Below are 51,556 nucleotides of genomic sequence, written 5' to 3' on the forward strand. Positions count from 1 at the left end.
AAAAGTCAGACGAAAGGTCGTCCGGGGGCCAGAATCAGGGAGGAGGGACGGGATGCTGGGGCTGCCGGATGCTGACAGAAGAGCAGCATTCCGTCGCTTTGGACAGCCGACCCCACAGAGCCCAGGGACCCAAAGCCAGAATGCTCCCCAAAACACCAGGGGTTATGGCCCCAGACCCTCCTCCCTCAGACCCAGGGGTCCAGGTCCCCAGTCCCTCCTCCCTCAGACCCAGGAGTCCAGGCCCCCAGTCCCTCCTCCCTCAGACCCAGGAGTCCAGGCCCAGCCCCTCCTCCCTCAGACCCAGGGGTCCAGGCCCCCAGCCCCTCCTCCCTCAGACCCAGGAGTCCAGGCCCCAGCCCCTCCTCCCTCAGACCCAGGAGTCCAGGCCCCCAGCCCCTCCTCCCTCAGACCCAGGAGTCCAGACGCCCCAGCCCCTCCTCCCTCAGACCAGGAGTCCAGACCCCCAGCCCCTCCTCCCTCAGACCCAGGAGTCCAGAGCCCCAGCCCCTCCTCCCTCAGACTCAGGAGTCCAGACCCCCAGCCCCTTCTCCCTCAGACCCAGGAGTCCAGGCCCCCAGGCCCTCCTCCCTGAGACCCAGGGGTCCAGGCTCCAGACCCTCCTCCCTCAGACCCAGGGGTCCAGGCTCCAGACCCTCCTCCCTCAGACCCAGAGGTCCAGGCTCCAGCCCCTCCTCCCTCAGACCAGGGGTCCAGGCTCCAGCCCCTCCTCCCTCAGACCCAGGGGTCCAGGCCCCAGTCCCTCCTCCCTCACTCCCAGGAACCCCTCATGTCTGCAGGCCCCATGCGCTCCTGGAATCTGCACACCCAGAGCCCCGTCCCTCCAGCTACACTTTACTGTGGAATTTCCTCTTTCCCCGCCTTTCGTCAGGTCTGAGTGGAGAGGAGGGTAGGAGATGAGGAGGAAGTGGGGGTTTCAAGCCTGAGTGCAATCCTTCAGATCCTCCTCACGCCTGACTCTTACTGAGGGAAATCCCTCAGCTTCCACTTCTCCTCACTCCAACTGTGGATTCCCGTCCTCACTTTCCTTCCTGGTCCCCGTCCTCCAGGATTCCCACCTTCCCTTCCCACCTCTGTACTCTCACATCCGAGAGTCCCGAAATGCAGGTCCTGGATGGAGAAGTCGCCTCTCTGCTCTAAGAGTCTCTAAACGTTGACCATGGATGGAGAAGTCGCCTCTCTGCTATAAGAGTCTCTAAATGCTGACCATGGATGGAGAAGTCGCCTCTCTGCTACAAGAGTCTCTAAACGCTGAGCATGGATGGAGAAGTCGCCTTTCTGCTGTAGGAGTCTCTAAATGCTGACCATAGATGGAGAAGTCGCCTCTCTGCTCTAAGAGTCTTTAAATGCTGACCATGGATGGAGAAGTCACCTCTCTGCTGTAAGAGTCTCTAAATGCTAACCATGGATGGAGAAGTCGCCTCTCTGCTATAAGAGTCTCTAAATGCCGACCATGGATGAAGTCACCTCTCTGCTATAAGAGTCTCTAAATGCTGACCATGGATGGAGAAGTCACCTCTCTGCTGTAAGAGTCTCTAAATGCTGACCATGGATGGAGAAGTCGCCTCTCTGCTGTAAGAGTCTCTAAATGCTGACCACGGATGGAGAAGTCGCCTCTCTGCTATAAGAGTCTCTAAATGCTGACCATGGATGGAGAAGTCGCCTCTCTGCTATAAGAGTCTCTAAATGCTGACCATGGATGGAGAAGTCACCTCTCTGCTGTAAGAGTCTCTAAATGCTGACCATGGATGGAGAAGTTGCCTCTCTGCTATGAGTCACTAAAAGCACATCATGGATGCAGAAGTCAAATAGGGTCTTGGAGAGCAGCTTGGACCCTGTCAAGTATTCAGATGCAGAAGCTGAGGACCAGAGAGGGATAGCAGCTTGCCAAGGTCACACAGCCTTGACAAGGAGCACAGCTGGGTTCCTCCTTCCCATTTGATTCCTACCCCCTTGCCACCCTCCCTCCTCATTCTCAAGCCTCCTACCCTTCTCCCGATACTGCATGTGACTGCAGCGGGTTGTGTCCCCTAAAAAGATATGTCCAAGTCCGAACCCCAGGTACCTATGCAGGTGACACTATTTACAAACAGGGTCTTTGCAGACATACTTAAGGATCTTGAGATGGAATCACCCTGGGTTTACGGTGGGCCCTAAATCCAATGACCTGTGTCCCTAGAAGGATGCAGACAGAGGGAGACTGCCAGGTGAAGACAGTCACGTGAAGATGGAGAGACACAGCCACAGGCCGAGGGAAGCCAGGGATTCCTGGGAGCCTCCAGCAGCCAAGAGGGCAAGGATGGATTCTTCCCTAGAGCCTTAAGAGGGAGCATGGGCAGGAAAACACCCTGATTTTGGACTTTGGGTCTCCAGAACTGCAGGAGAGTCCATCTTGTTTCAAAGCATCTGGTTCAGGGTAATTTATGATGGCAGCCCCAGGAAACTAACACAGAGACCAAACAGTTCTCTTGGCTCAGTTCTGCACAATCCTCACTTTATCTCCTCAAATCCACTCCCACCAGAGGGCCAGGGAGGGTCCCACTGGGCACCAGGCCTGGTCCATGGGGAGTCACCTAGAACCGTTCGCTGTCATTAACCGCGATGGTTAATCACAATGATCTTCCCCGAGGCCTCTCCCACGGTAACAGCAACATCTATGGTTCCACACCCACTTTACTAAGATAAGAAAAACGATTCAGAGCAGGAGCTGGGGGCGGGCAGACTGTGGGGCCGACACAGAACATGGAGGCGGGCTGGTGGCTGGGAGGGCCACATGTGGGCCTGGCTGAGGAGCCAGGGATCTGGAGTCAGAACCTGGAGAAGGCAGCTGGAACTCAGCAGTGGACTTGGAATTCCGCAAATGGTCCTCAAATGTCTTCAGCTGGAAGCGGCGGCGGCGCCTGCAGACAGGCGTGAGGAAGCTTCGCTGCTGAGGGTATTTCTCAGGCTGGGCTGGTCTGGGGGGCCCAGGTCTTTGCAAGAGGAGAGGGCCTGAATACTGGCCCTTCAAGCTCTCTAGTCAGTCGGTCTTGGCCATCTGGCTCCTGAGGGCCGAGTGTGATGAGGAGCTGGGCAGCGTAGTAGGTGGTCATGACCACCAGGCGGGCATGGGGCAGGGGCTGGACGAAGGTGTCCCAGGCCAGCACGCCATCAGAGAGTGTGAAGAGCAGCCCGCCCCAGCCAGCACTCCCGCCCCGGGCCAGGCCGCGCCACAGCATGGCCATCAGGATCAGCCCATAGGCTGCCACAGGCAGGCCCATATCCGGCTCAACGTGCTGCAGCACAAGGCTGAGGTAGGGGCCAGAGGTCAGGATGATGAGCAGCAGCAGGCCAGGCTGCAGGAGAGAGAAGCCGAAGGCCCAGACGTAGAGAAGGTGGGTGGTGGCGAAGGCGGCCATGCCTGGTGGGAGAGGGGTGGGGTGCCAGTGAGGAAGGCCCATCCTAGGAATGGCCCCAAGGTCACCCCTCATGGCCTAAAATAAGGGCCGTCCCAAAGCACCAGGCCCCACCCTGGCCAAGCCTCCTTGCAGGCCTCCCCATATGCAGTGTCCATCCTTGCTCTGCTCAGAACCGCCAGGAGGCCCCATCTTCCCTTGGCCTCCAAAGCCCATGCCCTCCGGCTCACCGGCCACTCTGCCCAGTCACCCTGGCCTGCCCGGCCACAAGCACCTGGCACACCCCTGTCCCGGAGCCTTTGCACTTGCCCTTCCCCCACACAGGCACACAGCACCTTCTGCTCTGCCCAAATGTGACTTCCTCAGTGACACCTTCCTCAGCAACCCTGCTTCAAACTGCAGCACCCCCAGCGGGTCCTCACTGCCCTTGCCACCCCCAGCTACTGCCCTAACACCGCCTGCCCCCAGCCCTCGCTGGAGCGTGAGCTACCTTGGTCACGGCTGTGTCCCCCACCATTCCCTTGACCACCGGAGCTCTCACAGGAGCCCTCTGCACCCCAGGCTCCCATCCATAGTGCTGGGGCCTCCCTCACACGGGTATCCGGAAGGCGTCATGGCAGCTTCCGCTCACCAGGGAGGAAGGCTTCAGGCCAGATGAGGCAGGCGTCCCCCACTGCAGAGCACAAGAGGGCTCCCTGGAAGAGCCGGGTGTAGCCCCCGCCTGGGGACACGACCCACAGGAACCCGGCCAGGCAGAGGATGGGCAGGCACTTGACCAGGGCAGCGACCCAGGATGGCTGGTCCTTGGGAATCCAGAGGCAGAAGTACACGCAGCAGGAGAGGATGAAGGGGCTCAGCCACCTGCAGACATCTGGGCGCTTTGGGGAATGGGGAGTTGCTGAGCCGAAAGCCAGCCTAGTCCCCGTTCTTGGGACTGAGATCTTGTGGCTCCTGTCCCACCCCTACCTGGGACCCCAGCTGTACAGGCTGGACCCATTCAGGGACCAGGCTGCCAGAACCCAGCTTCCCAGGGTCCCAACCAACTCAAGGACAGCAGCTCCCAGACCCACCGACTGCTGGGGTTCCAGGGGCCTGTCCCCCAGCCCCAGGCACACCTCGGAAGGCTCTCACCTGGGCTGAGCAGTGGGTCTTCAGGGTCTGCCCCGCTTTGCCAGTGTCCATGCTGGCTTGATACCCCCAGAGTGACCTAATCTGGGAGCGAGTGGCTTCAGGGGGTGAAGGGGACGGCTCATGGTTACACGTTAACCCAAGGAGCGTCCTGTGGACTCTGTGACTGATAACAGGGCCCAGAGAGATGTTGTCCTCACCCTGGGGACGGCCTTGCCTGGCACCCGCTGATAAAGCACTGTTGGCATCAGGGGTCCCTCTGCCCTAGCCTGGTGGGACATGGCTTCCTCCTCCTGTCTGCCTGGGGGGTGAGGCCCACAAATGCCTGTCCCCTTGTCCTGGGCCCAATCAGAAAAGATGGAGTGCAGAATTCCAACGGCCACCCCTTCATGAAAGTGGGGGAGGGGCTGGCTGGCAGGAGCTCCCCAGAGGGATGGGAAGGCGAGTCCGTCCTTCAGCTGCTGCCCTAGCTATCTCCCTCCCTGCTCCATGAAGCCTTTCCTCATTCTGCTCAACCCCACCAAGCCCTCAGGGGCTCCACCACCAACACCGCTTCAATGGGTGACCAGGAGGGACCACCATGAATGCGGGGAATAAGCACCCTCTCCTGTTAGCGGAGTGAGCCCCAGGTGACCTCCAAGCCAACTGCCACCCCAGTGAGGACGTTGTCCTCATGGCCCGGTCCACACGCTCCGGTTTCCCAGCGCCGCTCACCCGTGCCCCTCGCTGCACACCCGGCCTACATTTCCACCTTCCACCTGAAAGACTCAGACCTACTGGGCGCCAGAGCCTGGCCTCAATGCTGGGCTTGGGTACTGGGGATAAGGGTGGGCAGGAGCAGGGATGGGAGCCCGTCGGTGGTTTCCATTGTCTGCCCACAGCCCTGCCCATAGGTGGGGTAGGCCTGGCAGGAGTCCTCACAGCCAGCACCTGGCCCAGCCTGGGGCCTCTGCAGCCACAGGGCTCCCCCCGGCAGGACACAGTGTTGGGACAGACTGGGTCAGAAGCACCCCCAGCCTCTGAGGTGCAGGGATAACACAGGCTCCCCACCCTGCATCCCAGAACGTAAGGTCTGACCAGCAGAATCGTAAACTGTCTTCCTTTATTTATATTTGCAATATGAAATAGAAGCTCGGCACGCACGCACGCACACTCACACCAGCCTGGAGGAGGGAGCTGGGGACAAGGCCACTTGGCAACAGGGCTGGGACCCCAGACCCTCAAGGCCCCTAGGGGTGTTGCCGGGGAGGCCCCTGCTCCCCAAAGCCGGACTGGCCTGGTTGAAAGTGCAGGGTCTGGGCAAAGGCACGGCCCCCACTCGGGATCCTTGGCACCCCTACCTGTGCTGGGCCGTCCCCCATGGTGGACCTGAGCTGAAAGGCCGGGTGTGGGCGTGGCCATCTGCGCTGGAGCATGGGACGGCTGGGCACGTGGGCGGCAACCTTGGGACCCCAACACCAGCCCCCGCTGGGACGGAACGGGGAAGGCTGTGCTTTGGAGCTGCCAGCCCAGCTCGGTGTCCTCACTTTCTCTCGCTCTCCTCCCTCTCTCTATATATAATATATAATATACGTTTCTCTCTCTCTCCATTCTCTCTATTTGACTCTCTTTATCTTTATTCTAGGAGGCAATGCTCCAAAACTTCTCTTCTCAGTGCAAATGGGGGTGGGTTGGGCCTGTCTCCCTGGCACCCGCCTCCTGGGGGTCCAGAGGAGAGAATGTGGGGGGTTCAGGGTGATGAGGGCACTGGGGGCCATCATGGGACCCGCCCTGCCCCCACCCTGGGAGATCCACGGGAGGACGGAAGATTTGGCCGCCGCTGCCGCACCAGGCAGCTATCTGGAAACAGAGGGAGACGTCGTGTGAGGGTCCAGCAGGCCCAGCCCCACCTACCCAGCCCCAGGCTGCAGCCATACTCACTGGGAGCCTGGGGATGCAGGCCCTTCCGGGGCAGAGCCATTGGGTATCGGAGGAGGCGTGAGGGCCTGGGCACTGTCATGGGAGAGAGGGATGTGCAGAGGTCACTTCCTGCCCCACCAGCTCTGCCCCGCCCCGCTGCCCTGGTGCTCACCTCTGGCTTTGGGGAAGCCCCAAGGGCTCTGGGCTCTTCTCCCCATCTGTGGTCTGGGGGCGCTGGTGGGCCCCGGAGGCTGGGACAGAGGTAGCGGGGTCTCTGGTTGCACTGTGGGTGAGGAAGGTACGGCTGTCAGCGTGGCCCCCACTGTCACCTGCTGACACCCTCACACCCCAGACGACTGAAGTCGGCTCACTAGGTGTGTGTCTGCCACCTGCCCCACCAGGAGGGGCCTCCCAAGGACACAGCTGGCTCAGAGTGGAGGGACTGCATGGCCTTGGGCAGGAAGACAAGCAACCCTCTTCCCGCCTCCTGTCCCTGTGGAAGAGGCACTCGAAGCCAGCTGAGACAGCCCCAAGGGGTCTTCTGCATGCTCTCACCCCCACAATCCTTCACACCCTCCAGCGAGCCTTTCCCAACCCTGGGGCTCAAGGGCCCCAAGCATCCCAGGCTACTAAGAGAAGAACCAGCCTACAGAGTGCAGAGGGCCAGGGCACAACATGAGGCTAGGCCTGGGGGTCCTGCAAAGGAGACCTGGAGCAGCTCAGGGACAAGATGAACCCAGAGCCCACCTCACCACAGAGGAGAAAAGACTTCTCCTGATACCAGCCCCTCACCTTAGCAAGCCCGACCTCGCTGCTCACCTGTCCAAGGAGTTGGGGGCAGAACGGATCCCGTGGAAGGTGGCCTGAAGGTCCCCGATGCTAACCAAGGCCTGGCAGGGGGCTGTGGGGGATGAGAGATCTCAGCTGCAGCCTCCCAGCAAGCTCAGAGCTGGCCAGGCTGCTCTCTCTGCCCAGGGCCACAGGTGGGCAGGGCAAAGAGGGGCTCACCTGAGGGCTCTATGACTTTGCTGCCTTCTGTGGCTTCCTGAGGTGCTGAGGGGGGTGTGGGGTCCTGAGACCTGGTAGATGAGAGGCAGCCCACGGGGGCAGCTAGGGTTAGCACTCGAGCCTATGAGAGGACTGGGACCCCATGGCCACCTCCTGGTCTCGGGATACCAGCGCCATCCAGCCTGTCCCATCTGGTTCTCACCTGAGCTGCAGGGCATCACGGGCAGGAGGGCTGGCCAGGTTCTCGGTGGGGAGGTCCTGGGATACACTGAGGGTTCCCTGTAGGGCTGGAGGCCCAGTGTGCAGCTCTTCCTCCCTGGAGACTCGGGGACTGGTCGGGACATCTGTAGGCACTGGGTCAAAGGTGGCTGTCCAGCTGGGGCCTGAGATGGAGTTAGGGGAGCGGCATAGAGGGTGAACTCGGTAGCAGGCAGACAGCCCTGTGTACACCTGACCACACCGCCCATTCATTCACCTGGAGGCTGAGGGCCAGGGCTGGGGTAGGACATGGGGGTGGCCCCTCCACGGGCTGCACAGCCAACGCCCTCCTCGTCTTCCTCCTCCTCCTCGTCCTCCTCTTCTTCATCCTCACTGTCTGTGCTGCCTCCACTCCTGCCCCAGAAACCGCCTCGTCAGCTAGCTGTGTGGGACAGACCAGCCGACACCCATCCCGTTCCCTGCAGCCCAGGGTCAGCCCAAGGAGAGTGGGCTGGGATGACCGGCAGGTCACAGAAGGGTTCAGGGAGTTTGGGGTGTGATGACACCAGGAGAGGCTGGGAGAGGGAGTTCTGAGCCAAAGGTGAGAACACAAGCGGGCAGGGACAGAATGAAGCCGTAAGGAGACCATTCGTCCCCAATCATCCATGCAGGGTAGGCCCTGGGGAAGTGGGCTGAGACTCAGCCATGGCAGCCAGAGCAGACAGACCCACTCGCCAGCTCTCAAGTCACCTCCCAGCTGTCACCTCACACTGCATCACAGTGACAGGCCTTCCCACCAACAGACCCACCCTCTGGACAGAAGACTTCACACTACTCTCTCTCTCCAACTAGAAACTCCAAGAAGGCAGAGATGGCTGACTTTTGCCACTGCTGTATCCTCAGCCCTGAGAAACTACCAGGCACCCATAGCTGCTCCAAAAATACTGGCTGAATGTTGACTAACACACACCTGTGAACATGAAGAAAATCCAAGCAATCTGCAATCTATGTGCTGATCAACCAGGAAAGGGGTAAGCAAAGTCACACTAAAACTAAGCTTTAACAGGGAGAGTACGTTCTGAAAAATGCAGCATTAGGAGATTTTACTATTGTGTGAACATTCTAGAGTGCACTTACACACACCTGGATGGGAGAGCCTACTACACACCTAGGCTCTATGGTATAGCCCTATTGATCCTAGACTACAGACCTGTACAGCATGTTACGGTACTGAATACTATAGGCAATTATAACACAATGGTAACAGTTTGTGTATCTAAACATAGGAAAGATACAGTAAAAATAGAGTATTATAATCTTACAGGACCACTGTCATATAAATGGTCCATTGTTGACCCAAAGATGCAGTATGGGACTATATACTATGTCTAAAATGCTGACTAAATATTTTTGTCTTAACAGAGTAACTGACTACTTTTAACTGGAAAGTGATAGATCTGTATATAGTTAAAAGTAAACTAAAATACTCAATGACCAAGGAGTATAAAGGAAGCTCCTCAACCTAATATAAGGCGTCTATGAAACCCCACAACTAACAGCACACTTACATGGGGAAAGGCTGAAGGCGTCCCCCTAAGATCAGGAACAAAACAAGGATGCCTGTTCTTGCCACTTTTGTTCAACATTGTACTGGAGGCTAGCCAGGGTAACCAGGCAAGAAAAGGAAATTAAAGGCATCCAGATTTGAAAGGAAAGACAATGATCTCTATTTACGTGACATGATTCTGTACATAGAAAATCCTAAGGAATCCACTAAAACTTTAAGAATTCATAAATTAGTTCAGCAAGATTGCAGGATAAAAGATCAACATACAAAAACCTATTGTATTTTCATACACTTGTAACAATCTGAAAACAATTTCAAGAAAATTCCATTTACAATAGTATCAGAAAGAAGAAAACAGGAATAAACTTAAAAGAAATACAAACCTCATACTCTAAAACCTACGAAACACTGTTGAAAGAAATTTTAAGACCTATATAAACAGACACCCATGTTCATGCATTCGAAGAACCCTTTAAGAACTTAGCTGGCTTCTTCTTTGAAATTAATAAGCTGATCCTAAAATTCATATGGAATCTCAAGAAATCCCAAATAGGTCAAAACAATCTTGAAAAAGAAGAACAAGGTTGGTAGACTAAAACCTTCCATTTTCTTTTTTTTGTGAGATGGGAGTTTCATTCTTGTCACCCAGGCTGGAGTGCAATGGTGCATGGTGCAGTCTCAGCTCACTGCAACCTCTGCCTCCCAGGTTCAAGCGATACTCCTGCCTCAGCATCCTGAGTAGCTGGGATTACATACAGGAACCCACCACCACACCTGGCTAATTTTTGTATTTTTAGTAGAGACAGGGTTTTGCCATGTTGGCCAGGCTGGTCTCGAACTCCTGACCTCAGGTGATCCATCTGATTGGCCTACCAGAGTGCTGGGATTACAGGTGCGAGCCACCATGCCCAACAAACCTCCCATTTTCAAAACTTACTATAAAGCAGCAGCAACCAGGGCAGTGTGGTATTGGATAAAGACAGACAGACGGATGGAACAGAGCAGAGAGGGAAGAAATAAACTCTCACACATATGGTCAAATCTTTCTTTTTTACACAGGTGCCAAGATGATTCAGTGGAGAAAGGACAGTGTCTTCAACAACTGGTGCAGGGAAAACTGGTTATCTACATGTAAAGGGATGAGGCTGGACTGAACCCCCACCTCACACCATATACAAAATTTAGCTCAAAATGAATCGAAAACCATAGAAATAATGCTATAAAACTCTTAGAAGAAAACAAAGGGCTAAGTCAAGATGCTGGATTTGGCAACGACACACTTGTGTACCAACAACACGTTCAGGAGTATTCATAGCAGCTGCACTCACAGCAGTGAGCAACAGGAACCTGTCCAAAGGCCTGTCAACTGCAGAACAAGCAATTCAAGCTCATCACGTACAGCACAGCCCCACTACATGACAGCGAGGGGCGCCCAAACACACAATAGGGAAGGAGCTCACAAGTGGAGTGCTGAGCAAAAGAGGTCAGACACAAAAGGAAATGCTGTATGCTGTATCAAGTGAAAACAGAGACAAAACTCATCTACAGGGTTAGAAGCCAGGACAACTTTACCCTCAGGAGGGAGGATACTGGCTAGCAGAGGGGATGTGGGTACTGGGAAGGTCCTGCTCCTGGGTCTGGGCACTGAGGAAGGATGTCCATTGGCCACACACTTAAGATCTGTACAGTCGTCTATACTCACGTTACATGTCAATAAAAAGTGAAAACAGCCTAATTCCCAAATCAAAAGTCATAAGGCAAAAACTCAGTTGCAGATGGTGACTTAGTGTTCACGCTGTCAAATCTACATGGCATGAACCCATTTCATCACAGCAATTCTGGGGCTGGCCATAATAAGAGAAAAAAAAACAATGTAACATTTGCACTACAAACTGATCACAGCCTCACTGGAGAGGGACATCATCAGCTCTCATTTTACTGGAATTAGAGGAAAGAGAAGCTGCCTGGGACCATCTTATCCCCCTTTCTAGGAAAACATGCATGAGAGCTAACAAGAGGAATTGAAGTTAAGGGAGAAAGGAACGAGAGGGGGTGGTGGAGAGAGAGAGACACACACAGACCAAGCCATATCTCAAGGACCTGCCTATTTTTTCAGCCACAGAGAGTATCCCTTTCTTTTTATAACTTAAACTCATTTGAATTAGATTTCTTTTAATTTGTTGATTCTTTTTTTTTTTTTTTTTTTGAGACCAGGTCTTGCTCTGTCACCCAGACTGGAGTGCAGTGGTGCGATCTCAACTCAGTGCAACCTCCACCTCCCAGGCTAAAGCGATCCTTCCACCTCAGCCTCTCAAGTAGCTGGGACTACAGGCGCATGTCACCAATCCAGGTGATTTTTGTATTTTTTTACTGTAGACACAGGGTTTTGCCACGTTGCACAGGCTAGGTCTCAAACTCCTGAGCTCAAGCGATCCATCCACCTTGGCCTCCTCCCAAAGTGCTGGGATTACAAGCTTGAGCCACTGTGCCTGGTTAATTTGTTGATTTCTTAATGCCTCATCTAACCTTTTTTTTTTGAGACAGGTCTGGCTCTGTTGCCCAGACTGGAGTGCAGTGGTATGATCTCGGCTCACTGCAACCTCTGCCTCCCTGGCTCAAGCCATCCTCCCACCTCAACCTCCTGAGTAGCCAGTACTACAGGTGCACACCACCATGCCCATCTAACTTTCATTTTTGTAGAGACAGGATCTCCCTATGTTGCCCAAGGCTGGTCTCAAACTCCTGAGCTCAAGCAATCCATCTGCCCTGGCTTCCCAAAGTGCTGGGATTACAGGCACTCACGGATTACATGAGCCCACCATGCTTGGCCTTGAATTAGATTTACATCACCACAAAAGTGGAAGTGCCCCCAACTAACACACACACCAATGCAGCTTCCTTATTTTTTTCATTCACTTCAGCCTCAGCCCAAATGTGTTGGCAGACCCCTTGGCCCTGCTGTGTGGCGGAAGCTTGGAGAAGGGAAACTGGAGGGGGACTTACCGGACACCAGGGGGCTGGCTCAGACGGGCCCCCCTGGCCAACTGGCTACCCTGCCAGGCGCCATCTTCTCCATCAGACTCCCCTGAGCCCTGGGCCTCTTCCTCGTCCTCCTCTTCCTCATCATCATCAAACTGCTGGATGCGGTCCTTGTAGCATATCTCAAGTAGGTTGGCGTTGGGCTGCAGGGCACAGGGGTAGGAGGATGGGCCACACTGCACACAGTCCCACGCCCCTCCACCTGCCACAACCAGGGGACAGGGCAGTACTCACGTTGTCATCGTCGGCGTTGAGGGAGAAGGTGATGTTGGCTGTCTTGTCAAAAGGTGCACTAGGAGAGAAGGCGAGGCATGGTGAGAGGGTACACCTGGGGGTGGGGGCAGCACAGGACAAGGCCACATTCCTTCCTTCACTCAACGTAGAGCTGACCCTCACTACCTGCAGAGTCAGTATCTGCAAATTCACGCACAACCCAAGCCACTGGTCCTAAGGGGCAATGTATACATGAGTATCAATATCTCACATAGATGATCACTTTAAATCCTTAAAACCACTCATTGAGGTAAACTGTTTCCCTTGGCTCTAGAAGTGAGAAAATGGGGCTCAGAAATGTTAAGTGACTCTCCTCAGGCTTCTCCAAGGACAGGTGCCAGAGAGGGATTCAGACCCATGCCCTTGTCCCCATCCTTGGGGCATCTGTAAGAGGCTAACACTCACACCAGCCAGGCACAAGCAGCGTCTGAGGCTGCAGCCCAGTAAAGCACATCCCCTAACCTCAAGATGTCTACAGTCTGTGGCTGAAATTCTAAGTTACGGGCAAAAGAATCACATCAGAGCTTGAACTGAGCCTGCCAGGACCCCACCTCCCTCAACATGAGGGTCCACATTCTGTCCCATGTGTTAGGGACACTTCAAGGGATCATTTGTCTCAAATTCATGAAAAATTGTGCCACAAAGATCTATGGATAAAGGGCAGTTAATTATTAATAAGGGACACTAAGCATGTGACAGACATCACTCACGCACTTCATTCTCCCAACCACCTTCCAAGGCAAGTGTCCTTAGTACCTCCTAGACACTGAGAAGCAGCAGAGCAGAGATCAGGCTGGGCACACAAGGGATCTAGGGCGGGGCAGCCCATGTCCCCGTGGCACTGGCAGCCTCAGCTGACCTGGCTTCTCCTGCCACAGGAGCTCTGCAGGGCAGCATCTCCAGCCCTGAGGTGATCAAACCAGTCATCCACTTTCCATTCCGGAACTCTTCCTAGGTTTGGTTTTGTTTGCTTAACTTTTTAACCTCTCTGGAATTTTCTTGGTAGAGGAAGTGCTAATAGTTTCATCCCAAAAGGGCAGCTGGTGATACTAATGCCATCTACCAGTCAGTCCCTTCATCCTCATGCCAGGATGGGTTTTTTTTTTTTTTTTTTTAATTAAAAAAGCAGAGATGGTCTCACAACATTGCCCAGGCTGGGCTGAAATTCCTGAACTCAAGCGATCCTCCTGCTTTGGCCTCCCTAAGTGCTGGGATTAAGATGTGAGCCACTGTGCCCAGCCCAGTTTTCACTTGAGCATCTTCTTCAGGGGTCTCGGCACAGGCCACTGACCCACAAAGACCAACGCTCTGCAAATCTCCACGCTGGGCATGGAAGCAGCACACATGGGGGTCTCATGTCTGCACCTGAGAGGACCTCTGTCCAGCTGTGGACTAAGTGAGGCACAGCTGACTACCTCTCATTGTGGTGCCCCTCACAGTGTGCTGTACAGGAACCCCGGGGCAGCCATAGGCAGCCATCCAGCTCCCACACACTAATGGGCTATGTCCTGGGGACTCAGTCTCCCTGGCCGTATATGAGCTCATTGTGGAGAGCGAGATGGAGTCTCGCTCTGTTGCCCAGGCTGAAGTGCAGTGGCGCAATCTCAGCTCACTGCAACCTCCGCTTCCTGGGTTCAAGCGATTGTCCTAACTCAACCTCCCAAGTAGCTGGGACTATAGGGACATGCCACCATGCCTGGCTAATGTTTGTATTTTTTGTAGAGACAGGGTTTCACCATGTTGGCCAGGATGGTCTCGAACTCCTGACCTCAGGTGATCCGCCTGCCTCAGCCTCCCAAAGTACTGGGATTACAGGCATGAGGTACTCTATCCGGTCACTTTTTTCTGATTCTAGAAGCAACACACGCTTGTGGCAAGAAACTCAGAAAAGTTCATAATTACAACACCCAGAGGTGACTGACGTTAAGATGTTGCCCCATGGCCGGGCGCGGTGGCTCAAGCCTGTAATCCCAGCACTTTGGGAGGCCGAGACGGGCGGATCACAAGGTCAGGAGATCGAGACCATCCTGGCTAACCCGGTGAAACCCCGTCTCTACTAAAAAATACAAAAAAACTAGCTGGGCGAGGTGGCGGGCGCCTGTAGTCCCAGCTACTTGGGAGGCTGAGGCAGGAGAATGGCGTGAACCCGGGAGGCGGAGCTTGCAGTGAGCCGAGATCGCGCCACTGCACTCCAGCCTGGGCGACAGAGCGAGACTCTGTCTCAAAAAATAATAATAAAATAAAAAGATGTTGCCCCACAAATCAAAACAAGCAGAATTGGTAATTGGAAAAAAATGTTTGGTCACCCCAAGGCCTGTGGAGGGGAGAACTGGACCCTCGTGTCTGGTGGACTCATGACCCAGAGGGCATTCAAGCAGGCACAGTTTTGCCTCACAGTCCCTGCGCCAGGACCTGCTGGTCCCCACTACCCTGAGCCTCTCCCGCCTGGGACCCCTAAGGCTAGTTCCAGGACGGGGAGGGACCTGCTCTGTGTCCCCAGCACAGAAGATGTTTGTGTCCCACCCTCATGGCCTGTCCCTCGGAGAGAAGAGACTGCAGAGCCGGAACTCATGTAAGAGGAGGCAGACACATGAGGCTGCAGACACGCACACAAGGCCATGGCCAACGTGTGCCCAGAAGCGGCCACAGCTGCAGGCTGAGCCCCGCAGGGCATGCAGGTGGGTGTGGGGGACAGACACAAGTAGGCGCGCCTGCTGCTGCAAAGGCAGGACAGGGCTCTGACCCTGTGCAGGAGACACTCACTTCACACTCTCCTCCTGCTCCCCAAACTCCTCATCATTGAAGCCAAAGTGGTCAATAAAGGCAGAGGTCATGCGCTGCATCTGGAAGTCCATGAAGGCCTGTGGGGGTGCGGAGGTTGGGGCTGGAGGGAGCTGGATGGGGCCCCACTCCAGCACAGCCCCGCACAGCCCCAGGCCCACCTGCTGCAGCACGGCCTCCTCAGGGAAGTTGAACTCCTTGAGCCGGTCGTCCTCATCGTCACTGGAGGAGTGCAGGTGGTGGGTGTTCACCTGGGGAGAGGACGGGGCGTCAGGGCCTGCTGGACCCCCAGACGAGGGTGGGCAGGCAGCTACGAGGACGGGGAGGCTGAGACTGGCCCAAGAGAGAGAAGTGGTAGGAGAATCTGGGCCTCACCAGGTCCACCATGTTCTTCTTGTTGGTCTCCGCCAGGGGCCCCGATACAAAGGCTTCCCACTGCTCCTGCTGCTCACTGGGCAGCTCTGCTTAGGTGAGAGGGGTGAAGACGTGAGGCATCCCCTGGCTTCAAGCCCCCCACGTAACCCTCAGGCTGGCCTGGGGACCCTCACCCTTCAGCAGCTGTCCCAGCTGCTCTGCATTGGGCCCCTTCTCTGTGTTCTGCACCAGGGCGTTGGCCATTCTCGTCAGGTGGCCCATGTAGCCTTTCGAGGGCCTCCCGCAGACCTGGCAAGAGTGAAGCCACGGCTAGAAACCAGGACTGCACCCAGGGGTGCCCAGCCCGACCCAGCCCCCACCCAGGCAGTCCCAGCCCGACCCAGCCCCCCACCCAGGCAGTCCCAGCCCGACCCAGCCTCCTACCCAGGCAGCCCCAGCCCGACCCATCCCCCCACCCAGACAGCCCCAGCCCGACCCATCCCCCCACCCAGACAGTCCCAGCCCGACCCAGCCCCCCACCCAGACAGTCCCAGCCCCGACCAGCCCCCCACCCAGGCAGCCCCAGCCCCTGGAGACACAAAGGGCAGCAGGTGCTCACTGTACACGGTCGTTCTCCTCCCAGGAAGCCAGGATCCGCTCTACCAGGCGGCACTGCTGCAGCAGCTGTGGGAGAGCAGGACAGGATAGCCTGGGGGGGTCTGCACACATACAGGGAGCTCTGCACTGCAGCAGGGGTCCCTTCCTCAGCAGACGCTTCACCAGGCCCCAGCTCATCCACATTGGAGTGGGAAGGAGGGGTGGAAGCTGGGGCTTGGGACCCTGGCATCCAGCCAAGTCTCTCTGGTCTTTCTACGAAGAATATGTGGTGCATGCACACATGCACGCGTGCACACACATGGATACATGCTCACACACTCATGCATGCAGACTCACATGCTCACTCATGCATGCACTGACACACTCATGCTCACACACTCATGCGTGCACATGCGCACATACATGCTCACACACGCATGCACACAGATGCTCACACACATGCATGCACTAACAGACATACATGCTCTCACACACACACTCACGTGTGCACACTCATGCACACACAGCCGCTCGCAGGTCTGCTCCCGCCCACCCCTAGCTCTTTGGCTCAAGTCAGGAGCCCACTGCTCCCTGCACCTGCATGTTTCATCCCCGTTTCTCCCTGGCCATGCCTCCCACATCCCATCCGGGTGCTGGCACCTAACACTACCCAACAAACACTTGTGGGAGGAAGAAGTGAGGGTCGGCCTCTGGAGAGGGCGCGCCCACAGGGGATGGGCCCAGAAGGAGGGGATCGGGGAGTCCCAGCTCACATGTTTCACAACTGGGTTTTGGGCGGGCGTCTCAGGGTTGCTGTCAGGAGGTGGCCCCAAGCTCAGCATGGTGTTCACGCATCCCTCCACTTGGGCATGCAAGAAGTTGTTGAAGACATAGTGGAAGAAGAGGTCCTATGGGAGGACACAGGGTTGGTACCAGAGAGGCCCTGCCCCAGCCCCTAAGCCCCCAGCGCCCGAGCCCCCAGCCCAGTCCGGTCCCCACCCCAGCCCCCGAGCCCCCACCCAGTCCAGTCCCCACCCCAGCCCCTGAACCCCCAGCCCAGTCCAGTCCCACACCAGCATGGTGTTGGGCACGTCCAGTGCCAGGAGCTCCTGCGTCAGGGCTGCATCATTGGCGCTCAGGGCGCTGGCCAGGAGCTTGACCACGTGAAGCCGCGTGTTGCCCAGAGGCGGAGCCAGCATGCCCCACGTCATCTGTAGCGGCTCCAGCTGCAGATACAGGGAGCCCTGGTTCCCAAGGGCTGCGCTTCCTGCTTCCCCCGCCCCCCCGCAGACCACAACCCCCGCCCCTGACCTTGGGAGGCTCCAGCAGGAGCTGGTGGAAGCAGCTGAGCCGCGGGCGCAGGGCGTGCAAGGCGCCCACACTGGACACAGTGCTTTCCAGGGCTCCCTGGGCCAGGAGCTCCAGCTGCCCATCCACACTGCTGAAGAAGTTGTTCACAGTCATGGACTCGGACCTGCAGCAGGGCAGGGTCGAAGGCAGAGTGAGCCTAGACGGCCTGTGTGCCCACACAGAGCAGGTGCAAGGACCGAGTCTGCAGGGTCTGGAGGAAGACCAGGAGCCACACGCCCCAGCGCCGCTCTCTTCTGAGGCCCTTCAGACAATGCCTGGCTGGGGTGGGGTGGGGAGCTCACCAGGTGGCAGCACTGGCAGTCCACTGTGGGGGCACAGGTGAGGGATGAGGGTGGGAAGACACACCCAACAAGCTAGAGGCCTATTTGGTAAGGCAGGGACACAGGGGCCTGAGGTCCCTCCCAACACAAACTGCAGCAGTGGCCTCAGCCTCAGCGCCCTCATTTGTCAAACAAGACAGGAAGATTCCATTCCTCCCTCTGGCCCGTACTGTCCACTGCACAGGGAGCACAAGCGGCCACCAGAGCAAGGCGCCACTTGGAGGCAGTGGTTTCACTTGGTGGACACTGAGACCCACCTCTGAGGGGCCAGAGAGTCCCAGGGGATGGGCAGCATGCATGGTCTGTGGCCCATATCCCTCACCTCGGCCTCCTGGGCTCCAGCAGGGTCAGCAGCACCTGGATCCCACTGACGATGACAGACTGGCTCTGCTCCACCTCGAACATGTTGCTTAAGAGCTGCTCAATCGTCTCCTGCCTATGGGGATGGGGGCGGGGGTCAGGGTGAGGGGCCAGAGGCCCAGGGCATCCCCAAGTCAGCTCCCCCCAGCCTTAGCTTCGCCCGCACACCCACTTCTCCAGGGTGGCCAGCAGCTGGTCGGGCTCTGGGCTGTCCTGGACTTGGATCATCTGCTCCCGGCTCAGGCGGACGATGTCACACAGGGACTGGGACGCGTTGGAATGTTGCTGGGATGGGGAGAGACAGGTGAGGATCCTGGTTGGGCCACCAGGCCCTCTGTAGCCTGGTGCTGGAAGCCCCTCCCCCGAGCTGACCATCCAGGGAAAAACGGTCACCCAGACACAGGGACACATGTTACGAAGGAGGGGCACAGAGGCACCAACTGCTGGAGGGAAGATGGTGGAGAGAACAGGAACTCAGGAAGGTTCCCCAGGACAGAAGGTATCCACAGAAGGCCCGCGAGCTCGCACACAGGGCCGGCAGCACTGCCCGCAATGACCCAGACAGCTTTGACTGATAAGTGGGTATGCCTAACCTGGTCTGTCCCCACAGGGGAGGGCTAATCCGCCAGAAAAAGGAGTGAAACTGATCCACGCAACCACGTGAATGAGCACAAAAACAGCAAAACATCCACGCAACCACGTGAATGAGCCACAAAAACAGCAAAACTGATCCACACAACCACGTGAATGAGCCACAAAAACAGCAAAACTGACCCACGCAACCACGTGAATGAGCCACAGAAACAGCGAAACTGACCCACGCAAGCACGTGAATGAGCCACAAAAACAGTGAAACTGATCCACGCAACCACGTGAATGAAACACAAAAACAGTGAAACTGATCCACGCAACCACGTGAAAGAGCCACAGAACATCATGCTAGAGAAAGAAACCAGACACAGACCACATGGTGTATGATCCCATTTATATGAAATGTCCAAAGACAAATCCAGAGACAGAATAGTCTGGTGGTTGCCAGGGGCTGAGAAGAGAAAGGGAAAAATTGGAAGGGGCTGCTAATGAATACAGGGTACCTTTTTTCTCTTTTTTCTGGAGAAAAGGTCTCGGCTGGGTGTGATGGCACATGTCTATAATCCCAGCACTTTGAAAGGCCAAGATGGGAGCATCATTTGAGCCCAGGAGTTTGAGAGCAGCCTGGGCAACATGGCAAAACTCCATGTCTACAAGTACAAAACAATTAGCCAGGAATGCTGGTACCAGTAGTTCCAGCCACTCATGTGGCAGAGGCAGGAGGATCGCTTGAGCCCAGGGGGTCAAGGCTGCAGTGAGGCAAGACCACACCACTGCACTCCAGCCTGGGACCACACCACTGCACTCCAGCCTGGGATCACACAACTGCACTCCAGCCTGGGCAACGGAGCAAGACTCTGTCTCAAAAAAAAAAAGGTTCGGCCTCTACATCACCCCAGGCTGGAGTGCAGTGTTATCATTGTAGCTCGCTGCAGCCTTGACCTCCTGGGCCCAAGAGATCCTCCTGCCTCAGACTCTTGAGGAGCTAGGACTATAGGTGTGCACCACCAATGCCAGCTAAGTTTTAAATTTTTTGTAGAGACAAGGTCTTGCTATATTGCCCAGGCTAGTCTCAAACTCCTGGGCTCAAGCAATCCTCCAGCCTCACCTGCCAAAACGCTGGGATTACAGGCAGGACTTGTTTTTTGGAGTGATAAAAAATAATCTAAATTCAACAAGATGATGAACACAGCTGTGAATACACTAAAAGCACTGAACTGTAAGCTTCGGTGGGTGAGTCGTATGCTGTGTAATTTGTATCTCAGTAAAGCTGCTACAAAAGAGAAAAGCATAAGCAGAGCTGAGTCTAACCCAATGGGCAGCCGCCAGGGCTTGGTTGTGTTGCTCCTGGGCCATGCCTCAGGGCCCTCAGAGGGACAGGCCCCAGCCTGGGTGAGCCCAGAGCCATTATCTCTGCTCTGCAAGCCTGTACGCCTCTCAGAAGCAGAAGCTGGCATGGGGAGGGACATGTTGCTCCCGGTGGCCTTGGACATCTGAGGCTCTTGACAAACACCTACTCTACACTAGGCCCTGCGCTGGGCACCAGGACAGAGATGGAGACGTAAGCTGGAGAAACACATGGATGTGGGGCCCCCCCCAGAACTAAAGGGGAGGATGTGAGAGTCCTTGAAAGCAAGGCTGCTGGATGGACCCTTAGAAGGACATCGAGGGGTTCAATCAGGCAGGAGACAGGGAAAAAGCTGCCAGGCCCAGCAACAGCACAGGTCAGGGTGGGCAGGGAAGGATGTGGGGCCAGGGCTGGGACAGGTGATGAGGAGGGCCCCTCCCTACAAGGCATTATGTGCCAAGTTCCTGGGTCATGAAAAAAACCTTTCCAGCACTTTCGGAGGCCCAAGTGGGAGAATGATTTGAGTCAACTTTCCTTCCTTTTCTCAAAGGGCATGGATATACCTGGTTCTCAAGGTTCTCTTTTCTCACCAATTTCTTTTTTTTCCTTTTTTGAGACAGGGTCTGTCACCCAGGCTGGAGTGCAAGCTGGAGTGACTCACTGTAGCCTTGACCTCCCAGCTCAAGCAATCCTCCTACCTGAGTTTCTCAAGTAGCTGGGACTACAGGTGTGCAATACCACACTTGACTACGTTTTTATGTAGAAACGGGTGTTACTATGTTGCCCAAGCTGGTCTCAAACTCATGGGCTCAAGAATCCTCCCACCTTGCCCTCCCAAAGTGCTGGAATTACAGGCTTGAGCCACCGCGTCCAGCCCCAATTCCTCTTTTAAAAGCGGGGAGCTGGGCATGGGGAACGGACTCTAAGGGGAAGCTGCAGGGGCACTGGCAGCACTCACATTCTCATCCTTCGACGGGTGGATCTGCTCAATCAGCCGCTGGACGATCTTCTCCTCGTTGAGCCACTGAGGGTGAGAAGGCGGGGGCTGCATCACCATCCACCGTGCCCAGCCCCCCACCCCCAGAGGAGCCGGCCCTGCTCACATTGACAACGTCCTGCCTCAGCTGGGGCCGCTCCACACAGGTAAGCAGGCGCAGCAGCAGGTCCATGATGGCTGAGGTGCCGATGTGCTGCAGCAGCAGGTCCACGAAGTCATCCTTCTTCCGCAGAAAGGACACAAGCTGGGGGCACATGGGCTGCGTCATGCACAGGGCCTGGCCCAGCTGCCACCCCCAACCCCACGGTGGCATCAGGGTGGGGGCCAGGGCACCTGGTCCGTCTTGCGGTTGATGAGGATGCCCATGACCTTGCTGAAGAAGCTGGCCAGCAGTGGGTTGAGGCTGCCGGTGCTCTGCAGGAAGCCGTAGAGCCGGTTCAAGAGGGACTCATCAGCACCCAGGGCGTCATTGATCTGCGGTACGTCTGAGGTCAGAATCTCGCAGGCCACACTGGGGTACCTGGGAGGCAAGCACAGGCGGGTGGGGGCTCAGGTCAGGGTAGGGGCAAGGCTCTACCCTCTTCTCTGCACCGGGCACTGGGTTCCTGGGGCCGCAGAGACCCCATCCAGGAAGGGGAAAGGGCACGACAGGGCAGAGGACAGGGCTGATGCAGAAATAAGGGCCCACACCAGGCCTCCCCTACCCTGCTAACACCCAGCCGCCCCATCCTAGGCTCCTCACCACCCCCGAGACAAGCCTGGTCCTGAAGCTCCTGTGCTCCCCAATCCCCCAACAGCTAACACTCATCCCTTCTGACTCTCAGCGGCTTCACCTGCAGCCCGTACACTGCCCCAGTTCCGCTGACTCCTGGAACCTCGCTCAACTTCCAACCCCACCTCCTGCCTCCCTCCTCCAAACTCTCACATGGTGCCTGACAGCTCCAAGACAAGAGCCACCCCAGCAGCATGCCACTCAAGGCCCTGAGGGGCCACAGTCTGCTCTAGGACTGTGGGGAGGTGCCCTCTGGGAGGCCAAGGCGGGCCTATCACTTGAGGTCAGGAGTTCGAGACCAGCCTGGGCAACATGGCGAAACCCCGTCTGTACTAAAAATACAAAAATTAGCCAGGTGTGGTGACTTATAGTCCCAGCTACTGAGGAGGGTGAGGCAGGAGAATCACTTGAATCCGGGAGGCAGAGGTTGCAGTGAGCCACTCATGCCACTGCACTCCAACCTGGTGACAGAGTGAGTCTCCAAAAACAAACAAAAAAAAGTGTCTTTTGAGTGTCACTTGGATTAAAAAATAAGTAATCTTACAGCGTCTTCAATAGCAGACAAATGTTTCACAAACACACAAAAAATTTTTTTAATAAAAAATAAATAAAAAGTGTCGAATAAAGAGAAAAATCAGCCGGGCATGTTGTCACACACTTGTGGTCCCAGCTACTCGGGAGGCTGAGGCGGGAGGATCGCTTGGGCCCGTGACTTTGTGGCTCCTGTGACTGTGCCACTGCCCTCCTTGGTCTGCACCCGGTGAGCTGTGAGGCCTTGTGCAGGGGCCTGGCTGCTCCCTGCCTCGCTTTCCTGATCCCCAAACTGGAGTTTACTGATACTGATGCATTTCAGGGTAGCTGTGAGGCTTGCGTAGTGAACGTATGTGTGATGCTGATAGGGACGGGCTGGCCAGGAGCTGGGGAACTCACTTGTAGCGAAGCCGCTCCTCACCGCTAGCTGGCGGCTCCTGGGTGACCCAGGCCACCATGGCCTGCAGGTGGGGTGGCTGCAGCAGGAAGTCCAGCAGCTTGCGGTTGACCACCTTGCACTCCTGCAGCACGTCTTCCTCGTCCAGCAGCTCGGGCAGGCTCAGGTCCTCCCGCTCCAGCAGCGTGTCCAGGTGTGAGCTTGTGTGCAGGTCAAACTTCCAAAACATGGCGCCCTACAGGCATGGACACAACCAGCGCCGCGTCAGATGCCCCAGGGGAGTCCCTGCTGGATGAGGGGCTGACCACAGGGGCTGAGTGCCCACCTTGGGCACAGCCTCTCCCCAAGACCCAGCCCTCTCCCTCACACTGAGCCCAGCCCCATGCTGGGACTGCCCGCAGGCTCAGTGCCTCCATCACTCATGCTTAATAAGGCTCCCACCGAGTACCAGGCTCCTACAGCTGCCCTCAAGCCCACCCCTCTTCCCCACCTCCAGCCTCCAGGCCACCTCGCCTGAGGTCCGGGGGGTCACTTCACACCCGAGGCCTCAGGCCTGGTGTAAGTCCCCAGTGTGGACTGTGTGCAGGGCATGTGAGGAGAGGCTGGACACTGTGCACTGAGGGGCCTGGGGCCCTGTCTCCCCATGAGGGTCTGGGTCCACTATCCCTACTTTTGGGTGGGACACTGCAGAGGCGGGGCCTGAACCTCTGGCTTCAAATTTGCTTCAACCTGTATTTGTTCAAAGTCAAACGCCCAATGACTTTCAGCACACGGCTGCTACTTGGCCCAGCAAATCACCCAAGGCTGCGTGGGAGGCATGGGGCGGTGGCAGGCGGAAGAGAGGAAGTCTGTGCGTCTCCAGGCTGTGGCCGTTGCCTGGACACCACTCACACACAAACACACCCCAACCATCCTCTCACCCAGCACCTGGGCTGGAATAAGGAAGAGGAAAAGTTGGAAGGGAGGAGCTCCCAGAATAGTCACTGACCAGGACCTGAAGGAACCCAGGGTGGGATAGACAGATTCTACAGAGGAAGAACAAAGCTAGCAACACCCAGCCCTGACCCTGTCCCCATCTGGAGCTGGCTCCCGCCCTCTGGAGGACAGTGTCTGGTTCCTTGGCCTGGTTCCAGCCCCTAAACACTCGCACAGGAACTCACTGGCACTAAGGACACATACACAGAGCATTAACAAGATGCCAGGCAACCCCATTCTGAGCCCCTGCCCTGTACTATGTCACTGCTCCGCAGAGCCCTACAAAGCCTCCACACAGACCTTCCACTACAGAGCTCACCTGTGACATGTGCTCTTGGCACCTGGTGACAATGGTCCTGGCTCTGCATGTGTGCTGTACGCACGATGTCCAAGCTCACCAGCAGCCCCCAAGCAAGCTGCCATCACCCCGCCACAGAGGACAAGGGGCACCCAAAGCCCAATAAGTCAGGCAGCATCCTGGCACCTCAAAGGCCATCTGGTCCCAGCAGACAACCTTTGTGGAGTTCTCATCAATTAAGACACTGACCAGAGCTCAGGCTCGTCACCGGCCTCCTGACAACCCTATCACCAGCTAAGGCCACTGCCGCCCCCAACTCCAAAGCATGCTGGGAACAGAGCAGAGCCGGCACGGGAGGCCGGGGTGCCTCTCCCGCAGCCCCTCACCGCCGTCACTCCCAGGCACAGATGCTAGTCCCTTTCCTCCAACGCCTTTCTGCAGCTTCTTCCAGTTCCGTCATTCCCTTAGCACAGGCCTCCACCATGTCCTCGAGCCCCTCTGATCTGTCACCTCAGTGCCCACCAGCCCCCAGGCCTGACTCAGTCCCAGACCCCAGGGAAGACACAGGGAGACATGGAGCACCAGGCCCAGGGAAGAGACTGCGTCCGAGCTTAGGGGAGCAGTCCGGGCTGATAACAGGCAGCACAGAGTCCCACACATGGCCTCAGGCAGGTCAAACGCTGCCTGGGCCTCCTTTCCTCTCCTTCCTGCCTAACTTGAAGCCAGGCCAGCCTGGGGCCAGGATCTCCTCGCTCATCCACCCTGACCACCCTAAGGCTGGGCTCAGCGCGGGAGGCTGCAGTCCAGACCTCGCTCCCAGGCTGCCGGTCTGCCTCGGTGACTCCGGGCTGGCAATAACCTTGATATGACACTATGGGTCCCTAAACCTGGCCAATGACATTTGAGAGTGGAGCAGAGGGAAGAGTTCTGTGACCAATGACAGTCACGGCGGCAGCGGGAGGACTGGGGGAGACAGCAGCAGCCTCCAGGCATTTGAACCCCTGCTCCTCTGGGGGGTCTGCCAGGTCCCAGTCCACAGCACCCAGTGACTCACCTCTTACCCCTCACCAGTCCACTTTTCCCAATAATCCTTTTTCTTTGAGACGGAGTCTCACTCTGTCGCCCAGGCTGGAGTGTAGTGGCACAATCTAGGTTCACTGCAACCTTCACCTCCCGGGTTCAGGCGATTCTCCCGCCTCAGCCTCCCCAGTAGCTGGTACTACATGCATCTGCCACCACACCCAGCTAATTTTTGTATTTTAGTAGAGATAGGGTTTCACCATGTTGGCCAGGCTGGTTTCGAACTCCTAACCTTGGGTGATCCGCCCACCTGGGCCTCCCAAAGTGTTGGGATTACAGGCGTAAGCCACCACGCCCAGACTCCCAATATTCCTTCTAGGGTCGGGCGCAGTGGCTCACACCTATAATCCCAGAAGTTTGGGAAGCCCAGGCGGGCAGATCACCCGAGGTCAGGAGTTTGAAACGAGCCTGGCCAACATGGTGAAACTCCATTTCTACTAAAAATACAAAAATTAGCCAAGTGTAGTGTTGGGTGCCTGTAGTCCCAGCTACTTGGGAGGCTGAGGCGGGAGAATCGCCTGAATCCAGGAGTGGAGGTTGCAGTGAACCAAGATTGCACCACCGCACTCCAGCCTGGGTGACAGAGCAACACTCGGTCTCGGAAAAAAAAAAAATTCTTTTAAAGCACAATCATGAGTACCTCTACCTGCTCAGTGATGTGCACTCCACCAAGCCTGCATCCAGGCTCCGATGCCCCTGCCCAGCCAGCTCACAGACTGACCTCCGTGCCCACGGTGACCCCAGTGCCCTGGGGAGGCCGTGCCCCACACCACCTCGCCAGTGCTCCTGGGGCTGCCACTTCAGGTGTCTCCTGCAGAGCCCGTGGCTGCCTGAGGCACAGTGCTGGATGGCTGTCCAGAAGCCCTGCGGATCTGGGTGGATGGGGGCATCCCAGGCACTCCAGGCAATGGTGTCGATGGTACCGGCCGGGGTGCTCCGGCACCTGCCCTGTGCTGACTGCTCTAAACAGGACTTCACAGCCATTACCTCCACCAACTCTCACAACCACCCTCCAGGGAACCGCCTCATTTTACAGGAGAGGAAACTGAGGCACACTGAAGTAAACGGCCATGCCCCAATCTAGGGGTGGGCGGGCAGTGAAGCCGGCACTCTCAGCCTTTAGAAGTTGAATTCTCAGGGTGCAGAGCCCTTGTCAAGCACAGGGCCTGTGTAGTGGACACTTATGGGATGAACGAGCGAGTTCCGGCTGGGCCGGCTCCAGCACTCACTCTGCCTGAGGGACCAGCCCTGGCCACAGTGACCCCGCCTCTCATCTCAGGGAGGAGCCTGTCATTTCCAGGCCCACCCTGGAGGGACCCGTCTGGATGGTAAGCTCCCTGTCTGCCTCGTCCCCAGCTCCTAGTGCTTACTCAACAGACTCCCCTGGATTCGGGGTGGAGGGCTGCGGTCCTCAGGTCCTCCCAGACCAGCTGTGACAGCACAGCTCGGCCAGAGACCTGAGTTCTCCTCCAACCAGGCACCACTAGAAATCTAGGGACTTCTCAGGCCTCCCACCCTGACCCAGGCACCACTGACCTCCCCAAACATAACCATTCCACCCCTTTGCCTGCATGACCACCACGTGACAGCAGGTCCCCCACACTCAACTGTAGGTGCCCCCTGCTCGTCCCCCTCCCCGCAGCCATGCAGAGCGTGCTGAAGGTAAAATCAGACCCGCCCTCTCATCAGGTCAGCGCCTGGGACTCTCCATGGCCTCCCATCCCTACTCGCCCAGGCCACGCTGGCCTTCTGTTTCCAGAACACACAAAGCTTGGGTCTACCTCAGCAACTTTGTCTTCCTTTTGTCTCACTTCTTCTCATCTTCGGATCTCTTACCAAGCATTCACCTCACAGAAGGGCCTTCCCTGGCCTGCCTGGCTCAAGCAGCCAGCCCCGCCTTTGTCACCACCGTCTCCCTGAGCTGTGCACTCTGACCTGCCGCCTGGAAGCATGTCTATGACGCAGCAATGAAGCGCCGGAGGTACACACTCATAGCTCTACAATGCTTCCTTCAGAACCTTCCTCCTAGGTTACCATGGGCATCTGAGGGCGGCACCTAGCACGGAACCCGGCCCTGGCAATAAATGCTCACAAATATTAGCTGAAAAGTAAACCTCATTTTCACAAGGCCCCAGCTCCTCCCAGGCAAGGAGGCTGCTGCACCTGTCAGGGCGTGGACAAAGTGAAATCACTCCCACTCTGGCCTCTCCCAGCCACTCCTACAGGGTCCCTAAATCAGGAGGTGGGGGAAAGTGCAAGACCGCCCTGGGCAGGCTGGGGAGGCTAGGGCTGGCCCTCGCGGCTGACCCAGGCAGGCAATGGGTGTGTATTTTCCCCTGTGTCGAGAGTGACGAAGGCACCACCACCTCACAAGGAAATACAACTATGTCCTTTCCTTGCTCTGAGAACCTCTGTGTAGCGCACAGTGGTAACTCCCCACCTCCCCACTTCTGCCCAGATGCTAGACCTCCTCGAGGGACCATCCCCTACTTCCCATCCCACTTGACAAGGAATGCGACAGGCCGACCATCAAGTGTCCATGTCACAGATGAGAAAACTCAGGCTTAGCAAAGGTGACTCACCAGCGTGCTGACGGCAGCGGGAGGGGGCATGGATTTCCTGATCTGGGTGTACCTGGGACCAGAATAATCTCAAGGGGCAACCGCCAAATTCATCATGACTCTGCCAATTTCCGGCCTAAGGCTGTGGCGAGCGAAGCACCGAGACGTGGCAAGCACACACAGAGCCTCTTTCTCCGTGGGAGACCAGGCAGGCCGAAAGGCTGACCGCGCCACACCAGCAAAGCCAGTCCCAAGGAACCACACGCCACAGACTTCCACCTACGTGAAGCATCCAGAACAGGCAAATTCATAGAGACAGAAAGGAGATTACAGGCTTTCAGGAGCTGGAGGGGTTTGGGGGACATTCCTGAAAGGAAAGGGTGATTTTTAAAAAGTTCCAAAATCAATGATGGTGATGTTTCCACAATGTTGTGAATATACTAAGAACCACTGAATTGTATACTTTATTTATTATTGTTTTTCTTGAGGCAGAGTCTCACTCTGTTGCCCAGGCTGGAGTACAATGGCGTGATCTGGGCTCACTGCAACCTCCAGTTCCCCGGTTCACGCAATTCTCCTGCCTCAGCCTCCCGAGTAGTGGGGACTACAAGCGCGCAACACCATGCTTGGCTGATTTTTTTTTGAGACAGAGTCTCGCGCTGTCACCGAGGCTGGAGTGTAGTGGCGCAATCTCGGCTCACTGCAACCTCCGCCTCCCGGGTTCAAGCAATTCTCCTGCCTCAGCCTCCTGAGTACCTGGGATTACAGATATGCGCCAACAGGCACGGCTAATTTTTTTTTTTTGTATTTTTTTTTTTTTAATAAAGACGGGGTTTCACCGTATTGGCCAGGCTGGTCTTGAAGTCCTGACCTTGTGATCCGCCTGCCTCGGCCTCACAAAGTGCTGGGATTACAGGTATGAGCCACCATGCCCGGCCTAATTTTTGTATTTTTTTTTTAGTAGAGATGGGGTTTCACCACGTTGGCCAGGCTGGTCTTGAATGCCTGACCTCAAGTGATCCACCTGCCTCAGCCTCCCAAAGTGCTAGGCTTATAGGCGTGAGCCACCACTCCTGGCTGTATACTCTAAATGGATGAACTGTATGGAAAACCTCAATAAAAACTGTTGCCAAAAAAAAAAAAAAAAAACCTGCCTCAGGCCACCGGCCATGGCAGGGCCAGAGCCCGGGCCAGGCTCAGGCCTTGTACTATGCCCCAGCGTCCACAGAGTGAAGCTGCCAAGGCTCCGCCCTGGGGCACTCACCCAGGTTACCCCTTCCCCATCCCTCACCACCAACAGCCCTAAGCTAGGTGAGCCACTCCACTATGGGGGCAGGATAGGAGCAGCATCAAGCCCGCATCTGTAGAAAATCCATGAACCTGCACTTGCAGACACTTGTCTCAGCTCCACAGCAAGACCAAGTGAAGAATTCTTATTATTCCGACAGTTTCATGTGGAAAAGGGGCCCAGAGTGGCAGAGCCACATGGCTAGCAAGAGGCTTCCAGGATGCCCTGGTCTCTAAACAAGAGGCAGAAATTCTCATACTGAGGCCCACCGTTCACTTCCAAGATACCTGATTAAAGGGCACAGGCCATAGCCCTCGGCCCCCAAACCTCCTACCCCTGCTACAGACTAAGCCTCTGCTTTGGGGATGGTAAGCATCAGGCTTCCCCTCCAAACCCAGCTCCCCAGAGAACTGGGGCAGGGGCTGCCAGAACGAGACAGGAGGGTGCTTGCTGGTGCGTGGCATCCAAGAACCTTGGCCCCGAGAACCCAGACAGTCCCTTGAACTCTCCCCCTCAAGTGACTCCTCTGAAAACCAGAGTAGACAGAAAGGCTCAAACGCAATCGGGTGGTCGACACTCTACAAACCTCAATTCTCAGACTCTAAACAGAATGAAGATGCAAATACGGAAGAACAGAAAAAAAGAGAAAAAAAAACTTTCTCCCACCACAAACTCTGAATGCACTATGGCCTGAAGCCCTCTCAGTCCCCTCTCCCAACTTAATGAAGCCTGCTAGAACCCCTGGGAATGGGGCAGGAGAGGTGGGTTTCACGCTCACTCTCTAACTAGGTGAACCTGGGCAGGCCCTTGACTTCTCTGAGTCTCGTTTCCTCATCCGTGAAAACGAGACACAGCCCACCAGGGCGGGCTGCTGTGAAAAGGCACAGAGCTAAAGCAGGTGGCCCTGACACAGCAGGAGCTCGGCAGGTGCAAGTCCCTTCCGGTCCAACCCTGAGGCCACGTCCAGACGCTTCCTGGCAGGACAGGTAGGGACCGTCACTACCCCAAAGGTGATGGTGCTAAACACAGAGGAGCAGGAGAAAGACTCTACCCATTTGCCTAAGTGACTCAAGTACTTTTCCTCAGACTATTCGGATACTACTGCAGGCGCCATGCACCCCGCCACCCCCATTCTTTGCAACTTTTAGCAACTTCAAGAAAGCGGAAGTGACTACCACTAGTGTTTAGCTACCGTTTGAAAACCAAGAGTCTGGCTGCAAACGGAAGAAGGGGAAATTGTAAATGAGAAAGGAAGCCATTAAAAACGAAAACTACCTCTGCCGTTCTCCCTCCACCAGCTCTGCACTATTGCCTCTGGTTTCTTATTTTGCTGTGGTGTTCCAGGGCCTTCAACACCAGGCACCCCTCAAGGGCCTAACAGCCCCTTCCTTCCCCTGCTCGGACAGGCACTAACTGCGGCTCCCACAAAGCCATCCCCACTGCTGCAGGCATCCGTCCAAACACAGCTCTGCCGCCAGGGGACTGATGGGCCCACGCTTCATCTGTCACCCCTCCTCAACCCGCGCTGACCCCTGAGCACCCAGAAATGGAGGCCAGGGCACAAAGGCCCCGGGGGCCTCCAGAGACAGCCGCCTGAGCTGCCCCCACGCTCAGCGGAAGCTCCAACGCCTGGCCCCCTGGCCAGTACCCTAGGAAGGGAAACAGCCTGCTACCAGCAGCAGGTCGGCCAGCACCCGGCTCCTTCAAGGGCCCAGAGTCCCGAGGACAGCAAGACCATCTCCCTCTAACGTCCCCCAAGCCTCCGTCAGCTCTCAGCCAAATCTGAAAGGGGTTTGGGAACACCCAATTCCAGGGACGCAGTGACAGTAATGGCCACCCCACCACCTCTGAGCAGGACCTATGGGGTGTGCCGGCTGCAGAACCCAGCACCACCCACTCAGCAAGCAGGAATCAGGGACACCAATTTGGTAGAAGGGGACCTGTCCAAGACCCAAGATGATGATGAGCGAGGGCTTTCCTGTGGCTTGGGAAAGCCTTGGGGAGGGTCCCCACTTAAAGAGGACCCTCAGTGGCTCCCCCTCTGGCCCGAGAAGCACACCCTCCCAAGGGAGCTGGCAGCCCTGGTCCAACCCCAGGGGATGGAATAACTGGGAAACAGAAGAGTCTAGAAACACTGGCCAAGGACTGGGACGGAGACTTGAACGCCCACATTCAGATCGTCTCCTGAACTGGCCACAGGTTTAAAGGAAAAAAAGGAAAAGACCAACAAACAGATTTTGAAATAGCTCTTTGGAAACACAGAATGGGGCAGAGTTAGTGTTACAATGTGATCCGAAGTCAGAAGAGCTTGCATTCCCATTTTACCTCCCCAAACTGAAATCTCTGTGGCCTAGACCAAGGACCTCACCCCACCGAGCCCCAGTTTCCTTCTCCGGGAAATACCTCACAGATGGGGCTACTGTAAGGCAGCACCCTGTGGAGAAAGACCCACAAAACTGGCGTGCAAAGGAAAAACCACGGTTTGGTATGGAAAGGCGGGTGAGCCCCACCAAGCCGAGTGCCGAGTGATTCCTACTCTGGGAAGGCCCCTCACTCTCACCAAAGCTCCCAGGCCTCTCTCACCTCATCTCTTGCTATCTCCCACGTGGGTACCACACCTGACTGCCCTCGGCCCAGACTGGGCCGCTCCCTCCTCCTTCCCTGAGCTCTTCGAGCCTGACTAGCTCCTCCTGGGTCCTTCAGGCCCCCACACAGACACCACTTCCTCTAGGGAGCCTCCCCACTGCATCTGTGTTAGGGGCCTGCTCCACACTGCTTCCACAGCATGCCACAGTCACCCTAGGACAGCACATGAGCCTCGGCTCTGTGACAGGATGTACCTGTTCAGTCATCTGCCTCCCCCTGAAACATGCTGACTTCCCAGGATCTAGCGTAAGGCCAGGCCCAACTAAAGCTACTTGTTGAATGAATGAAAACTGAAGCCAGAGAAAGGTGTTCTGTTAAGATCACTGGGCCACACATCCCAGAAAAAAAAAAAGGGGAGGGTACCAGACAAGCAGATTCTCCTCTAATGGAAAGAAACAGTAGATGAACCAACAAAAGCTAACGGCCACAAAGATGGTGGCAACTCGCAATACACAACTCAACAACACACAGTTCATGAGTCACAACGACACACAACACCCCAGCAGTGGAGCAAAGCTCTCCTCCACTGCGCTGCCCACATTTGGGCTGGACAGTTCTTTTTGGTGCTGGGACTGCCCGTGCATTGGAGGACACTTAGCAACATCCCTGGCCTCCACCTCCACTCACCAGATACCAGCAGCACTCCCCCCAGTTGGAACAACCAAAAATATCTCCAGATATCGCCAATTGTCCCCAGCTGAGAACCACTGCAACAGACACTCCCAAATCAAATAACAATCAAAAGAACGGCCAGATATGGTGTCCCACACCTATAATCCCAGCTCTCTGGGAGACTAGGCAGGAGGACTTGCTTGAGCCCACAAGTTCGAAATCAGCCTGGGCACCACGGCAAGGCACCATAGCAAGACCCAGTCTTTACAAAAAATACAAACATTAGCCGGGCGTGTACAAAAAATACAAAAATTGAGCAAGCATTGCAGCACGTGCCTGTAGTCCCAGCTACTCAGGAGGCTGAGGTGGGAAGATCACTTGAGTCCAGGAGTTCAAGGCTGCAGTGAGCAATGATTAGACCGCTGCACTCCAGGCTGGGCAAAGGAGCAAAACCCAGTCTCAAAATCATCATCATCCAAAGAGCTACTGATTGCAGAGCACAATGTACCTTGCATTCTGCCACAGGCTTCTACAAACCTTGCACTTAATCCCTAGAACTACCCTCTGAGGAGAGCAGTCTGCTATCTCCACTTACAGATGAACAACAACCTGTCCAAGGTCTCAGCACTGGGAAAGGCAGACGCCAGACTCGGCCTAGGTCTGTCTGACAAAAGCTCCTCTAACAATTAGCTGGACTGCCTTCTCATGATCCCAATCCCAGAACTAGAGTTAGGTGGTCTCATGTCACTTATGCAAAATGATACATGTTGAGCAAAAGGTAAAAAAAAAAAAAGCATAACATTTTCAACAGCACAAGCAGCTCCAACAGCCATTCCACCACTAGTAAGCACACGTGGCCGGGCGCCGTGAGCATTTCCACGTGTGTTGTGCATGGATGTAAACCAAGTCCTCATCACGGGTTCTTCAGGCCATCTCCAGTCCTTGCTGCATTTGCAGGGCACGGTGATGGTTAGCTCCTAGCCCTTGGGCTGGATGAAATCCCACTGCAGTTGCTCTACAACTGTGAACCCAGTACCGCACCTGACAGTCTACGCAGCTTCCTTTACTGAAACATCTTGCCTTTCAGGCGGGTGTTTATGGTCATGTCTGTGTGTACAAAGAGCCAGCAAGAAAGACCCCAACCAGAGGTCCCATTCAAGGCCTGGACAAGCACCCCAGGCCGAGCTACTCTGCCCCTCACCCTCCCTACACATCTTCACTCAGGACTCCGACCTTCCTTCCTTGACATAGCTGCACGTGCTGCTCCTTCCCCCCTCCCGGAAGGCCCTTCTTCCCACTCTCCATCTGTCACCTCCTACTCATCCTTCCTAGACAGAAAAAGCCATCCAGCCAGCCAGTCTCACCAGTGCCTTGCGCTCTGTGGCCCCCTGCAGCTCCCTAAGTTACCTCCATCACAACACACAGGAATTGTGACTGTCCGGCTCTGCCTTTGTCCCCCGCCTCCAGGGACCGGCCCCACCTCCAGGGCAGGGCCTAGGGCTGACGATCCCTCCTCGGAGCCCAGCGCCAGGCGCCCTGCCTGCCCTCAGCAGGCTTCATCTCACTGAAGCAGGCCCGAGTGGTGGCTGTTCCAGAGAAGCCCCGCTCCCAGGTCCCTCGCACAAGAAACCGGAGGCGGGAGAGGGTCGGTCAAGGTGAAGACAAGCCCCGCTCCTCCAGTCCTGAGCTCCGGGGTGACAGGCAACGGATCTGAGGCGGCTGCGCCGCGGAAGAGGCGGCGGGGCAGAGATTGGGGCGAGAGAGATGGGTGTAAGCGGGCAAAGTCCAGGGTAACCAGGGGTAAAGACTCCTGGGGAGCCGGGGGACCGGCCAGAGAGGCAAGAGAGCGGAGCTGAGGCTCAGGGACTGGGGAGCGCAGCTGCAAAGAGAGCGGGTGGGAAAAGGCCGAGGGCAAGAAACTGAGACGTGGGTGGCGGGGGAGCTGAGAAGAGACTAACAGACTGGAGAGGGTCGAGGGGGAAGAAACGGGGGCCCTTGGAGAGGGAACCCGAAGGAAGGAGGGAAAGGATTCCAAGCAGAAAAGACCGGCGGGGGTCCGGAGAGGGAAAAGCCTGAGGGGACGCGGAGAAGGGACGACGTGGGGGCCTGGTCCTGGAGAGGCAGGGTCGGGCGACAAGGGCCGCTCACCTGCGAGGGGGGGCGGCGGCTCCTCGCACTCGGGGCTCATCGGGGCGCCCCCCCCGCCCCGCCGCCGGCGGCTCCGGCCCCTGCTGCGGGGCCCGGTAAGTAGGGGCGGGGGCGGCGTCGGGGACTTGCGCAGGCGCCGGGGCTCGCGGGGTCCGCGCAGGCGCCCGCGGGTCGTGGGGGTCCTCGCGCGCCGGGTCCTGCAGAATTGAGGGGGTCAGCGCCGGGTGGGGTTGCCGGCGGGCCGGGGGTGTCACGAGTCCGCGTAGGCGCCTCCGGGGTTCGCAGGCGAGGTGGGCGCGCCGGCCAAAGCGGGTTGCGGGCGAGCCCGGTCGCGAGGCCCGCGCAGGCGCCTCAGCCGGGAAGACGGGGGAAGTTGCCTCGGTTTCCACAGTCCAACCCAGCGCCCCGCGGGAGGGGAAGACGTCCTCCTCCGCGGACCAAACGGGCCGCAGAGCCGAGCAGCGACCGACGGAAGCCGAGGCCTACTTCCTTAACCGCCCCTTCCCCAAAGCCGCTCAGTCTCCGGGCGCTGCGGCCCGCCTCAGGGCCTCCGCTGCCCGGCTCCCTCCGCCACTATCCCACAATCCCCCTAGCGCAAGACGACGCAGGAAGCCCCGCCCTCCCGCGGCTGTCTCGGTGCGCAGGTGCGGGAGGGGGCCGCACGCTTGGGCGGTGCAGTGCGCGTGCGCCCGCCTGCTTCCGACCCCGCCCACTCCTGAACCCCGCCGACGTAGACGCGCTTGCGCCCGTTGGTGCCAACGGTCTGGCCCGAAATAAACCCAGACAGCACAATGAGCCGGAGCTGCGCACCGGCTCCGTTCCAAGTCCCCGTGAATGTTCCACTCCAGGATTTCCCTTCCCACTCGCTCCGTTTGGAAATCCGTTCGCTCTTATCTCTCCGGCTTTGGCTCCAGGGTCGGGCTTTTGTGAAATCCAGACCTGGTTTACACTCCAGCCAAGGCCAGGCGCCTTAGTCCCGCCCGGCTCTCGTGCTAAGTGGCCTGCGAGCCTCAGGAACCCTCAGTCCTTTCCATTTGCTGGCGATATCCCCGGCCGGGTCGCTAGTGTTGCCAGTTCCGCCCAAAGCCGCCTCTAATAGCATCAACTGAAAGAGACCTCCTAGACCTTGTGTCTAGATTGATGAAGGCCCCATGTGGCTTTGGGCCTCAGTTTCCCCAACTTTAATAGGACCCCCTCCCTGCCCATGTAAGAGGCCTACTGTAAAAATCGTGTGGGCGCGAGGAACTTTTTTTTTTTTTTTAAGATTGCAAATTGGCCGGGCGCGGTGGGTCACGCCTGTAATCACAGCACTTTGGGAGGCCCAAGGCAGGAGGATGGCATGAGTCCAGGAATTCGAGACCACCCTGGGCAGCCTAGGGAAACCCCCGTCTCTACAAAAGAAAATTTAAAAAATTAGTTGGGCATGGTGGTCCGCGCCTGTGGCCTCAGCTATTCGGGAGGCTAAGGCAGGGGAATCGCTTGAGCCCAGGCTGCAGTGAGCCGGATTGCACCAGTGCACTCCGGCCTAGGAGACAGAACGAGAAACTGCCTCAAAAACAAAGGGCCTGGCGCGGTGGCTTAGGCGTGTACCTGAGCTCAGGAGTTGCAGACTCCACGCCTGTAATCCCAGCACTTTGGGAGGCCGAGGAGGGCGGATTGCGTGAGCTCAGGAGTTCAAGACCAGCTTGGGCAACACGGTGAAACCCCGTTTCTACTAAAATACACAAAAAAAGCCGGACGTGGCGGTGTGCGTCTGTAATCCCAGCTACTTGGGAGGCTGAGGCAGGAGAATTGCTTGAATCCAGGAGGCAGATGTTGCAGTAAAAAAAAAAAAAAAAAGGCCAGGGGCGGTGGCTCACGCCTGTAATCTCAGCATTTTGGGAGGCCGAGGCAGGCGGATCACAAGGTCAGGAAATCGAGACCATCCTAGCTAACACAGTGAAACCCCGTCTCCACTAAAAAATACAAGACAATTAGCTGGGCGTGGTGGCGGGCGCCTGTAGTCCCAGCTACTCGGGAGGCTGAGGCAGGAGAATGGCGTGAACCCGGGAGGCGGAGCTTGCAGTGAGCCGAGATCGCGCCATCGCGCCACTGCACTCCAGCCTGGGCAACAGAGCAAGACTGCCTCAAAAAAAAAAAAAAAAAAAATCCAATCCATTTGTCCTTCACATCTGTTAGCTTTTTATTTTTATTTATTTATTTATTTTTTGAGACAGAGGCTGGAGTGCAGTGGCATGATCTTGGCTCACTGCAACCTCTGCCTCCCGTGTTCAAGTGATTCTCGTGCCTCAGCCTCCTGAGTAGCTGGGATTACAGGCGTGCACCACCACTCCTGGCTTTTTTTTTTTTTTGAGAGTCTCACTCTGTCACCCAGGCTGGAGTGCAATGGTGTGGTCTCAGCTCACTGCAACCTCTGCCTCCTGGGTTCAAGTGATTCTCCTGCCTCAGTCTCCTGAGTAGCTGGGACTACAGGTGCTCGCCACCACACTCGGCTAATTTTTGTATTTTTAGTAGAGACGGGGTTTCACTATGTTGGCCGGGCTGGTCTTGAACTCCTAACCTTGTGATCCGCCTCCCAAAGTGCTGGGATTACAGGTGTGAGCCACTGCGCCTGGCCTAATTATTGTATTTTCAGTAGAGATGGGGTTTCTCCATGTTGGCCGGGATGGTCTCGAACTCCTGACCTCACGTGACCCGCCTGCCTCAGCCTCTCAAAGTGCTGGGATTACAGGCATGAACCGCCGTGCCCAGCCCTGATTGCTTCAACCTTTGTCACTTTCACCAGCATTCACTAATGAACACTTGTCAGCAGTTTGGTTTTTCAGCCATGTCTCTTCCGGTCTCTGCTATTTCTAGAGTTTTTGTTGAACACAGTGTTGTTCGGTCCCTGTGTTACCTATTGTTGCATGACAGTCTCAGTAGCGTGTGTCATGTGCACAGTTTGGAGCTGCAGGTATGAAGGTTGGTAAGACTGGTTCTGCTCCCCATCTTTCACGCGCCATCTCATAATAAAAGGCAGGTACACATCAATGAAGCCCAACTGTGTTAGCATATTTCAAGTCTCCGGTGGCCTCCCATCCGCCACTGTCCGTTGATCAAATAAAGTCACATAATCCGGCCAGGCTTGGTGGCTCACGCCTGCAATTGCAGCACTTTGGGAGGTCGAGGTGGGTGGATCATGAGGTCAGGAGTTTAAGACCAGCCTGGCCAACATGGTGAAACCCCGTCTCCACTAAAAATACAAAAATTAGCCTGGCGTAGAGGCAGGCGCCTGTAGTCCCAGCTGCTCGGGAGGCTGAGGCAGGAGAACTGCTTGAACCCGGGAGGCAGAGGTTGCAGCGAGCCGAGATCGTGCCACTGCACTCCAGCCTGAGTGACAGAGCGAGACGCCGTCTCGAGAAGAAAATAAAAAAAAAAAAGAGTAAATTCACCCCTTCTTTGCCTTCTTTGTTCTATTGAGATCCTCAATGGATTGGATAATGCCAGCTCACATTGGTGAGGGAAGGTCTTTATTCAGTCTGCTGATTCAAATGCTAGTCTATTCCAGAAATACCCTCCTAGACACACCCATGATGTTTTACCAGCTATCTGGACATTCCTTAGCCCAGTCAACACCTGATATGAACCACCACAAAGAGGCATTTCCTTTTCCTTTTTTTTCTATAGGGATGTTTTGTCTTTTACCCAGCATTTGGCTTCCTTGTTTTTCTCCACAATGTGATGGCATCATTGCCACATTGTTTTAACACAGAGGTCAGGAACTGAGGGCTGGGGATGTGGCTATTGTCCCTACCCTTCAAATGGAAGCTGGGAAGTTGTGGGGGCTTTAAGGACTGAATTCTGGATTTCCACCCAGCAGAACTCACAGATAAACAATTGTGTTTGCATTAGAATTGGAACTTTTTTTTTAAGAGACAGGGTCTGGCTCTGTCGCCCAGGCTTGAGTGCATGGCACGATCACAGATCACTGCAGCCTCGAACTCCTGGGCTCAAGCAATCCTCTCGCCTCAGCCTCATGAGTAGCTGGGACTACAATCGGAACTTTTTTCTTGAGACAGGATCTCAGATCCTGCATCTACCTCTCAATTTATCCTGGATTTAGGAAGAGGGGTGATAAAAACCAATCCAAATAGACTCAAAAATCCCAGATGCACAAGAACAATCTACACAAAAGTAACGAGTCTGACATCAAATTGTCCTACGAAACCAGTACACAAGAAACAGGAGGATTGGCCGGGCGCGGTGGCTCACGCCTGTAATCCCAGCACTTAGGGAGGCCAAGGAGGGTGGATCATGCAGTCAAGAGCTCAAGACCAGCCTGGCCAAGATGGTGAAACCTGGTCTCTACTAAAAATATAAAAATTAGCCGGGCACAGTGGCATGCTCCTGTAATCCCAGCTACTTGGGAGGCTGAGGCAGGAGAATTGCTTGAACTCGGAGGGCACAGGTTGCAGTGAGCCAAGATCGAGCCACTGCACTCCAGCCTGGGTGACAGAGTGAGACTCCGTCTCAAAAAACAAAAAAGAAAGAAAGAAAGAAAGAAAATAAAAAGTAAAAGGAGGATGGCTCTGGAATTAGCCCAGGGGTGAATCCTGGCTGTGAACTTGGTCAGGGCTCAGCCTCCTCTGAACTCAGCCTCCTCTCTTGAAAAACGACAGCAGTCAAAGCTCTTGTCTGCAAATGACAAAATTTCTTGTAGCTAAACAGAAAAGCAATTTATTAAAGGAGTTGAGGCAGCCCCTGACACCCCCACCTCCCACCCCAATCCCACATCTCTGAGAAAGCTACAGAATCCGCTTGGTGCTTTGCAGTCAGGAATGAAGCCCACACCCAGCCACAGGCCTGCTCCTGAGACACAGTGCAGCCTCCATCACCGGCACCTGACTCAGACACTCCCGCCAGAATCTCTGCCAGCCCCCTGCAGAAGGCAGGTGTGTCTGCTCCTGTGCTAGCCAAAATCTGGGCTTGGGCACCTCCACCGCCAGCTCTTGGCCCGAAGACCGGCGGGCTCTGATTGGTAGTGGAGCTAGACCACCGGCGGGTTCTGATTGGTGTACGAAACATATTCCCAGGGAGAATTCTGATTTGTGGAGCTAATGTCACATGACTACCCTACAGCAAAGGATGCTGGGGCGGGAAATGGCGGCTACCCTAGGGAAGATTTAGATGTCTAACCTGGGAAATTCCTCAAACCTAGAATTCAGGTTTGCCAGGTGGCAGAAAAAGGACAGATGTCCCACACACTCTTGCTCAGGAAAGGCAGGGAAGATTAAATGACACAATGGCTCTGCAGATGATAAAGAGCAACACTTTTATTATTCCTCCAGTGGCTCCCCAAGTCCCTTAAACTCGTGCCCCTCCTCCCGTCCCTCATGCACCCTCCAAAGGAGGTGACAAAGGCGGCAGTGAAGGAGGAGGAGGAAGAGAAACACCTTTATTGGAAGAGCTGTGTGGACAAGAGAACGGGGATGAGAGTGAGAGCATGGGAGGTGGGGTCCAAGGAGCTGGTGCCTTTCTCAGCGGCCCTTCCAGGGACTGCACAGAGACGGGCTGGCACGCCCTGGGTCCAGGCACCTAGGCCGTGCGATCCCTTGGGAGAGGGCCTTGTAGGTGGGGAGGGAGGCAAGAGGCCTGGGGTTCCCACGGAGAAAGGGGCAAGAAGCCACCCGGTTTCACCGATCCATGCTGTCGTCCGTCGGGCTGGAGAAACAGGTCTGTAGCAGCTTTTCACAGAACTCCAGCTCCTCCTGGATTGGGCAGGGGCAGGGAGCAAAGGGCCTGAGTGCAGAGGCTGGACCCTGCCTCCAACATTCTTGGCACCCAGAGGTGACTCCTTTTCTCTCCTAGCCACCACCACCCCACCAGAGGTTAGGGTTCTCTAATCACTGCTCAGATCCATGATTCCCTGTCTTCACACTGGTGTCTGAACTACTTGAACTAGAACCCGAGGTCCCCCAGACTCGTCTCACTCCATTGATCTGCCTCATATCAGCACTCTTGGGCTCTTTCTAACTCCCAGATATTGACCACTGTTCAAAACTTTCTACAGATACAAACTCCAGAAACCATGAAAGAAAGCACTGACAGGTTAAACTACGTAATATAAAAGATACTCCCAGGGCAAAAAAAAGAAAAAGAAAAAGAAAAAGAAAACGAGGTTGGGGAAAAATATTTGTGATTCATAGCACAAATGGCTAATATACTTAACACTTAAAGAGCCTAAAAAAATCATTCGCAAAAACCATCACCCAGTAAATAGATAAGGTGGGCAAAGGATGAGAACAAACAGTTCACAAGAAAGAGAAAAGATGCCAAATCTCACTCATGGGAGAAATGTAAACTGGACTGGAGTACAATTCAACAATCGGCTTGAAAAAAGGTCGAATGGTTCATCGAGGCCACTTTGTCCTGACCAAGATTTGGGGAGTTGGGCACTCTTATGACTGGAGTGTCAATGGTTAAACTTCTATGGAGAGGAGCTTGGTGATAGCTAATGAAATGGCCCTTAACCCTTTAACCTTCACCTTTAACATACCTGACCCCAGCCATTTCCCTTGTAGAAAATGTTCCACAGACATATGAAATAACATATACAAAAGGTTATTCTTTAGCAGTGTTTGTCATAGTGAGAGTGTAGAAACAACCTGCATAACCATGCTACAAAAAAGAGGCCATCTGCACTGTACAGCTGCAAAATAAAAGAGCTGCAAGCGAGACATGCAATGCCTGCAGAGCAAGGGGCAGAACAGCCATCACAGCATGGCAGGCTTATTTTGCATAACACAGAGAAAAAGGAGAATTCACATGCACCTTTGTTCATGTGCACCTAATATCTTAGGAAGGACACCTGAGCAACTGGGTAGCTAGAGGGAGGGGCAGGAAAGACTTTTCACTGTTTACTCTCCTGTGGGTCTTGTATTTTCAATCATGTGACTATGGAACCTATTCAGAAAGCATTAGTAAAATCTATTATAAATCTAATTTCAGTGTTTCCACGGGTGTATACATAAGTCAAAATTTCTTATGTAGTACACTTTTTTTTTTTTAAATTTTTTTGAGACGGAGTCTCACTCTATCGCCCGGGCTGGAGTGCGGTAGCACATCTTGGCTCACTGGAACCTCTGCCTCCCGGGTTCAAGCGATTCTCCTTTCTCAGCCTCCTGAGTAGCTGGGATTACAGGCGCCTGCCACTACGCCCAGCTAATTTTTTGTATTTTTAGTAGAGATGGAGTTTTACCATGTTGGCCAGGCTGGTCTCGAACTCCTGACCTCATGATTCGCCTGACTTGGCCTCCCAAAGTGCTGGGATTACAGGCGTGAGCCACCGTGCCCGGCCATGTAGTACACTCTCAATATGTACAGACACTTCACAGTGTCTACACAGGAATGAACTCAACAGAATAGAATGTCCCAAGGAGGTGGGTGCGTTTGCTAAGCTCGGCTTTGCTGAAGCACCAGCATTGATTCATTCACTTCAACAAATTAATACATTACTTAATCAATTAACTATCTGAATTTTAATTAGTTGTGATTTAGCATTTTTACTTGTCTAGTTATCAAATGAGTTATTTATTTGCCCCTTATCTATTTAATTAAATATCTGATGACTTGTTATGTGTCACTTGTTATTTACCTAAAATAACTGGTTAATACTTGCCATTATAATGGCAATTATATCTTGTCATCCTAAGAGCAACCCTTAGGACCTCCCTCTAGAGGCCTCACTGACCCCACCCTATCTCCTGTCCTGTCCCCTGGCTCACTCAGGAGCCCGGGCAAGTCGCTGCCCCACAATGGGCCTCTGTTTCCCCATCTGTAGAACGGACCTCACGCTGCCCCTGGCCCAGGGTGGGTGCTGAGGGGCTCAGCACAGGGCCTGATATGTGTCAACTCTGGTGTGCTGTTCAGAGCTCCAGCATCATCTGATTAGAAATGGCAATTATATCTTGTCAATTCAATGAAATAGTTAATCATTAAGACATTTGAGTGATACTATATTCAGTTTACATTTATTTAATGTAAACAACTGTATGAGGTAATTTGGATAATAATTCAGTGACTTGGTCAACCCTTTAACAGTCTCAAAGCTCCTGTCTCCTTGCTGTCTCTCCTGCTCTGACACAGCACGGGACAAATGCTAGGCATGAAATAAACGTCTGCTGAATGCAGGATGAGTGAAACGCACGAGAACATAAATGAAAGCCTGAACCAGCAGACCCAAGAGCCCCCAAGGGCAAGGACTGGCTGGCTCTGCCCCTACTAGGGTCCCCACTACCACACTTGGTCTAACCTGGGGAATTCCTCAGCCCCCAGGCCCCTCTCCCTCACACCTGATCCTCCTCACACCCTGTCCCTTCCTCAACTCACCCGGTCCTTCTGGAGCTGCTGTCCCCTCCCCCGGCACATGATCCTCTTCGAACCCCACCCCCTCCCCACACACCTGGTACTCCTGGAGCCCCTGTCCCCTGCCCCTCACACCTGGTCCTCCTTGCACCCCATCCCCTCCCCATGTACCTGGTCCTCCTGGAGCCCCTGTCCCCTGCCCCTCACCCCTGGTCCTCCTGCACCCCGTCCCCTCCCCATGTACCTGGTCCTCCTGGAGCCCCTGTCCCCTGCCCCTCACCCCTGGTCCTCCTTGCACCCCGTCCCCTCCCCATGTACCTGGTCCTCCTGGAGCCCCTGTCCCCTGCCCCTCACACCTGGTCCTCCTTGCACCCCGTCCCCTCCCCATGTACCTGGTCCTCCTGGAGCCCCTGTCCCCTGCCCCCACACCTGGTCCTCCTTGCACCCCGTCCCCTCCCCATGTACCTGGTCATCCTGGAGCCCCTGTCCCCTGCCCCCACACCTGGTCCTCCTTGCACCCCGTCCCCTCCCCATATACCTGGTACTCCTCATGCTGCTGCAGCAGCTGACAGCGGTGGCGGAGGAGCTCCTCCAGGCCCAGTTCCGGCTCCCGACACTCGCGCACACCCTGAGGGAAGTCTGTCACCAGGCTGTGAGGGACATAAGAGCAGCCCTTAGGACCTCCCTCTAGAGGCCTCACTGACCCCACCCTATCGCCTGCCCCATCCTCCGGCTCACTCAGGAGCCCGGGCAACTTGCTGCCCCACAGTGGGCCTCTGTTTCCCCATCTGTGGAACGGACCTCACGCTGCCCCTGGCCCAGGGTGGGTGCTGAGGGGCTCAGCACAGGGCCTGATGTGTGTCAACTCTGGTGTGCTGTTCAGAGCTCCAGCATCATCTGATTAGACACTAATTCACTAGTGGGGGCCTGTACAAAAGCCTCTCTCCCTCCCCCAGGGCCTCTGTGCCAGCCCTACTGGTGAGGAAACTGAGGCTCCCTGACTCCTACTTCTTTCTGGCCCCACACCCTTCCTCTCCACAGGGAAGTTCCTGACTCCTGAGTCCCTACGGGCTGATTCCTGAGCCACCCCCACCGTGGGGCACCCACCCCAGGCCCCGTCCTCTCAAGGAGCCAAAGTACCTGCACAGGGCTCCAAGCACGTGCTCGTGGAAGGGGCTGTGCTCTGTCCGCACCAGGGCCACCAGCTGCTGGACCATCCCCATGGAGCACAGGGTCCCTGGTGGGAGGGCTGCAGGGGTCAGAGGGGCAGCCCCACCCATCTCCTATGCCCTCCCCAGGATGCCTGTTCCTCCCCTTCTCCCACACCTGCACCCACCCCAGGGCGTCTGCTCCCCACTCCTGCCCTCACTCAAGGGCTGCCACACCTTTGTGTTCGGGGTGGCCCACCAGCAGGTTCTGCAGCAGAAATGCCGATTTGACCTTGAGCTTCTGCACCTGCTGCTGCATGGCCCGCATCAACACAGAGAAGCCGTCCAGGCGGAGGAACTGCAGCAGCCCAGCCTCCTGCTCTCGGACCAGACCTGGGAGAGGGGGACAGAGTCCTGAGCTTGCAGTCACCACCACCACCACCACTATCATCATGACCACCACCACCATCTCTATCACCATCCTCACCACCATCACCACCATCCTCACCACCACCACCATCACCATCATCACCACCATCCTCACCATCATCACCATCACTACCATCCTCACCACCATCACGACCATCATCACCATCATCGCCACCATCATCACCACCATCACCATCACCATCCTCACCACCATCACCACCACCATCACTATGACCACCATCACCATCGCCTCCATTACCACCATCACCACCACCACCATCACCATCACCACCATCACTTCCATCACTACCACCATCACCAACACCACCATTACCATCTCACCATCACCTCCATCATCACCACTACCATCGTCACCACCATCATCATCATCACCATCACCATCACCTCCATCACTACCATCACCAACACCACCATTACCATCTCACCATCACCTCCATCACTACCATCACCACTACCATCATCACCATCATCATCACCACCATTAACAATATATTCATTGTCAGTCATCATCACCACCACCACCATCATTACTTGCCAAGGGCCGGCATATGCAAGCATTATCTTTTTTTGAAGAATGTTTTTGAGATATAATTCACAATTCACACAGTTCAGTCTTTTAAAGATATTCGCAGGGCTGTATAACCATCGCCACTAACTCTAGGAAATTTTCTTTTTTTTTTTTGAGACGGAGTCTTGCTCAGTCGCCCAGGCTGGAGTGCAGTGGCGTGATCCCAGCTCACTGCAAGCTCCACCTCCCGGGTTCACGCCACTCTCCTGCCTCAGCCTCCCAAGCAGCTGGGACTACAAGCGCTCGCCGCCACGCCCGGCTAATTTTTTTGCATTTTTTAGTAGAGACAGGGTTTCACCGTGTTAGCCAGGATGGTGTCGATCTCCTGACCTTGTGATCCGCCCGTCTCGGCCTCCCAAAGTGCTGGGATTACAGGCTTGAGCCACCGCGCCCAGCCTAACTCTAGGAAATTTTCATCACCCCCAGAGGAAACCCCGTACCTATGAGCAGTCATTCCCAATTTCCCCTCCCTCTGGGCCCTGCAACCACAGACATGCTTTCTGCCTCTGTGGATTTACTGTCCAGACACTTGATAGAAATGTGTTCATGGCCGGGCGCGGTGGCTCAAGCCTGTAATCCCAGCACTTGGGAGGCTGAGACTGGCGGATCACGAGGTCAGGAGATCGAGACCATCCTGGCGAACACTGTGAAACCCCGTCTCTACTAAAATACAAAACTAGCCGGGCGAGGTGGCGGGCGCCTGTAGTCCCAGCTACTCGGGAGGCTGAGGCAGAGAATGGCGTAAACCCGGGAGGCGGGGCTTGCAGTGAGCTGAGATCCGGCCACTGCACTCCAGCCTGGGCTACAGAGCGAGACTCCGCCTCAAAAAAAAAAAAAAAAAAAAAAAAAAAAAAAAAAAAAAAAAAGAAATGTGTTCATAAAATATGTGACCTTTTGTGTCTGACTGCCTTCATTCAGCATGGTGTTTTCCAGATCCATTCATGTTGTAAGTGGTATCAACACTTCATTCCTTTTCATATTCCATTGTATGGATATACCACATTTTATTCATTTCTTCACTGATGGAAGCATCATCTCTTTTTATTTTTTAATTTTATTTATTTACTTACTTATTTATTCATTTTGAGATGCAGTCTCATTCTGTTGCCCAGGCTGGAGTGTGCAGTGGAGTGATATGGCTCACTACAACCTCTGCTCCCTGGTTCAAGCTATTCTTCAGCCTCAGCCTCCCAAGTAACTGGGATTACAGTAACTTGCCACCACACCCAGCTAATTTTTGTATTTATAGTAGAGATAGGGTTCCACCACATTGGCCAGGTTGGTCTCAAGCTCCTGGCCTAAAGTGATCCACCCGCCTGGGCCTCTCAAAGTGCTGGGATTACAGGCATGAGCCACTGTGCCCGGCCGCATCATTATTATTTTTTTTTTGAGATGGAGTCTCGCTCTATTGCCCAGGCTAGAGTGCAACGGCAAGATCTCGGCTCACTGCAACCTCCGCCTCCTGGGTTCAAGCCATTCTCCTGACTCAGACTCCCAAGGAGCTGCGATTACAGGCATGCACCACTACACCCCACTAATTTTTGTATTTTGAGTAAAGACAGGGTTTCACCACATCGGCTTGGCTGGTCTTGAACTCCAGACCTCATAATCCACCCACCTCAGCCTCCCAAAGTGCTGGCATTACAGGTGTGAGCCACCGTGTCCAGTCCATATCATCTTTTTTTTTTTTTTTTTTGAGACGGTGTCTCACTCTTTGCCCAGGCTGGAGTGCTGTGGCACGATCTCAGCTCACTGCAACCTTCCCCTCCCAGGTTCACGCCATTCTCCTGCCTCAGCCTCTGGAGTAGCTGGGACTACAGGCGCCCGCCACCACGCCCAGCTAATTTTTTTTTTTTTGTATTTTTAGTAGAGATGGGGTTTCACTGCGTTAGGCAGGATGGTCTCCATCTCCTGACCTCGTGATGCGCCTGCCTCGGCCTCCCAAAGTGCTGGAATTACAGGCGTGAGCCACCGCGCCCGGCCATCTTTTTAATCCTCACAATTATCCTGGAGGGTGGGCTTTCAGAATTCTATTTTACAGATGAAGAAACTGAGGCCCAAAAGACCCAGGCTACACAGCATGCATGACCTTTATCCAGAGGGCAATGAGAACTCTGGAAGGCCTCCCAGCAGGATGAGAACTGACCTTTGGGGTGCACCTCCAGTAAGGTGCCTGCTCCTTGCTAGGCTCTGGGTCTGGGCTGCCCAAGAAGGACAGAAGCCACTAGTAGCTTGTGGCCACTAAACACCTCATATGCATCCAGTGCAACTAAGGAAAATAGTTGTTCATTTCATTTAAGTTCAATTCATTTAAACTTATAATGAAAAACTGAAACAGTGTAAAATATTCTCCAGTAAACACAACATTGACCAGGCACGGTGGCTCACGCCTGTAATCCCAGCACTTTGGGAGGCCAAGGTGGGCAGATCACTTGAGGTCAGTAGTTCAAGACCAGCCTAGCCAACATGGTGAAACCCCATCTCTACTAAAAATAAAAAATTAGCCAGGCATGGTGGCAGGCACCTGTAATCCCAGCTACTAGGGAAGCTGAGGCAGGAGAATCATTTGAACCTGGGAGGTGGAGGTTGCAGTGAGCTGAGATCACGCCATTACACTCCAGCCTGAGCAAAAAGAGCGAAACTCCATCTCACACACACACACAAAAAGAAAACCAAAAAGAAAAACACACACAACGTTGTTGCTCTGGTACACTCCATACCACCGCTGAAAACTCACATCTGAGTTGTGATGTGCTTTATTTGTAAAATGCACACACCAGGTTTTGAAGACTTAGCGTGGCAAAAAATATAGTGTCTCATTAATATTCCATATTAATTACACATTGAAATTACAATAGTTTGGACAGATTGGGTTAAATATTTATTTTATTTTATTTATGTATTGTTTTGAGACAGAGTCTCACTCTGTCACCCAGGCTGGAGTGCAGTGGCAGTTGGCTCACTGCGACATATGTCTCTTGGGTTCAAGCAATTTTTATGCCTCAACCTACCTGGTATCTGGGATTACAGGCATGCCCGACCACGCCTGGCTAATTTTGTGGTATTTTTAGTAGAGACGGGGTGTCACCATGTTGGCCAGGCTGGTCTTGAGCTCCTGGCCTCAAGTCTCGGCCTCCCAAAATGCTGAGATTAGAGGCGTGAGTCATCGTGCCTGGCCAAATGTTATTTAATTAAAGAAAGAAAAGAGAACAGGCATGCAGGGAGTGGAAAACACGAAGACTTCTCTCATTCAATCTGTAAGCAAGGCCTGTCAGCTCTGCCTTCAAAATGTACCCAGGCGAGACCTGTCTCCTTTACGCCAGGGTTTCTCCACCTGGGCACGGTTGGTATCTGGGGCCAGATCATTCTGAGTTGTGAGGCCCGTCCTGTGCGTTGCAGGATGTTGAGCAGCATCCCTGGCCTCTACCCAGTAGATGCCAATAGTCCCTCTCTCCCAGCTGTGACAACTAAAAATGTCTCCAGACATTTGTCTAAATATCCTGTGGAGGACATGATTGCCCCCGTTTGAGAACCACTGTTCCCTACCACAACCCTGATCTCCCGCCTGGGTTATCGCCATGACCCCCTAGCTCACCGCCCACCTTCTACCCACCCTCACCGCATTCACCCTCTTCTCTGCGCAGCAGTCGGGGGCAGGGATCCCAGTATGGCTGCCGTCATTTTTGGAGAGAAAGCCAAAGTCATCACTGCAGCCCACACATCTCCCTTAAAAAAGTTACGCTTATTCAGCGCTAAAAAGAAATGAGCTATCAAGCCAAGAAAAGACATGGAGGAACCTTAAAAGCAGATTACTAAGCCAAAGAAGCCAGTCTGAAAAGGCTGCAGATTGCATGGTTCCAAGTATATGACATTCTGGAAAAGGCAAAACTATGGAGACAGTAAAAAGCTCAGGGGTGGGATGACTAGCTGGAGCTCAGAGGATCTGGAGGGCAGCGAAATTCCTCTGTATAATACTACGGTGGGGGGATCCATGTCATGATACAGTTGTCTAAACCCACAGTATGTACAACATCAAGAGTGAGCCCCAGCGTCAGCTGTGGACCCTGCGTGACAATGGTGTGTGCATGCAGGTTCATGGATTGTAATAACTGTGCCACCCTGGTAGACTATAACATGGAACCACTTTGGAGTGGCTCAGCAGAGGGGCAGCAAGTCCATCCCCTCCTGTCCTGCTGGGAATGGCACTGGCACCGCCGCCTCAGGCAGCAGGAGCTGAGGGGATGTAGCCTGCAAGTGGCTCCCAGCACGGAACTCCGGTAATGGTACTGGACAGCCACACAATGGCATACCCTGCGGCCACCAAAAAAAAGGACAGATACCACTGAATGGTATACTTTAACATTTTCATGTGAATTTTACCCCCAAGCAAAAAAAAAAAAAAAACAAAGGGCATCCGAGCTCCCAGAGCTCTGCCCTGCGTCGTGGACAGCTTTCGTTGGGGAAGCCGACCACCGTGTGGTGAGGTCGCGCAAGCAGCCAGAGCTTCTTGCCAACAGCCAGCAAAACTCTGCTAGCCCCGGGGCAAGCCACGGTGGAAGCCCACCTCTAGCACCCCTCCCTCGGATGAGGATTGTGAGGGATTAACGAGGTGCGGCGCACAGGGCTGAGTGCAGTCAGACCTTCGGGTAACACGGCCCGGCTCATGGCTGACCACAACCTCATGAAGACACAAAGCCAGAAGCAGCCCTCCTCGATGGGGGCCACTCCTGCATTCCTCACCCACAGGAAGGGGAAAGATAAGCTACTGCGGCTTCAGAAGAAAGGACAGAGGCAGGTCAAGGTGCGCAACAGTCAGGATGGTCTGCCCCAGCCGTGCACATCCGAGGAAAAGAGATGAATCTGTGTGTCTATGTGTGCACATACCACACACGGCATACTCCACATATGCACACACCACACACCCCGTATACATCCACCACATACACACATCCCACACACCCTACGCACATCCATGCACCACACATACGCACCACACATACACACCCCAAATGCACCCCATATACCCCACACACTGCACATGCCCCACACATATGCATACACACCCCCAGCACACATCCCACACACATACACATGCAACACACACAGCACACACACACTCCCCATACCACACACACCTCCACATATATACCACACAACCACACACCCCATGTACACGCTCCACACATACGACACACCATACACCCACTACACACACACACCACACACACCCACATTTGTCCTGACAGATTTATCAGAATCTCTGGAAGCAGAAACTGGCATGACAGTGGTTTTCTCTGGAATGGGGACCAGGTTTGAGGACAGGGACCGTTTGCTATGTACTCTTTTGTACCTGGTGAACGACGTGACTGTCTCACAGATTTTTAAAAATATGTAATGACTTTTTTTTTTTTTTGAGACAAGGTCTCACTCTGTCACCCAGGCTGGAGTGCAGTGACACGATCTCAGCTGACTGCAGCCTCTGCCTCCCAGGCTCACATGATCCTCCCTCCTCAGCCTCCCAGGTAGCTGGGACCAGGTGTGAGCCACCAAGATGGCCTAAAGACTTTCTAGACTTCCCCCCACCTTTTTTTCTTTTTTTCGAGACAGAGTCTCGCTCTGTCGCCCAGGCTGGAGTGCAGTGGCGTGATCTCTGCTCACTGCAAGCTCCGCCCCCTGGGTACACGCCACTCTCCTGCCTCAGCCTCCCGAGTAGCTGGGACTACAGGTGCCCGCCACCACGCCCGGCTAATTTTTTGTATATTTAGTAGAGACGGGGTTTCACTGTGTTAGCCAGGGTGGCCTTAATCTCTTGATCTTGTGATTTGCCCGCCTCAGTCTCCCAAAGTGCTGGGGTTACAGGTGTGAGCCACCGGGCCCGGCAAGACTTCTTTTTTTTTTTTTTTTTTTTTTTTTGAGATGGAGTCTCGCTCTGTCACCCAGGCTGGAGTGCAGTGGCCAGATCTCAGCTCACTGCAAGCTCCGCCTCCTGGGTTCATGCCATTCTCCTGTCTCAGCCTCCCAGGTAGCTGGGACTACAGGCGCCGCCACCTCGCCCAGCTAGTTTTTTGTAGTTTTTAGTAGAGACGGGGTTTCACCGTGTTAGCCAGGATGGTCTCGATCTCCTGACCTCGCGATCCGCCCGTCTCGGCCTCCCAAAGTGCTGGGATTACAGGCTTGAGCCACCGCACCCGGCCGGTTAAGACTTCTTTTTTAATGTAAGCTATTGGAAGAAAACTCGGCCAGCCCCTCTCTACCCTGCTCTGGCCCTCAGGGACACCATGTCCTTCCCTCTGCCCTTTGTGGCCAAGCTGCCCCATGTCTGTCGGTCCCTCTATCTCCCTCGTTTTGGCTGCGACTTTCCAAGTGCCACCTCCTCCAAAGCTCCTTTCCTCACCTCATCAGAATGCTTCCTTCTTCCGGAATCTCCTCCTACCCAAATCCTCCCTGTTCTCCTCCCAGCCTCTGCATGGCTGGGGCCACCATCTGCTGGGAACA

At 55.0% G+C, this 51,556-nt stretch overlaps 3 protein-coding genes across 8 annotated transcripts in view; all 3 read right to left on the minus strand.

The window, feature by feature from the left end:
* Positions 1-2,493: 2,493 nt before the first annotated feature.
* Positions 2,494-6,380, minus strand: TMEM86B (transmembrane protein 86B). Its single transcript, XM_033224443.1, is given in 4 exon segments — positions 2,494-3,074; positions 3,076-3,418; positions 4,045-4,291; positions 4,545-6,380. Coding segments are annotated over 4 exon segments (678 nt in total). The 5' UTR covers positions 4,596-6,380; the 3' UTR covers positions 2,494-3,037.
* A 6-nt stretch (positions 6,381-6,386) lies between these two features.
* On the minus strand, positions 6,387-34,692 carry PPP6R1 (protein phosphatase 6 regulatory subunit 1). The gene is made up of 23 exons (XM_033224444.1): positions 34,553-34,692; positions 22,947-23,179; positions 21,578-21,764; positions 21,351-21,488; positions 21,206-21,271; positions 18,481-18,593; positions 18,271-18,384; positions 17,569-17,731; positions 17,331-17,483; positions 17,031-17,165; positions 16,277-16,344; positions 15,855-15,967; positions 15,682-15,767; positions 15,468-15,557; positions 15,289-15,386; positions 12,487-12,544; positions 12,217-12,395; positions 7,924-8,060; positions 7,651-7,831; positions 7,449-7,519; positions 7,260-7,341; positions 6,613-6,723; positions 6,387-6,533 (listed from the first exon to the last, which is right to left on the minus strand). The coding sequence occupies exons 2-23, from the start codon at positions 23,171-23,173 to the stop codon at positions 6,458-6,460; spliced, it is 2,646 nt and encodes an 881-aa protein (XP_033080335.1). The 5' UTR covers positions 23,174-23,179; positions 34,553-34,692; the 3' UTR covers positions 6,387-6,457.
* A 5,152-nt stretch (positions 34,693-39,844) lies between these two features.
* HSPBP1 (HSPA (Hsp70) binding protein 1) overlaps positions 39,845-51,556 on the minus strand; it is a 22,885-nt gene continuing 11,173 nt past the window's right edge. For 4 of the 6 annotated variants that reach the window (XM_033224450.1, XM_033224448.1, XM_033224449.1 and 1 more), the window contains exons 5-8: positions 44,281-44,436; positions 44,036-44,132; positions 43,434-43,545; positions 39,959-40,299 (exon numbers count right to left, since the gene is read on the minus strand). In XM_033224450.1, the coding sequence (XP_033080341.1) occupies positions 40,225-40,299; positions 43,434-43,545; positions 44,036-44,132; positions 44,281-44,436 (440 nt within the window). In that variant the 3' untranslated portion in view covers positions 39,959-40,224. Of the gene's footprint in view, positions 40,300-43,433; positions 43,546-44,035; positions 44,133-44,280; positions 44,437-51,556 lie in introns of all 6 variants that reach the window. The other 2 variants (XM_033224447.1, XM_033224445.1) reach the window with 1 other exon arrangement.

The sequence above is a fragment of the Trachypithecus francoisi genome, unplaced genomic scaffold, assembly GCF_009764315.1.
Source record: "Trachypithecus francoisi isolate TF-2019V2 unplaced genomic scaffold, Tfra_2.0 Lachesis_group12, whole genome shotgun sequence".
NCBI lineage: Eukaryota > Metazoa > Chordata > Mammalia > Primates > Cercopithecidae > Trachypithecus > Trachypithecus francoisi.

What these genes read in the sequence shown, in the direction of transcription:
- PPP6R1 (XM_033224444.1), bottom strand. Translation starts at nt 23,173, where the DNA reads ATGTTTTGGAAGTTTGACCTGCACACAAGCTCACACCTGGACACGCTG. An exon ending in ACCCGTCGAAGGATGAGAAT is followed by an intron (nt 18,594 to 21,205) that starts GTGAGTGCTGCC and finishes TCCCCATCCCAG; the next exon opens with CAACATTCCAACGCGTCCCA. An exon ending in AGAAGAACATGGTGGACCTG is followed by an intron (nt 15,558 to 15,681) that starts GTGAGGCCCAGA and finishes TCCTCTCCCCAG; the next exon opens with GTGAACACCCACCACCTGCA.